Source organism: Lepidochelys olivacea (genome assembly GCF_965140295.1).
Source record: "Lepidochelys olivacea isolate rLepOli2 genome assembly, chromosome: 13".
Lineage (NCBI taxonomy): Eukaryota > Metazoa > Chordata > Testudines > Cheloniidae > Lepidochelys > Lepidochelys olivacea.
The window spans coordinates 6,444,388-6,508,458 of record NC_140423.1 but is presented as its reverse complement, the minus strand read 5'-3'; the positions used below and the strand labels follow the sequence as shown (position 1 = coordinate 6,508,458).

Sequence of the window (64,071 nt, the reverse complement as noted above, 5' to 3'; positions counted from 1 at the left end):
AAATAGGTTGAGCGTTCTATGTAAAAATAATTTGTGCATATACTATTGTCCCTGTTCTCCCCACTTTTGTGGTTTGCCTAATAGGGAATTGTTTACATCACACTTGCAGCTAAAATTGGCTCAACATAGTTTTTTAGGCCTCTACTCGAACGTAGTGAAAATCAGTGCCCTGACTGGGTACAACTGTGTGATAGGAGTGTTCTTCCAATCCAGGAGAAAGTGAAGGAATAGCTTCCTCCTTTGCACTGTTGTGGGGAGTCCTAAGATACCCTTACACTTCCAGAGAGGTACTGCAAGGTGGTTAAAAAGTAACATTGTGGTGGAAGATACAGATGGATCAGTAAAACTGGGCCTGTTGCTCAATCCAAGTGCATGCAGTTCCCATTCATTTTAGCACTCCTGAATCAAAAATGATTTTGATCGGAATCCAAACGGTCTAGCATGTCTTTGAGGAGAGGTGAGAGGAGGGTGAAACTAGGGCATTTCCTTTGGCCAATTTTTGTTCTCCTTGGTTTTAGTTTATTAGCTACTAGTTGGATAGGAAGCCACTGCCATTTGAAAGCCGTTCAGTTGTGGGAGGGCGGTGTCAAAGCCCAGTTCTTAGTGGGAATATTTTCTTATCCTGAAAGGCACCCTCGCAGCTGGCACTGCTATGTTCTTGACCTACCAATAACCAAATGGTGGAGCCTCAGCTGCATAGATATGGCCCAGCACGGAGTTTGAGACAGATTCTCAGGGTATGCAAGCCTGTAGTGCCACAGTATGCCGTGCCTGTGTTGTGGATAAACGGGACTTTTGTTTTCAGAACTCTGTCTTGCACCTTTCACTAGCATGAAAAAAAAAATTGTTTAAAAAAAACAATGAAGGGGAGATGGATGCTAGGGAAACAGTGAAGTTTTCTATTGGATACTGCATCACCAAGGTTAGCCTTCCCAGTGTTTCAATCTCCATTTCATTTAAACTGGTGGATCTCATCAATGGCAGATTTCAGCACAGAACTTCTAGGGCGTTCAAACTCGGTGCTATTTGCGAAGGAGCAAAACATCTTAGTTCTTGAGTGTTCCCAAACCAGAAACTGGATCTTCTGTTTCTAGCATTTAGAATTTTGAAATGTTGCTTTCATTTTGTCTTGAAGCCTGTCACTAGTTACTAAATTTCAAGAAATCTTTGGCCAACTCTCCTTAATTCTTGATCTGTATGATAATGCTGCTGCTTTTTTCCCCACTCCAAACATTGTAACATTCCGCAGGTAGATAATGTATTTCAGTGTAATAATCTGTGCAATAATTTAATAAGTGTGAATGAAACCTCCTTTGTATTCTAATCCAGGAAATAAGATTTAAAGATGCAGTGCCCCTTCTTGAGGTCACAATAGCAATCAACGAAAGTATGTCAGTATCCCTATTGCCTTTGTAAGTGATCTAATTTTAAAATCCCGGCCCAAGGAGGATTTGTGCAATCGAGAGCTGAAATAAAAGTAAAGAAGTGGAATCTAATGCTCATTACTAGTGTTGGATTGTAATGACCTAGAATGACCTCTTCTAGAGCCATTTTTGTGCCAGCAGAAATTTGGTAAATGAGGAGGGTACTGTATCTTTAATTTTCCTTATGTGTTATGTGAAGTTCATGGGAATGGCAATTTCAGTGAACAATATCCCTTGTTCTATGGAGTGGTACTGGACTTGAACTGCAGTGTTCTCTTTTAAAAAAGCATTACAATAAAGCAAAGAGAAATGGAATAGAGCGGTGTCAATCTCCTGAAGGGACTACACAATTTTAGAAGCCTAGGAAATACCATCCCTCTGTGTGGGCCTCTTTTTGTCTTCAATACAGTGAAACCTGATTTAAATGATCACTTTAGGGATAATACAAAATAGGTTGTTTAGTGCAGGTGGTCTCGCTAACAAAAGTGAAGCGGATTGTTAGTCAAATAAATGGATACTGTGGGGTAATCCAAAGATAGATAGTATCCTAATATTTTGACTGCGGTGTCACTGTGAAAATGGGCTGGTGCGAAGGAACAGCATAGTGGCATACCTCATCCCTGACATGGAACCCTTGGGCAGCTAAGTGGTGTCATTCATGTCCGTGTGTAGTTGGGATCACACACATTCTTGTCTGGAGGTTAGTGACTGTGATGTGAGCTCCCCTGGGCCGTGGCTGGGTTTAAAGGTGATGGTGAAGGAGGGAGGAAGTTGGTGGGAGTGCCAAGGGGGAGGGGAGCAGCTAGCACATAAAGATTCATGTTGAACTGTAAATTTGATGAAAGACCAACGCTAAATCCGGCTTTTTAAAGTTTTATTTGTTTTAGGAACAGTTTTGGACAACATTTCACATGTGGTCTCAGTCCTTTATTTAAAGGTGAACTACTAAGTAGAAATGAACAGCGAGTTAAGCACAGATTTATGTGCTCAGCAATCTCACTAACCAGGCCACAGGAACATCTGCCATAGAAATAAGAACATTTTTTAAAAAGAATGTTCTCTTCTATGAAATCTGCTATTTGATTCATGCAAGATTTCAGAGAATCATGGATGTGATGAATACCTGAACTGGGTTTGATTTTATACATTATGTGAATCTAGCCTCTGAGAGAGTTCATAAATGCTCTGAGACTGACTCCTAAAAACTTACAGATCTTGAACTGTTACCTCTTTGATCGGTCAGGACTGAATCCTTCTTGCCCTGTTCATACAAGTAGTTTTATTGACCTAGGGCTGTGTCTACAAGACAGAAGCGAACTTGGTAATTGAACTTGTGCTAGACTGCCAGACTAAATATCTCCTGTGCACTGGGTCCACTTGAGCCAGGCCATTTGATTTAAGGTTTGTCTCCTGTTGTCACTTCAGTACTGCTACACAGTTGCATGCCAAATTACATTCGTGTAGACAAGGCCTTAGCTAGGATCACTCTGAGTAAAGTGAGCAGGGAATCTATTTGACCATCAGCCTTCAAGGCCAACCACTCAGCAGCATACAAAAGCACCGTGGAAAGGCTTAACAGGTTGCACTCTGTATTTGGAATTTCAAAGCAGCTACACACAGAGCAAGAGCTGTGCAGGGAACATTGGAGTTTGCAGCCTAGAGAAGCCTGTGGAAGATGGCTTTGGGGGAGGTCGATGCTGTCAACACTACAGTGAAGGAAGTGATGGCTGCTGACAATCAGCTACACTTTGGCCTTTGTCCCTTTACTGATGTGTCTTTCAAATACTATGATACCAGTTGAATGAGCAAGTTCACTGTCCAGTGGTATTACTGTTGACCAGCTAGTGACTATTCACAACAGAGGTGGATGAATAGCACCACCTCGTGGTTCTCCGCCCATTTCATTTTAAGGATTTCAAAAGAACCTACTGTTCGTGCATTCTGAGGCTTTCGACAGTAGGCAGCTGGGCATGCTGAATAAATGGCAGATTGCCTGGGATAGCGTGATTGCAATCTGAGAATACCACAAGCCATTGACTGTACATTTGGGGTTCTTTGCTCCCATGCTATAACTGCATTAATGATTCTTTATTAAAATGAGCGTTGGCCTCTTAGCGGTGTTTGCCAGGGATCCGGGAGCTGTTTGGCCTCCATTGCTTTTCATCTGAGGCTAAGTAGCACACAGATACCAGAGTGCTTAGGGCAGTGTAAGAACCTAGACAGGATTAAGTGGGCTTGTCTTCGAAGCAAGTCTGCTGGGATGTAGCCATAATGGGAGGATTTGTTAAAAATCCAGAGGAGCAAATAAATGGGGTCTGATCAGTTTCTGTTTGGAGGGAGTAAAATTCGAAGCTTAGCTATGATGATCAGTCATCCTTTCAAACCTTTAAAAGAGGTAACTTGCAAGGAGCTCCAGAGACGCTTGCTTGTCTGCTGTGGTGCCAGCTGTTGGTGTCTAATGGGCCATCTCAGAATAGCGGTACCTCCTCAAGACATTGGAGCCTTGGGAAAGGAAACGGTCTCTTCTAAGCAGTTCGCTGATATGGAGTCTAAGAAAAATGCACCTTGTATTTTTTTGGGGATCCTCCCTTCTGGGCTCTGAATTTCACCAAGACCATACCAGAGTGGCCTGGCCTGTAAACTAACTGAAAAAGAGTGTGCGTGAAATGAAGATCAAAGAGAGCCTGTGCTAGACTCCACTTGGAGACTTGAAGTGTGGTGAGCTAATGGGAAGTGATGGACTGATTCTCCCAGACTGGTGATTACGAGTGCTGCCGAGACTGAGCTTGTGCTGCACCTCGCTGAGCTTCCTATTCCCTGCTCAGGCGAGCACACGCAATGCTATCAGCCTTCCACAGTTTGCAAATCTGCCTTTGTCTTTCCCTTCAAGCTCTGCCAAGCAGCGTTCCCTCTGAGAGATTCTGAGGCTGTTGTATCACACAATAGATAAGTCACCTTCTGCCAGGAAATGCAGAAAGGCTTAGGCTTGTCTTCCTGAAATGTATTCTGTCCACATCTGATTTCAAGTGTTAATGGCTAATGATTGTAATTCTCCATCATATTGCTCAGGTTTTTGCTTTTCTGCCCTGTATACTGAAGGCTAGATGTTTTAAAAAAATGTTCGAACCTGCAATTTATGTCCCACTGTCTGTCTATACCAGTTGTACCTGGAACAAGGAAGTCCTGGTTAAGGTCAGGCTCAGAATCAGGTCTTCATTCTCCTAAAACCTTCCAGCATTTGTGACTGCATATAAAAACTCTGATAGTTCTAAAGTGAATGGCTGGTACTTAAAACTAATGTGTATCTTTGCAATACACATTTCTATTGACATTAGTAATTAGTCATCACACCGATACTATAAATGTGTAATAAACTGTATTGAACTCACAGTTCTAGTCCTGGGTGGGATTTTCATAAGCACTCCTCATTAACCTAATTCTGCTCCTGTTGAAGTCAATATGAGTTTGACCAGTGGTTTCAGTGGGAGCAGTGTTAGGCCAGCGCACACATGAATAATATGGTATCTTAACACTCTCACTTGTCTGTGATATCTCATACATGCAACATTGTTCAACTCTGCTTATGGCAGGTCTAGATAAAATGGTAGTTAAAATACTGTTAGTTACATGGGGCCTTTTCTACTCCAGCACTGTAACTAACCATTGCTAACACTGGTGGGGCAGAACTGGCTGCGAAGTGAGAAACTTTTTGGCAAAAAAACTTCGCATAAAAAAGGCCACATATATCAGATTGCAATCCATGATACCCGCGACAGTGCAAACTTGAACGTCCTCAGTGAACAAGGGAATACGAAAATGACTTGAAAGAGGATGAAGAATCTTGAAAGTAAAAACTCCCTGTTATTGAAAGCCTCCTTTTGGCCGGTGAGTGTGCCTGTTTTAATCACATTGATCTGTGCTTTAACTCACTATTAAGTTAAACTGATTTTTTCCTGCAGTTTACCATTTATGCTTTGCAGAGCCTGGGTACATGGGATTTGATATCCTAATGGAGATCAACCTTCCCTTGAAACAGTGTGTGCAGAGGGTCACTGTGCTTCTTTCAGTAAGTAAGAAGCACTCGAACGTTGAGTATCCCTTTCAAGTTTTCATGACTCTGCTGGAGTGCGAAAGTGTACAAATGGAACATGTACATCATATTCCAGTCAAATGAAAGATGCACATCATTAAAAGGTCAAGGACTCTTTCTCCTTCTAAAACTGCTTATACTGTGTGTGTGGTCTACTTAGACTAAGTTCTAGGGCAGATACTGTCATTTTTGTTCTGTGTTTGTATAGGGCCTAGTACAGTGGGATCCTGTCATGACTGAGGCTCTAAGTGCTAATGCAAAGCAAACAAGAAGAAGAAGAATAGATAAATGTATAGACCGAGCAACTTCAGCTTGAATTATTGATTCTGAAGCCTTGGGCAAGTCTCTTAAATCTCTCCCTCTCTGTTTCCACATCTGTAAAATGGGAGTGATATTCAGTCCTCCCATCACTGCTCTGACGTAAGCAATCAGCTCTCAGACGGTTTTTCATCTTCAAAGTGCCGTACAAAATCTGGTTTCTGCTATATGAAAATGCTGCTGAAGCACCGTGCAGAGTCTAATCTTCCTTTTGTTCATGCGCTGACTCCATCCTGAGTTTGTGGTGAGCACATCTTGTGCTAACAGCAGTGGAATCTTTCTCATAGATGTCCAGAATGAGCTGGGCTTGTGACTTATTGCCTTTGTTCATGTTGAGGCTGCTGTTGCCAACCAGTGCTGTCCGGAAACGGGATAAAACGAGGAAACAATGGTCAGATGTAAACATAGAGACGCTTAGTCATGCTAGAAGAGGAGAGAATCAGGCAATTAGTAGCCACGTCCTTTTGTCCCACAGCCAGAATAAGAATGAAAGCTCATTCAGGACTTGTGGTATCTTCCTTGGATAACAGGCCACTTGCTTTTCTTGAGCTTAGTTTTGGCATAGCTCTTCCTGGCACATTCATCTAATCTGTAATCTCCATCTAACCTTGCTTTCATCACACTGCAGACCCTGTTGTTTGTGTTGCAGTAGTAGAGATTGAAATCAAGAGGCCCTGTTGTGCTGAGCACTCTATAAACCTGTAAATAAAATTTGGGAGCTCCTACTCTAAGATAATGACAAGGTGAGGTCCTTATGCATGATCAGCGGCAGTCCCAATTTTCTTTATGGCCGCCAGAGGGGGTTATTTTACTACCTGCTGTAATAAAACAAACCCAGTTTAAAGGGTTTAGAGACTAGAAATTAGACACAATGCTAGCATCCTTGTTTGTCTCCTTGCTCCCCCATCTTCTCACCACACCCTCTGTTCTTTGCACCTCTTCTCTGGGTCCAACTTTTACCCTAATGTTACGCTTGGATGTTGTGATGTTAGTCCTTTGTTGTTGCTTCTGTAGCAGACACAGCGAGTGGCTGTGCCTGTGATTTTTGGGGACTTTCTTCTCTCTGGCTGAGCTACTGCATCTTACTGGATGAAGCCAGTTTAAAGTGCTGGGTTTAGTCTGATTCCATCCGGAAGAGTTAACCCTCATCTCGTCAACCTGGTCCTCGGCCTTTAGACTAACCCAAACTCTTTTCTTTGTGATGGGAAGGTAGTGAGGGTCAGAAGGAGAGGAGGGTGGTGTTCCTAGGGCTTGTTGTATTGTTCCTTAGCAACACCCAATGGCTGATCCAGTGCCGTTAATTAGAGGCTCTGCTCATGTCTGCTCCAGCAATTGCTCACAGAACAAATGTTTTAAAATGGGTCTGGCTAGGATGACACAGAACACAGCAGACGGAGCCGTTCCTGGCAAGTTAAGTGCAATGTTAATTATAACATAGTGTGTTCTCACTGCACTGTGAAAGAGCGGGGGTTGAGTACAGAAGCTGAGGAATTATTCCTTACATGTCTAAAGTTTGTGAGGCCTTCCATCCCCTGGGGAAGACTTTGGTTCCAGAATCAGCTACTGCCCGTTTACGAAATATTCCAATTATTGAGAGGCAGAGTAAGCTATTGGATAGGGCACAGGACCGGGAATCAGGAGACTTGAATTGTTTTTCTGACTCTGCCATTCACCAGCTGAGAGACCTTGGGCAAATCACTTGACCTCTCTGGGTCTCTTTCCCCTGCAACCCTTTGGCTTGCCTATTTAGTTTGTTGGCTTTTCTGCGCAACGACCATCTCTGTGCTTGTACAGTGCCTCACATAACAGAGCCCTGATCTTGGGCTACCAGGCACAACTGTAATACACATAATATATAATACTCAAGGAGGAACCTGTGGTTTTCTCCCCATCCTTCCATTTATGCCATGATTGTCTATCTCTGCATATGCAACATGTTTCATAATAATCATAAATGGAGCAGACTTCCTCTTTTGCATTTAGCCCCTTTCCTGTAGAAGCAGTATAACTAATCTGCACCATACGCACTGCAGGGAGATTGTATATTTCCAAGGAGGGATGGGAGAAGCTGCCCAAGGGTTATATGGTGCTCTATGGGAGCAGTGGGTTTTTTATCTTTCTCACTGGGGAAGCAGGAGTGGAGTGTGCTGCAGAGATAGCATGCTCAGGCCTGTGGGTGAGGGGCCTTTCATCCTCAGTCTCTCAGTGATCTCTCTAACATCTGTCCCCCTTATGCCTGGGTCAAGCCAAGTCGTTTTCATAAACACTAAATTCACTCTCTAGTGTTACACGCTAAAGGATGAGACTTCGCTTTCTGAGAGAGAACTTTATTATCCCTTGAGTTCTGGACTTTCTTAGGCAGCTTCTTACAGGCTCGGTCTTCCCTGCTCTGGACATACAGGTAGGATTCGTAAAACATACGTGCATTCGCTTATCAATTGCCCGGCTTTTTTTTAAAGGGGCAGTTCCTGTTTCCTACTAAACAAATATTAAAAACTTGCTAGAAAATACATAAGTCTGCAATGTAGAACCATTGCTACAACAACCTTTATTCCAGGGTCCTCAGACAGGCACATATGGACATTTTAAAATAAAAATAAAAGGCAACCTTGTTATACTAGATTCCACACTGCTTTTCTCATCCAGATCCTTTTCTGTTTTTGCTGGAATAGCAGTAGCTGAATGCAATGTGTTTTCTTGGCATGGCTCACTAAGCATGACTTAAAAGGAGGAGATAAGAGCACAGAGCAAAGTGGTACAGATAATTCTGATATTGACATGAAAGAGGTAGGAGCCCTTCCTGTCACTCTGGAGTGGCTCCAGAGGGAACCAGATCCTTTTAGACTGACATGACACTACAGCCTTGGTTTGGGTTTTTTTTAACTTGGGGGTTGTTGGAGGGAGGGAGAAGGCTTGGAATAACCCCCCTCCCAAACACACACACACACACCAAGAATGGTGAGGAAAAGGGCAACGAAGACGACATAACTCTTAGATGGTTTCTCTTACACAAGTTTGTTGATTTCCAGTGTTGCAAACTCTCATGATTCTTTATCGCAAGTCTCATAATATTTGCTTTGTTTCAAGCTCCAGCTTCTGGAGTTATGTGATAAGAGAATCTCAGCTTTCATTTGAAAAAATAAATACATTTCTAGCCCTAATGTTTCTGGAGGAAAACCTTGAAAACATGTCCCCTAAAGACTCAAAACCCAGAAAGCAAATAAAAGCCCCACCCCCTACAAATCTATTTTTTGTAAATTGTTCTTATGATTTCAAGGGGCTTGATTCATGATACTTATATGCTCAGGTTTAGCAAGACTCAATTTCTATTGGAAAAAGCTGTATATAGTGAGCTAGTTTCCTCTGGCTATACCTGTGTTGCACCGTTGACCTCAATAGGGTCCAATATCTATGGTATTTTCTGGAATGAAAGGTAGAATGATCAAGGATGTGAAAGTTCCAGTCTTAGATTTGTAACTGGTTAATGAGAAGTTGTTGAATAGCATGCTCGTTTTCTGCCAGCACTATGTAATAAATCTCCCTAGCATCGGATACATCTGCTGTTCTGTCTCATTATAGACTCCCAAGATAGAAACAAAGGGTGGACTAGATTCTCATCTAGAGCATTAGGGCACTTTTAGAACACTTCCCCAGTGCAAAGCTGTCCTAAATATGGCTTAGCTGACCACAGAAGTATTCCCTTGGGCAAGGGGTGTTCATAAGTGGAGTGGCCCCGGTGTTAGAGCACAAAGCCACCTTTGCTGCAGGGAGCAGTCAGTCCTCCAACATTGCTGAGGATTTTGGCCTCTTATGTGTACTAACCTCCATCTTTTGTTTGTTACTCTGCAGTTGCAGTGCAGAAAACAGTGAGCTAACCTGCAAACAGCCTCAGCCCTGGCTTGTAGCTACTTAGCAGAGTAGGAACCTCTTCTAAGGAGCAGAGGGAAGAGCCTGACTTGTGTAGAATGCTCTACTTTCTACCTCCCACCAACATGGTTCCTGACCAGGTTAAACATAGACCGTGATGAGTCAAAGAACTACAGCTAGGGAACATGACTTACAGCAAGAACTGTTTGCTGTCAGCAGAAGAGGGTCAGACTCACTCTCTCACACCCTTGATGGAAACACAGTCCCTAAAATCAGGGATTCTACAGTGCTAATATTGGCTGTAAACTAAGCTTTCACTGATTTGAATAAATATCAGTGGAAAAATAATGACCCCCACAAGTTGGATGGGGTATCTTTTATTGGACCAACTTCTATCTCTTTCACCAACAGAAGTAATTTTTTTATTGGACTTCTCACCTATCTTGTCTCCAGTTGCCTAGGACCCAGCCAGCTGTAACAACAGTAATGAAGAATAATTTCTGGCACCAGGCATGTGCCATTGCATGTACTAGTTGGGAGTATGGAAATAATTTGATACCAAGATGCAGCCAGCCTCTTTTGCCCTATAATATACAGTTCTATGCATGCCATGACTTTTATACTTCTGCCTGCAGGCCCTGAGATGCAATACGGAGAACAAAGTTTGGACAAATAATAATCCAAACTTTGCAGTCATTGACAAGGATGACTTTGACAGTCCGCAGCATCCTCTGCATTATGTTTGAAGCGCCGTCACATAAATAAAATACGTAGCAAACCATTTTTTTCCCCTCCTTTTTGATGACTCACACATTTATCATTTATGAACAAGCTTCTCCGATTCCCTTGTGTCCCCCTCATCCCCACTAAAAAATAGAACGGGGTGCTGGAAGCTTCTGCTTGATGTAACAACTTTCAGAATATTGAGCTGCAAAATAAGACATCCAGTTTTACTCATGGGCTCCTCTGTGTCTTCTGTATTTCTAATGAGTTGATTTGGTTACTAATCCTCTGAAATGGAAAAATTCAGATATGCTAAACCCTCTGGAGGGGAAACCTAGATAAAATAACTCTGCGGTGGCGTATGCATATTCATCATATCCAAGGACTGCAAAATAATAAGTTGTACAGTATGTGTCATCTGATAGCTAATTAAACATCTGTGTGTGGGGGCGGGGTGAAGGTGTATCTCTAAGGATCATGTTACCCACCCCTAAAATGCAGCCAGCTCTGGGGTGGAGCTTAACCGATGCTTAGCAGTGCCTTCCATGGTATGCAACACTTGAGAGTGTGGACTAAAGATGATGATGAAACTGCAGTTGGCTTCCTTGAGGTAAAAAGAGTGCAGTTCTGTGCCTTTAGGGCACATTTGGTTATGGTGTTAGCATCCTTATTTTTATGAAAAAGGTGATGGGCTCCAATGGGCTATATTTTGCAGAAGGCCAGGTGGACATGTAACAATGTGCGTACCTCACTGGGCAGGCAGTTACCGTGATTGCATGTGCAGATTGGGGATCTGTTTGTGCAGATCAGGCAGGCAACTGCACCTGGGCCTTTGTTGATAGCTTGGTCCTTAATGACCAAAAGTGTGAGGAACTCAGCTTTACACCTCATCAGAAAGAAGCACTTCCCAAAAGACCGTGGCTTTTACCAGGGTCATCCTGAGAGCAGGAGTGGCTAGGATACCTGTACTGGGTGTAGCAGCACCTCCATCAGGCAGCTTAGGGTGAGCTTCCCAGCCATCAGGGCGCCCTTGTGCTGGGCTGCTGCATAATGGTGCCCCCTTTGGTCCCTGCAGGAACTGCATGGTTAGAGACATTGGTGAAGAAAGAGTGTAAGTAATTCCTCTTCCTTGTTTTTCGTGGGGTTACGTTAATGTTTAGTTTAGATGCATATGGCACTTTACGCAAGGCTGTTTGGAGAAGCAATAAACCTTTCCTCTTGTACAATCTTTTAAAAACCGGTTGACAAGTGTCACAGTACCTTAAACAGTTACCATAGCAGCAAAACAGTCTCTTTCTGCTTTAGAGCTTTGCTCTAACTATTTTCCATCTTTAATTTGTTTGTTCTGGAAGAAGTTCAAAATCTGATGGGTAAAATATCAGCAATATCCCAATGCCATAAACCATGGAGGGAAGAATAATGTACCTAAGAGCAAAAGCAAGTGGGACCGTCGGGCCGCTCTATACTACCACAATAGGAGGGCATGGTTACGGTATGGATCAGAGCTGTCTTGTAAAGGAGAGCTACCTGTGTGAGAGTGTAGCCTGGCTACAGGGTGATGGGGACTGTAACTTCTAACCGCGGGCTGAGCAGGTCCCCTGGCTTGCTTATCGTTGTGGTAGTGTGCACAGAGCCTTAGGCCATGCTTGTGAGTGACTTAGGTCAGAACCATAAAGCAAGCTGCACTGTGGTTTCCACTGGTAACAGCAGTGCAGGGAGCACTTCGGTCGTGGGGAGGGTGGGGAGTCAATTAGCTATTAATAATTGCTTGGCAAAATAAAAACTGAAGCCACGGGGTAGGGCCAATGATCTGGCACAGGATGACGGAGCCAGATCAGATGCCCGTAAAAATGGAAGTCACTGTACAATGGGCGCTGTCCCTCTTGATGAGCTTTGTCTTTAAGCCAGTGCCTCATTACATTACACTCACCTTCCCTTGTGCTCAGCCTAAAGTAGGAGCTAGATCTGAGGAAGATCTGTGAGAGGGGCCCCAAGCTGTCAACACCCAATGTTCTGTTACAAGGAGTGGAGCTGCAGCTCTGGGTAACAGCAAACCCAGCCCTTCCCTGAGGGCACGAGATCAAAGTCCCTCACCAGCCCTAAATACACACAGGCGACTTGAAACATCATGCTCTTGCCATTAACAATAGAAGTGTGAAAATGCCCCTACTAAAGGTATCCCAAGGCACTGGTGAGGGTTTTCTGCTTTTCTCAGAACCTGCTCAAGCATACAAGGAGAGTCTGTGTTTCCCTGGGTTTAGGAGGCAGCATGGTCATTGGGACACAGGTTAGGCCAGGATGCACTCTGTGTGTGTGTAAAAATGTAAATATATAAAGGGCCTTTCTGACGCAAACAGTCCATCATTGCTCTTATTTGCCTGGCCAGACTGCACCCACTGTTTGACTTGGATGGGAGCAGTGTAACCACTCCAGATTTATTCAGCCAACTGGATACACTTCTCCTGCTCCTTCATTAGCATAAAGGGAATCACCATTTCCTATTGGTCAGACAAAGATCAGCATAGGACCAGGTTGTGTAGTAAAAGGTTTCATTTACCTTGAGGCTACTGTCCCTTCTTCCATGGCTCCCTGCTGGCAGGGTAGGAGGATCCCCACCACCTCCTTTGTTGCCCCCCCCCCCCCCGCTCAGTGTAACTAAGGGAAAGTGGCTTTAGGTGAACCAGCCAGGAGCAGATGAACTAAATTTAAATTCTGCCCACACCCTGTATGCTGCTGGGCCAGGCTCCTGAGGCTCCAAAAGCCGTAGTAAACCAAGGAAGAACTTCTCTGGTGCCAGTGTGATGGTCACCAGCCTGGCTAGTGCCCCAAGGACTGAGCGAGGCACTTCTAGACCTAGCAGCATGATTCTCTTCAGCTGAACTAAATTCCAAGCCTCCATAATGGGGGCGGGGACTGTAGCAGACCCATAGCCTCTGTGGCTTGAGTACAGAAGGGGACAAATATCACACAGTGAACAGAAAATTACACGGATACGGTGTAGGAAGGCCATAGGCTGCCTTATGCAGGCTGTCTTGGTTCAGGTGTCACATTAGGGGAAGGAGAGGAGATCCCATATTGTATATAGGGATTCTCAGCTGCTGTGAACACAGAGCTGATTGGTGGGTTGGGGTAGAAAACCATGTAAATTAGAGCAGTTCTGTTTTATGCCAGGTGCCACAGGAGCCCCAGCGGGATTAGCCCAAAATAAGGAGGGCCAAAAGGTGGAATAAAGCCACCTTGTAGGGTCTGCCTGGGCTGTGGCTGTGTACAACACCCGCTGACAGTGGATGAAAATTGCAGGGGGGATCAGGGAAACACTGTGTGCTGGCCCCGCAGCTCCCATTGGCCAGGAACAATGGCCAATGGGAGCTGTGGGGGTGGTGCCTGTGGGCACAGGCAGCACGCAGAGCCCCCTGACCCCTCTGCCTAGGGGCCGCAGGGACATGCTGGCTGCTTCCAGGAGCAGCGCAGAGCCAGGGCAAGCAGGGAGCCTGCCTTAGTCTCACTTCACCGCTGACTGGGAGCTGCCTAAGGTAAGCACTGCCCAGCAGGAGCCTGCACCCCAAGCCCCCTCCTGCACCCCGAGCCCACACCCCCAGGTGGAGCCCTCACCCCCTCCTGCATCCCAACCCCCTGTCCCAGCCCAGTGCAAGTGAGTGAGGGTGGGGGAAAGCAAGCTATGGAGGGAGGCGGGCAGGGGCATGGCCTTGGAGAAGGAGAGGGGTAAGGGTGTTCGGTTTTCTGAAATTAAGAAGTTGGCAACCCAACTCTGCAGATCAGGGCCCAAGTGCTCACCTCTCTTGCAAAGGTCTGCAGTTGCATTAGAGTCAAGGATACAAAAGCCCCAGTGGGTTTGCACTGTCTTCAGTCTCTCAGCTGCCTCTGTGGACTGGATGAAGCCATTGGTTGTTAAGCAATTGGGTATACAAGAGAATAAAGGCGCTCGGTGTTGTTATCCTCCTCATGTTCTGCTAATGTTTGAGGCTACTGGAAAAAGAAAGCAACCTGTTTATTGTAACGTTAATTTTAAATAGAGGAGTGGACTCTCTTGGAGATAAAGGGAGTATGTTCTGATGGCTCTGGTGGATTCTCGTTCTCTTTGAACCTCTCACCATGTATACAATGCATTGTGGTAGTCAAACTGGATTATTTAGATACAATTGGTTGTGCAATATGACAGCAAAACTGGGGCTGCTTAGATGCAGGCAGTCAGTTGTAACAAAGGGAGAGGAGAATTCTCTCAATAGAACTGTGCTGAAGCCACACTTGGAATGCTGGATTCCTGGGCACCTCAGTATTGGAAGGGAGATGTTCGGTGAAGAACCACCACAACAGGGTCTAGGGGGATTAATATGAGGGGTAAGGTTAACATAAACAGGGATAATAGCATGACTCTTGCTAGAGCTAGTGGGGGAATGTGACAACTATCTACAGATGTCTGAAGAGTGTGAATGCCAAGCAAGAAGCAGCATTAACTGGTGGCATGAGAAGGAGCTGAGCAGAAGTTATGCAAACTAAATGAAGAATCTAGGCTAAAATATATCCCTGGGGTAACTCTACTCAAACCAGTATAGTTATACCAAGGATTAATTTGGCCTGATATCACCCAGGAATCTCCTGAGCAGGAGATCTGTGAACTGCGGAACAGTTTCCAAAGAGAAGTGGTAGAAACTGCATGGCTGGGGCATCTTAGATTCGGCTACACAGAACACCAGAGAAGAGTTTGATGGGAACAAGCCCAAGAGGGTGGACTAGGACCCAGGTCTTCAAAGGTATTTAGGCACTCAGCTCCCATTGAAATCAATGGTAGTTAGGCTCCTAAGCACCTTGAGCATCTGGTCCTAGAGAATCCAATAGGACTTTTCTCTTTCCAACTGCTTGGGTCTTATGGCCTCATCATGTATGATCAGCCATCCCTGCTGGCTATCCCACTCCTGAAGTCTCCATATTTTGCTTGCTTGGTCTGTCATCAAGAAATCAATTAAATATATAAATACATGTTTATTATTTATTAATAAATCAATGGCTTGTGTTTATGAATGACTGGGAAGTACTTTTTTGGCTCATTTCAATAATTTAAGAACCCCCACAGAAAGCTATCAAAGACAGCATAAACCAACTGGCGGCACCCAGGGGTGAATGGTATACAGCTGCTTAGCCTGGCCTCAACTGAGGAGCTTTCACCAAGTTCAATTCTTGCAGTGAAGAACTGAATTGAAGTTAGCATTGAGGTCAGAGCCTATCTTGATAAGTAGTGGGACTAGTCTAAGATAGCAAGAGTGGCTCCTTTGGTCAGATTTCCTCCCTTCCTCCCGGTCACATTCTTCTAGAAATCAGATGTAATCATGATTTTGAGATCTGGCACATGAGGGAGATGGATCTGGTGGTGGTCTGGTCCAGAACTATCACACAGGCCTGAGCTGCAAACTTCAGCCTGTAGCAAAACAGCGCAAAGGGTGAGGTTGAGTTTAATGACCTAGTTCAGACAGATGGCTGTATTCTCCATCAAAGAAGAACACTCAATCATCAATGTCACAGAGCTAGTGCTCTGGTGGGGATATTAGCTACCCAGTTCCTGTATGGTGAACTGCTGCCTAAGCTGATCTAATTAAATCTGGCATCTGGTTTATTAGTACTTCAGCTTTATTAGGCTTCTAATTGAAGCAAAAAGACTCCCTAGCTGACGTGGCTCACTCCCTGTCCTATCCTCCCTGCATTTTCTTTTGCAAGATTTTGTTTCTCTGATCAGTCTCTCGTTTTTTGCTTGTTTCTGCCAGCCAATATTTTTCACTCCTGATTGAGAGGAAGGGAATATAATTGCATGTACATCCAACATCAACAACAACTTTAATTAACTACTTCCTGGTTCGTCTTGTGCTGACCTTTGCAGACTGAATAGCATTGCTTCTGTGTCTGCCCAAACCTTGGGAAAAGATGTTGGTAATGATGGGAAAGGCCAGCAGCAGCTGAGGTGGTATCCCTCTCTGGGAGTAGAGTTAAAGGGCAAAAACAGGCGGCACAGCATAGGCAAATATCATGGCATGGGCAGTGACAGACCCATGTGCGCTTACTTTTCTTGCCAATTAGACCCCCATCTTACACATGCTTAACTTTAATAAGACTTCTCATGTGCACAAAATTAAGCATGAGTGTTAAGTCTTTGCAAAATCAGTGCCTTAGTTACTAAGGCCTGCAAATGAAGAGATCACCGAGTTTAGTATTTGAATGGGCAAAGTGTTACTGCAGTTCTTTGTTATAAAGGCAAGTGGTGCCTGTTTATATAAGGAAAGGCTTTATGAACTTTGATTTTGGACTCGGGGATTTGATTCTAGGCTCGTGACTTTGATTTTAGGCTACTGAGCTGCATTCAGAACTACACAGTTCTATCTAGGATAGGAGGAGGGTTGCATTTGCTAAAATAGATCTAGGACCAAGTCAAAGGGGGTCGCACCTGGGTGTCTCAAGGCTGACTTTGGCTCTAAGGGTAAGCTCCAGGCCCCCGTATGGATTTAATAGAAGGCATGGAAGTAGAAATTGCTGCAGTCTGTTATTTTTTTCATCACCGTTACTTGTAGCAGAACAATTGGAAATCAATGAGTTCCACGGCCTGACTCAAAACCTCCCTATTGATTTGAGAGCTGGCCGAGGAAGAGGGACAGCAACGGATTTTTGGAGACAAGGTCTATATTTAGATCGTCTATGACCATCTCTATGTAACCATGATGCTCTTGACACATGGTTCTGTCATTTCTGGCTATATTCCTGTACACCTTCCAATAAAAATACAGGTTTCAGAGGAGCAGCCGTGTTAGTCTGTCTTTGCAAAAAGGAAAGGAGGACTTGTGGCATCTTAGAGACCAACCAATTTATTTGAGCATGAGCTTTCGTGAGCTACAGCTCACTTCGTCGGATGCATGCCGTGGAAAAAACAAGGGGAAATAGGCTACCTTGCATAATGACTTAGCCACTCCCAGTCTCTATTTAAGCCTGAATTAATAGTGTCCAATTTGCAAATGAATTCCAATTCAGCAGTTTCTCGCTGGAGTCTGGATTTGAAGTTTTTTTGTTTTAAGATAGCGACCTTCATGTCTGTGATTGCGTGACCAGAGAGATTGAAGTGTTCTCCGACTGGTTTATGAATGTTATAATTCTTGACATCTGATTTGTGTCCATTTATTCTTTTACGTAGAGACTGTCCAGTTTTACCAATGTACATGGCAGAGGGGCATTGCTGGCACATGATGGCATATATAACATTGGTAGATGTGCAGGTGAACGAGCCTCTGATAGTGTGGCTGATGTTATTAGGCCCTGTGATGGTGTTCCCTGAATAGATATGTGGGCACAGTTGGCAACGGGCTTTGTTGCAAGGATAAGTTCCTGGGTTAGTGGTTCTGTTGTGTGGTATGTGGTTGTTGGTGAGTATTTGCTTCAGGTTGCGGGGCTGTCTGTAGGCAAGGACTGGCCTGTCTCCCAAGATTTGTGAGAGTGTTGGGTCATCCTTCAGGATAGGTTGTAGATCCTTAATAATGCGTTGGAGGGGTTTTAGTTGGGGGCTGAAGGTGACGGCTAGTGGCGTTCTGTTATTTTCTTTGTTAGGCCTGTCCTGTAGAAGGTAACTTCTGGGAAAACTTCTGGCTCTATCAATCTGTTTCTTCACTTCCGCAGATGGGTATTGTAGTTGTAAGAAAGCTTGACAGAGATCTTGTAGGTGTTTGTCTCTGTGTGAGGGGTTGGAGCAAATGCGGTTGTATCGCAGAGCTTGGCTGTAGACGATGGATCGTGTGGTGTGGTCAGGGTGAAAGCTGGAGGCATGTAGGTAGGAATAGCGGTCAGTAGGTTTCCGGTATAGGGTGGTGTTTATGTGACCATTGTTTATTAGCACTGTAGTGTCCAGGAAGTGGATCTCTTGTGTGGACTGGACCAGGCTGAGGTTGATGGTGGGATGGAAGTTGTTGAAATCATGGTGGAATTCCTCAAGGGCTTCTTTTCCATGGGTCCCGATGATGAAGATGTCATCAATATAGCACAAGTAGAGTAGGGGCTTTAGGGGACGAGAGCTGAGGAAGCGTTGTTCTAAATCAGCCATAAAAATGTTGGCATACTGTGGGGCCATGCGGGTACCCATAGCAGTGCCGCTGATCTGAAGGTATACATTGTCCCCAAATGTAAAATAGTTATGGGTAAGGACAAAGTCACAAAGTTCAGCCACCAGATTAGCCGTGACATTATCGGGAATAGTGTTCTTGACTGCTTGTAGTCCATCTTTATGTGGAATGTTGGTGTAGAGGGCTTCTACATCCAGAGTGGCCAGGATGGTGTTATCAGGAAGATCACCGATGGATTGAAGTTTCCTCAGGAAGTCAGTGGTGTCTCGAAGGTAGCTGGGAGTGCTGGTAGCGTAGGGCCTGAGGAGGGAGTCTAAAAATACAAATGGTTGAATCAACAATGAAACCACATGGTTACCATAAAATCCCGTGCTACCGTTACAGCATGGGAGTCAGCTGAGTGGTGTGTGAGGTGTCTATTGCTCTGGCATTTCAGTGGTTCAGAGTTCAGGTCCTCCACTCCCAGGCTGGCTGGCACTGGAATCACTAGGGGAGACCAGGTGCCCAGCGACTAGGTCAAAGAAGCACCTCAGGTTCCCTTCTAACTTGCCGGAGGAATGGCACTGACAAGTTCCAGGGGGAATGTTGCGACCTAAGAACTGGAGTAAGTTGGGGTAGACATTGCTGGCTGGAGGCTTTGCGTGTCTTCTGGAGTCACGCTGCAGATCAGCCTTCAGGCTACCAACAAAACCCCTGTTATGGGAGGTGCCAGATGTACGTACAGCCAGGTGCACACAGTTACAAAGGCAGAGATGCCTTGTCAGGCTGCCTCTGATCAGAGCAGTCAGTGACACAGCATGTTGACTTCTAAGCCTAGACCCAAATTACCACAGTGCCTCAGAAATCACTGTGACAATCTCAACACACCAAGCCCTCCTGGATGGGGAGCTAGAAGGTTAGTGAAATATAGGGCCTTTAATGGTACATTTACATAGAAACTTTCATGCCAAAGGATCCCTAAAGTGCTTCATAAATTGTAAATACAACACAGAAATGCAGCAACCTCTGGTGCACGGCATGTCAGTGAGGGAGGCTCAGGTGTGGGAGAGAAAATATGGGCCAAAGACACAAGGATCATGGGATCTTTCATGTCCCCAGAGAACAAACTGGGCCTCCCACGGAGGAGGCAGATCTCATCCTCTTTACTTCAGGAGAAAAAAATTCAAAGACGAAAAACAAGTGGGAATTGAGCAGTTCCGAACGCTCTGTCGATGGTCCTTCACTTATTACAGTGCACCTCGGGCTTGGAGCCCATGCGGTTTGGTATGGTCTGAAATTGACGGAGACCTTTGCAATACCTACAGCAGTTCTAACAGAGAATGGGTCAAGCATGGAGGTGGAGTGGTCTCTGAGGGATGTCTGGGCTGAAATCACGGAGAAATTCCAGCTCAAGTAGCCTTACCTGAACTAGTTTGAATCTAGCTAGTTCAGGTCCCAGACAGCGTCTTCAGCCTCGTCTTCAGTAGGAAAAAATGGGGTGTTCTTACCTCATCTTAGCTCATGTGTGGTAACAAACGTGAGGTAAAATCACAAGCTGTTGTAGGTTTAACATGAGTGAGCAGGTCGTGGTAAACCCTAGACTGCCCTTGGAGTCTTTGCCTCCACCTCAGACATATGAAAACTACACTCTGCCTTGTCTTCACTAGGATTATACCTCACGTTAGTTACCAAGTGCGAGCTACCGTGAGGTAAGACCACACCTTGTTTCCTAGTCAAGGGACACCCTTTCAGGGAGATCTTTCCCTGTCCTGTTTGCGTGGCTTGCCTGTGTGTGTTAATACACAGCTCCAGGCTCTGCCCCACTAAGCCTTTGGAAAGCAGCTTCAGTATTTCACGTGAGAGTCAACTGACTTCATCCCCTGCCGGCGGCAGAGTGCAAAGGCCCTGCTGGCATCTGGAGTTATTAGAGTTCGCATTCCTTTTTAATTCTCAGGCTGGGACCTCTAATTGTCATGGTGTGTATGCTGGGCACAAAGTACCCACTGCATGGTGCCCAGTCCCTGGGACCGTAGGGCTTGTTCTGGCAGGGGAAGCCTGTGTGCGTAGGTAAGGGCCTTCCACCACTATTGTGCAGCGCTTAGGGAATGCAGGTACCAGTGGCTTTCAGGAGCTGCTTCTCTGGAAGACTACAGGTGGATGACTCCACCCCGCTCTGCTCTAGCAGTGGTGAGGATCCCCCTGTGCACGAACGCTGATGGGAGAGGGAAGACCAGGTCAAAGGAGACCCCCTACCGATGACAAGGTGTTTAGTTGCTGTTGTCACTAACCCCAAACTGCGTAACACCGTGAATTACCCTTGTGCAGGGCCCACCTCTGATTTTACTCAGCTTGTTCCAGCTCCTTAATGAGCAGTTTCCCCCTGTTTTCAGAGGAGAGACACACTCCACAGCCTATTTAAAACCACACCTTCTTCCTCAACCTTAGAGTTGTTCATTAAAGCAGCTGCAGGCCAAGGGCTAGGGCTCTGAGCCTCTTGGAGCAGCCAGCCGGCTTTCCCCAGGTAGAACACAAGGGTTCTTTCATCCCAAGGCGGTTTGCAGGGAGAAAGGGAGGAACCCAAAGTAAGGATCAGATTGCAGCAGGCTCCACCTCTAAATGACATGCTCCAGGAGAAAAACATTAAGTACCTGCACCTACCTGTTACACAGCCAGGATTGAGCATAGTCAAGGGGGAGAGGGGAGGAAATCATCCTTTGGAAACAGCCCCCGGAGTGCTCCTGAATTTCCTGTCTCCCATCTTTTTCCAGAGACGCTGCAAACAGCCTATATCAGGTGCTTTAGCTCTGCTAAGGAGGAGTGGAGCTGGGCAGTGCTAATCAGTTGACTCTGGCAGTCACACATACTGCAAACAGAAAGGCAGGAAAGTAAATGGGACGTCAGCTGTAGCTGTCAAAGAGCTCCCTGAATGGTCCTCTGGAGCTGGGAGGCAGCTGTTTGCACACACATGCTCGCACGCCAAGCACCGTTAAGTTCTTACTACCTCTGGTGTGTGCCTGAGCCAGGATGGAGAGTATTAGCAACAGCCTGAAGAGTAAAGCAACCGAGAGACATCACAGGGCAGAGGTGATGATTGCAGGAGAGCAGCTGAGGTACGGGGGGCTCAGACCTGGGGGTGGGGGGAGCTTTTGCTGTCACCTTCTGCTCAACTCTGGCCTGATGTGCCTATGTAAATAAGTGGTTGTAATTATTAATCAGGCAGCGAATGGAGTTTGTAGGGGGGTTGGGAGGGAGAAGAGAGAATCAAGGATAGAAAGACGCTGAAATAAGAGGCTAAAAGAGCTATTAGTGGGCTTGTGGCTACAAACTGTCTAGCGTAGCCCCCCAGTTCTTGTGGGTTCAAAGCACTATTTCTGTGCAGAGCTTTTCTTCCTTCTGGGGTTTCCAAGTGATCAAAATCTGTCTCTTCTAAGGTATTTCCTGCCCCCTGCTCCCATTTCCTGACTTGTCTTTTATAAAAATCAGTTTCTTTTTAGTAATCACCCCTGGATTTTTAGCATGGGCTGTTACTGTCCTCTGCTCCCAAACTTCCTAAGTGAAGGGGAAAACTTCCCTCATTAAATAAAACAGCCAGTTCCTGGGACATGGGCACCGGGGAAGGAAGAAGACTTCAGCTTCCTCTTCATTGTTTAGTCGTCGTTTGCTTTTCAAACATTAGCCCTTGTTTTGCTCAATACTCCTTGGAGAGAAGGACACCTTGTCAACCTCGGAGTCTGAGTTGTGACATTGAGCTGCTAACACAAGGTCTCTGGTCTTCTGTACATATTTCTAGCTGATCATTTTAGTTGCTGCATCTCTGATCTGGGCTGGAAGAGTTTCAGCGAGTTTTGAGAACAGGTAAAATTTTCAAAAGTGCCAAAGTTCCATTTCCAAAAACAATTTAGGTGGCAAAGTGCCCAAGTCTCTTCTGAAACAGGGTGCAGGTGTCACCCTGCAAAGAGTAACTGGGCTGGTGAGAGCCAGGGTGAGACCTTCTGCTTGTGGGCTGGTTACTGGCGTTAGGGATCTGAGACATAGCTGCAGAGCACAAAGTCCCTCATGGTTACAGGGCAGGGGGTGGCAGAACCCCTTACTGGTCTGTGTGGTCTCCAAAACATCAGCATAGGCTCCTCAGTGGCTTTACCCACTGTGTCAAACTGCTCCAATTCTGACACCACATTCATTCACATGCAGGGTTATTTATTGTTATATCTTCTTAAATGTATCTGATAAAACTCTTTAGGAATGAGCCAATGCTTTCCTTCCCTGCCTGCAAATGAAGGGGATAATCACTTTACAGGCACCTGTTTTGTTTTGTTTTTAAATGGAAAAATCCCTGCTCATCTCTCTCCCTCCAGGAGCACAGGCTGTTTGTTAAGCTCCATGATTTTTATCTGGGCAGAGAGTAGAAAACTTGCCGTCCTTAAGCAACGTGAAGCATCCAGAACTCATGTCACTAGCTAATTTTAGGATCTGTGAGTTGGATCAGGAAAGAAAGCACCCTACTTCAGTGGGTCCTTGGAGTGTCAGCCTTATCCTTGTTATTTATTTGTATTATGCTAAGAGCCTACAATGCCCAGCATGGCATCAGGGCCCGTTGTGCCAGGCACTAGACCCTCAGTAACAAAACAAAACAAAACAAAACAAAAAAGACAGCACGTGCCCCAAAGAGCTTGCAGTCAAAGTATATGAAGAAAGACAATGAGGGTCAACCACTTCTCCTGGTTATTGTATGCCCCACATACCTCACCTTGCCTTATCGCTAGATACCACCTTCTTAGCCCTGGGAGTTGCCAAGTAGCTGGAAGAATTGCTGTTTACGGCCCCTTCCCTCCCTAAGCCAAAGCTTGCTGTGTTTGCAATACTTTGAGTCCAAGTGGTGAGGGACCAAGTCTTGGAAACTGAACCCAGGTCTGCGATAGTGAGAAGCAAAGCAGCAGTTGGACTGTTTACTGAATTGCATCATTTCAATTGCTCACCACAAGAAATGTGACCTTTAAGGAATGGCCCATCCCCTGGGCAGTGCAGGATTGTTCTCGACAGGATATTTTTCTAGTGCTTTGCCCAGCCTTTTTGTAAACATCCCAAGTAATGGGATGTTTTAAACAAGCATCATGCCCTGTGCCACTTGAGGATCAAAAACATTGGCCTCAAATATTCAGGAAGGTACTATAGGCATCAAACTTGCAACCATATCTGTACAAGGTAAAAGGGGGCATCTGCCTGGATCTACTTGCAGGATCAGTATCTAATGTATCCTGGGAATTCAGCCTGGTGGTATCTTGGCCCTCTACAGGGATGTTCATGATATGGGCCATGGATTTACTGCAGCTTGCGACTAACCTCCCATGAACAGAGTTCCTACTCTATTAAGCTAACTGGTCCATCGGATCTTTCTAGCTCTTAGCAGCAAGGAAGAGAACTTGGGCCAAATGTGTGACAATCCGTACCATCAAGCCACCCATCTTGTACCACTCTTTGCTCGATAAGTTCGCTCTCCGTTGACAGCCTGAATGCGCTCAGGGAATGAGCCTTTAGAATAGAAAGGATGCCAAGAAATCTAGAGCTTTGCTGGTGTGAGTGGGTCCCATGGAGCTCTTTAGGGTGTGCTTATTGCGGCATCAGTTCATCCTGAACAGGATTTGTCTGGGTTGGCTTGGCGCGTGTGAGGTGAGCGTGATCGACGGTGGCTGTTTCTGTGAGGGGAATAATGCATGAGGGGAATTGGCTGGAGAGCATGTAGGATGGAGCATGTATAAAACAAAGCCACCAGGCGCTGGTGTAAGAGTGAAAGGGAATGAGCTAGGTAGAGGGGTTGAGAGAGATTAGTTTAAACTAGGCAACGTTTTCACCTGCTGTTTGGGATGCAAACATTACATCAGGTCAGAGAAGGTGAGCCCCGCTCCCAGCTGGGGAGCATTTGAAGACTAGACTTCGTTGCACCTTTGACCCGCTCTTTGCAACAGGCTTGAGTTTCTTGTTGCCTGGAGAACAGCAGATGGATTTAATACAGTTCAGCAGTTCTGACCTGTCAGATTTACTCTATCCTGTTACGTCTATGGACAAATGGAACTGACTGTAGATAACAAGATTCCGAAGCTCGCTCAGTGCTTGTATCGGTGGAAGGGAAGGTGCTGCAGGCATTGTACGCAAGCAGGGGCTAATAGTCTTTTTGCTGCAGTCTGGTTTTTGGGATGCTCTTGAGGAATTCAGAAGCTTCTTCTTTTCTTTTTCTCCTTCCCTCTCATTGAGAACCCTGGCCGACTGCTTCCCTGCTTTGTGCAGCGTGGCAGAAAAGAAGGGGGCAGGAGTGGGGAGCGTGAGAGTGTGTGTGTATGACTGGTGAGTGAAGAGTCCTCCTTCTGGGGTGAGGAGGGAGACTCCACTGTGGATCAGCTGACTCCACCCTCCCCCCCCCCGCTTTTTTTCTTACTCCCCTCACCCTGCCAGCAGCTAGTCTGTAATCGTCCAGTTGAGACAAGAAGTGAGCAAAATCAAAACGCCCTGTGCTGAGGTATGTGAATCTGGCTTAGCATTTTGCACCCAGGGGCCAACTGTGAGTTCCAAACTTGGCATGTGTGTAGCACCCTTTATTACAAGTCACTTATCCTTCCAACGCACTGTCAGGCAGGTGGCTATAGATGGGGAAACTGAGGCAGAAAGACTGAGTTACTTGCCTGAGGCCATAGCAGAGGGAACTGGATCAGAGCTCTGTATTCTGCTCTCCCACTGAACCGCAGTGACTCCTCCATAAGTGGTGGAAGAGACTACTGTACTTTTAAGAATGAGCTGGGTTCTGACTGGCTGATGTTTTTTTCTTCTGTGAACCTTGATAACTAAATAAGATTCGTCAGTCCTATTCTATTTTTATATACACTCCCCCGCTCCCTTGCCTCCATATGCCCCAGTTCTGGGTTTGGCTGTGCAAATCTTTGCTCTACCTTCAGGGTTGTTTGGCTTCTGACAAGCTCACAATTGCTCTCAGTTTGGATTGGCTGTTGAGATGAGCCTATTTGGTGTCAAAACAGCTTTCCCAGCCAGAAATAGCTGCTTGAGAGATATATAAACAAACTCCACCAGGACTCCTGTTTTTTTTCTAGACCTCTGGGGTCCTGTGCTCCCCTGTGCTGTGGAGCAAGGCATAAAAAGTAGAGTGGCCCTCAGACCTGCAGAAGGAGGCAGTCAGAGTGGTGTGGTCCCCTTCTAATGTGTTTCTGGTACTTAGTTGGCAGTTCCTAGTGATCTCCTTCTTCTTGACTAAGTGAAGTCCTGTCTCTGATTAGTATCTCAGCAGCACGTTTTACAAGGCTGGGTTTATTTTTCATCCCTTGAGTATCTTCTCATTCTTCGTTTGTATATATGCATGCAAATTCCATTCACATATTGGGCATTGCGTGTATATATCTGAGAGCAAAAATCTGGTTACGGGGTGCTCTATAGAAGAGGCCAATTAACCATGTCTACACTACAGCAAAACTTACGCGGGAAGCGGCGTGGGCCGAGGGAGGTGCTGGCTGCCGCTTCCCGCAGCCCCCATGTCCAGGAGCGGCGAACCGCGGCCAGTGGGAGCCGCGATCGGCTGAACCTGTGGATGCGGCAGGTAAACCAACCGTCCCGGCCCATCAGCAGATTTCTCTGATGGGCTGCGTGTGAAAGGTTGCTGATCCCTGGCCTAGATGATCATAATGGTCCCGTCTGGCCTTGTAAATCAGAGTATTGGACTTTCCTCACTACAGAAAGTTTACAACTGCAAAGCAGGCCTGATCTTGCCTGGATTTCTTCTTGAAACTCAGTCCTCAGTCTCCCATGCCTAAATTAAAAGTAGGAGAGGGGGAAAAATACTCGGTGTCACTTGAGCAGAGCTAACCTGGCTGGTCCAATTATGTAACCCTCTCCCCTCCCCTTAAGAATGTACTCATGCCCACACAAACTAGGAATACAGCACAATTTGTTTGTTGATCCCCTGCTCGCAGGGATTATTCAGCTTCATGGCTCAAAGCTGTATCTGAAGAAGCCAGTTTACATATGCGCAGCTGTGGCTGCCCTCCCCTTCTACTGAGCATGTGAGGGTATTTGACTAGAAGGACTTGATTAGAAAGGAAATCACTTTGCAAAAGAATCTTGTCCCTTTTATTCATGGCCACTTTTCTGCCTTTAATTTTTTTCATAGATATTAAGGTCAGAAGGGACCATTATGATCATCTAGTCTGACCTCCTGCACAACGCAGGCCACAGAATCTCACCCACCCACTCCTGCGAAAAACCTCTCACCTATGTCTGAGCTATTGAAGTCCTCAAATCGTGGTTTAAAGACTTCAAGGAGCAGAGAATCCTCCAGCAAGTGACCCGTGCCCCATGCTACAGAGGAAGGCGAAAAACCTCTAGGGCCTCTGCCAATCTGCCCTGGAGGAAAATTCCTTCCCGACCCCAAATATGGCGATCAGCTGAATCCTGAGCATATGGGCAACATTCACCAACCACATACCCAGGAAAGAATTCTCTGTAGTAACTCAGATCCCACCCCATCTAACATCCCATCACAGGCCATTGGGCCTATTTACCATGAATATTTAAAGATCAATTAATTGCCAAAATCATGTTATCTCATCATACCATCTCCTCCATAAACTTATCAAGTTTAATCTTAAAGCCAGATAGGTTTTTTGCCCCCACAGCTTCCCTTGGAAGGCTATTCCAAAACTTCACTCCTCTGATGGTTAGGAACCTTCGTCTAATTTCAAGTCTAAACTTCCCCATGACCAGTTTATATCCATTTGTTCTTGTGTCCATATTGGTACTGAGCTTAAATAATTCCTCTCCCTCTCCGGTATTTATCCCTCTGATATATTTATAGAGAGCAATCATATCTCCCCTCAACCTTCTTTTAGTTAGGCTAAACAAGCCAAGCTCCTTGAGTCTCCTTTCATAAGACAAGTTTTCCATTCCTCGGATCATCCTAGTAGCCCTTCTCTGTACCTGTTCCAGTTTGAATTCATCCTTCTTAAACATGGGAGACCAGAACTGCACACAGTATTCCAGGTGAGGTCTGACCAGTGGCTTGTATAACGGTACTAAAACCTCCTTATGCCTACTGGAAATACCTTGCCTAATGCATCCCAAGACCGCATTAGCTTTTTTCATGGCCACGTCACACTGGCGGCTCATAGTCATCCTGTGATCAACCAATACTCCAAGGTCCTTCTCCTCCTCCATTACTTCTAATTGATGCTTCCCCAATTTATAACTCAAATTCTTGTTGTTAATCCCTGAATGCATAACCTTACACTTCTCACTATTAAATTTCATCCTATTACTATTACTCCAGTTTACAAGGTCATCCAAATCTTCCTGTATGATATCCCGGTCTCTCTCTAAATTGGCAATACCTCCCAGCTTTGTATCATCCGCAAACTTTATTAGCACACTCCCATTTTTTGTGCCGAGGTCAGTAATAAAAAGATTAAATAAGATTGGTCCCAAAACTGATCTCTGAGGAACTCCACTGGTAACCTCCCTCCAGCCTGACCGTTCACCTTTCAGTAGGACCCGCTGTAGTCTCCCTTTTAACCAATTCCTTATCCACCTTTCAATTTTCATATTGATCCCCATCTTTTCCAGTTTAATTAATAATTCCCCATGTGGCATGGTATCAAACGCCTTACTGAAATCTAGGTAAATTAGATCCACTGCATTTCCTTTGTCTAAAAAAATCTGTTACTTTCTCAAAAAAGGAGATCAGGTTGGTTTGGCACGATCTACCTTTTGTAAAACCATGGTTTATTTTGTCCCATTTACCAATGACCTCAATGTCCTTAACTACTTTCTCCTTCAAAATTTTTTCCAAGACCTTGCATACTACAGATGTCAAACTAACAGGCCTGTTGTTACCCAGATCACTTTTTTTTCCCTTTCTTAAAAATAGGAACTATGTTAGCAATTCTCCAATCATACGGTACAACCCATGAGTTTACAGATTCATTAAAAAGTCTTGCTAATGGGCTTGCAATTTCATGTGCTAATTGCTGTGGGAGTGTGAACTAGAGCTAACTACCACACAAGTGAGCCACTCTGGAGTTTTCCTAAGCATTGCAAATGCCAATCTTTTGCTCTAAAATAGAGACTTTGCTTCTATGCCAGAGTCTGACTTGGGGAGGTTCACTGGTTTGTGGGTCCACACGTTGTTCTTCTCTGAAAGTAATGAACAACAGGGGAGTTGCCCAGATCGATCCTCTTAGAAGAGGATTTCTCTCTAGTTCAATATAAGATATCGTTGTAAGCTGAGAATGAGAACAACAGAGCATTTATACCAGTCCTCTGGGACTGGGCACTCTGCTTTGAAAGATTGACTGTGTCATGGGAGCCTCACTCCAACAGCCAAGGGCAGATCTTGGCCTATGGTCTGTGAAGCCTTTTTGGATGGAAGACGCTATGTAAACGTAAGATATTCTAGTGGTTTGGTTTATATTAAGGCTATGTTTTACTGCAAAAACAAAGGGTATTTTTACTGAGAGAACTAACACAAGATAGTTATCTGAATGTAAAACCCTAGCGGAGACAAGACAAGTAGTCTTTAGCTCCATGTAGCTAGTCAAGGTAAACACTGGTGAGTGGTACAGGGTTAACTTTGACTAGCTACATCAAGGTAAGATTTACGAGTGCCTTGTCGCCACATAAAGTTCATACATTTCAAGGTCAGAAGGGACATGTGGATGTAAAATATGCCCCCCTCCCTTTTTTTTTTAATAATGAAGACAAAGCCTATGATTCAGCTGCAAGACCAGGTGAATACCATTCCCCCTGCAAACAAGGAGGAGTTCAACTCAGTGTAGTCTGGCATTATTAATCTCTCACTGGGACTGGAAGTGACCCAATGCAAGAACTGCAAAAAACTTTGGTGTAGCATGTAAAATATAGGGTTAAAGAGTAAATTTGGAAAGAGAGAAACTATCATGTTTATAACATTTTTGGAGTTATTTAGGGAATCAATACAGATTTCAGTTTCATTAGAGTTGTACAGTAGGTTATTTTAAATGAGTTGAGAAGTATTAGTCCAATTCCTAGAGGACAGTCTCCCCAGAAACCACAGTGATAAAGGTTATAGTTGTTTAGTAGTTATCAGCAGGTTCAGATGACGGCCAACATCTTCAAAAGCAACTGGTGACATGTAGATGCCTCAATTTTTGAGGAGCCCACCTGGAAACACCGTTAGGGGCCCGACTTTCTGAAAAGCAGGTCCTTTCAAGTTGAGCACCAAAATATTGAGGTTTATCCAAATCACTAGTCAATCTTGAAAAGTTTGAGCTATATGGACATGAAGATGAAATACTACATTATACATGTTTTCTCCAGACATTCTTTGAATAGAGCTAGCTACAACTTATGGTTCAACAACTTTATTTTCTTCTCAATAAATGACCTTCCTTTAAGTTGAAAACTTTTATGGAAAATGTTTTTGTTCAAACTTCTTCCAGGTTTTCTATGAAAAAACGAAAAACTTTCAAATTTTTTTTAACAAAACTTGCAAGTTTCTATGCAAATCTTGAGCAAAAGAACTGAGAAATGTTCATTTCTTTCAAAAATGTTCACAGATTATGTTTAGTGGTTTCTGAGCCACTCTAACTGTAGCTGGAACTGCCACTGCCCATACGGAATCGGTGGACGGAGGACTTCTCTCTAGGGCTCTGATCCTGCAATCAGATCTGCAGGCATGGACTCCTGTGCATGCATGGAGTCCCACTTACCAATCCAATTGCATTATTGGGGTATGGTTCTGTCAGTCTGAAACCTTTGAGCACTAAATTCATTAAAAGGGGTGAAAAATTAAGAGTACGAAAGAAAACCGGCATCAAAGGAAAGCTGGATTCAAGGGTTGGAGCCTCTCTTGTCAGGAGAGGATAATTGAGAACTGTCTGAGCCCCAAACCTATGACAGTGGATTATCTGTTCTGTGTTTAAACAATTACCATAGTTTAGTGAGCTCTTGTATGTTAAACAAAACAAAAATGCTAAATTTTGTTTAGGTGAATAAACCTACAGAACACTTGAGGTCCCCCACCACTGCCTTAAAGTGCTGTGGATTTGCTTTGAACAAGGTCACAGGGCATGAATAATGGTGTCTTTCTAGTGACCTTGACAAAGAAACAGCATGATTGCCCAGCCAACCCCTCCAAAACAAACGCACAGGCAGCAACGGCCAAAAAGGAAAGTGTTTCATAACTGTTGACTCTTGTGTTCTAGCAGCCAGTTTCTCCTTCTATTATTCTGGGGGCTTTTGTTTGTTTTTTTGGCATAACACGAATGGTTTTTGGCATGTAGAAGAAAAAGTCTAAATGTCATATGACACACCCTTATTTAGCAATCTTTATCTGGAAGCAAGATAATTGTAAGTCAATCTCAGTTTCAGCTAGATTTGCTTTTCTCAAGATAATATACTTACTCTTCGTGTATGTGTCAAATGATTTCTTCAAAGGGCCTGTTGGTATATACTCAGGGTTACCTCTTTCCATACAAAAAGAACAAAATGTGTATAATTTCCTTTTTAGACTAAGGAAAACAACAAAAAGAACAAAAGCAATGTGTACATGAGAGCATGTTGTGTGTCTTCTGGTACATGCTGCAGTAATTCTGAGAGCAGTATGGTGGACTTGCTAGAAATTAAAAGGTACAGCACACTGAAAGCATAGCTCATCACTGTTTCAGAGCTCCATACAGTACACCATAGTTAGACCCTTAGTCATTATACATGAGAGATGGGTCTGAGGCTCAGTGTTCAGACTCAATGCTGAATTCCCCCAAAGTTTGGGAGTGTTCACTTCTGGGGTTTTAGTTAGAGCTGGTCAAAATTTTTGACCCAAATTACTTAGTCAAAAATGCTTTAAAAATTGTAACACTGCTAACTCTTCAATTTGTTTGATCTAAAGTTAATATCTCTTATATAAACCATTGTTCAAATGTTTTATTTACCAGAAACTGGGGGGATTATTTTAAACAAGATTGTATAATAGTTTTTGTAGAATTCTAAAAAAGTGAAACATGAATACTGCAAAACTAGAAACAATGTCTGAATTGTGGGTTTCCAACTAATTTCAGTTAGGACTCATCCTGGTATGGCTTTGGGTTCTACATGTTTTTATACCCAAGACAACATATAAGAGTTTTACAGACTTCTTCAGAGTCATGATAACAATAGAGTATTCGTGGTTTAACTCTTATCTATAAGAAACATTCCTATAAAGTAGTAATTCTCTTGTTGTGTACTAAGGAGATAACATTTTGGGGGATGACTGTCTACCTCTTTATGGAGCGGGTGGGCTGGGCAGGGGGACTTTAAAACTGGCATCCAGTGCAGCCCAATGCTGATAGCATTTTGACAGGATGCTTCCCCCTGATCCCTCCAAAACCCTAAAATAAAAGGCAATTTTCAATGTTGCATGGCAGATTATTCTCTTGAGAGAAAATAAAAAATATTAAAACATAAGAACGGCCATACTGGGTCAGACCAAAGGTCCATCCAGCCCAGTATCCTGTCTACTGACAGTGGCCAATGCCAGGTGCCCAGAGAGAGTGAACCTAACCTGATCAACTGATCTCTCTCCTGCCCTCCATCTCCACCCTCTGACAAACAGAGGCTAGGGACACCATTCCTTACCCCTCCTGGCTAATAGTCATTAATGGACTTAACCTCCATGAATTTATCCAGTTCTCTTTTAAACCCTGTTATAGTCCTAGCCTTCACAACCTCCTCAGGCAAGGAATTCCACAGGTTGACTGTGCACTGAGTGAAGAAGAACGTCCTTTTATTTGTTTTAAACCTGCTACCCATTAATTTCATTTGGTGGCCCCTAGTTCTTATATTATGGGAACAAGTAAATAACTTTTCCTTATTCGCTTTCTCCACACCACTCATGATTTTATAGACTGCTATCATATCCCCCCTTAGTCCCCTCTTTTCCAAGCTGAAAAGTACTAGCCTTTTTAATCTCTCCTCATATGGGACCCGTTCCAAACCCCTAATCGTTTTAGTTGCCTTTTTCTGAACCTTTTCTAATGCCAGTATATCTTTTTTGAGATGAGGGGATCACATCTGTACACAGTATTCAAGATGTGGGCATACCATAGATTTATATGAGGGCAATAAGATATTCACCGTCTTATTCTCTATCCCTTTTTTAATGATTCCTAACATCCCGTTTGCTTTTTTGACTGCTGCTGCACACTGCGTGGATGTCTTCAGAGAACTATCCACGATGACCCCAAGATCTTTCTCCTGATTAGTTGTAGCTAAATTAGCCCCCATCATATTGTATGAATAGTTGGGCTTATTTTTTCCAATGTGCATTACTTTACATTTATCCACAATAAATTTCATTTGCCATTTAGTTGCCCAATCACTTAGTTTTGTGAGATCTTTTCGAAGATCTTCACAGTCTGTTTTGGTCTTAACTATATTGAGCAGTTTAGTATCATCTGCAAACTTTGCCACCTCACTGTTTACCCCTTTCTCCAGATCATTTATGAATAAGTTGAATAGGATTGGTCCTAGGACTGACCCTTGGGGAACACTACTAGTTACCCCTCTCCATTCTGAAAATTTACCATATATTCTGACCCTTTGTTCCCTGTCTTTTAACCAGTTCTCAATCCATGAAAGGATCTTCCCTCTTATCCCATGACAACTTAATTTACATAAGAGCCTTTGGTGAGGGAACTTGTCAAAGGCTTTCTGGAAATCTAAGTACACTATGTCCACTGGATCCCCCTTGTCCACATGTTTGTTGACCCCCTCAAAGAACTTTAATAGATTAGTAAGACATGATCTCCCTTTACAGAAACCATATTGACTTTTGTGCAACAATTTATGTTCTTCTATGTGTCTGACAATTTTATTCTTTACTATTGTTTCAACTAATTTGCTTGGTACTGACGTTAGGATTGCCAGGATCACCTCTAGAGCCCGCTTAAATATTGGCATTACGTTAGCTATCTTCCAGATATTGAGTACAGTAGCTGATTTAAAGGACAGGTTACAAACCATAGTTAATAGTTCTGCAATTTTACATTTGAGTTCTTTCAGAACTCTTGGGTGAATGCCATCTGGTCCCAGTGACTTGTTACTGTTAAGTTTCTCAATTAATTCCAAAAAGTTGGGACTTAAAATGTTTGCTATCATCCTACTTGGACAAAACTTCCAAGTGAAAACAGAATAAAAAGCTGAACAAGGACATACGGGTTTGGTCCTTATTGGCTGGTCATTGGAAAGCAGGATATCTCACTCCATAAAATACAGGTATGAACTCTACCCGAACTTCTTGATTGGGAAATCCCTTGGGTTACTGGACTGCTTTCCTTGCCTCTCTGTGGTGCGCTAATGGGCCCTGTGCATGCTCACAGAATTTTTTAAAAAATACAGGGTTTGTGGGCTGAAATTGTGCTTATGCCCTCATATAGCGATATTAACTCTGGGGATGCTTCTAATGTAAGGCCGAGCAAACCAGTTTGGAAAAAAACCACCTCAAAGCTTTCCTTGTTCCTCAAGTGGAACACACATCCTCTCACCACGGCAAGGCTCCCTCCTTGCAACGTCGCTTTTTCACTGGTGCCTTTGTTGATCCAGTTGTGCGTCTTAGACAGCTGTGGGTCCCAGATGCCGCTGAAGTCCAGGTTTGCCTTACCCAAAGACTCCAGTTTTCATGTTGAATTTGGTGGCATCGGGTCAGAGCTTTTGGGATTCAGACTGAGGCTTTCTTTTGCGGGGAGGATGCAGGTGAGCAAGTTATTGGTGGTGGCGTTGGAAAGTACCTAACGCTCAAACCAGCACCTGTTGCATTCGCTGTGGATGGGGCCCCTCATGAGGTGGAGAAAACTGGAGAGGCTGACAGGAAAGTCCAAAGGCAGGGAGGAGTAGCTAATGGGAGGAGCAACCCTGGAAAGCTCTCGAGTCTCAGAGTCTCACTAAGCTTCAATTTTCTGACCGTGTTGAGCTTAACACTAGTTGTTGCTGAGCTACATGAGCGGCTGTCAGATGTGGCACAGACACAGAACTAGAGTTTTTACCATACCTCCCCTCTGATAACTATGGGCCAAATTATTGAATGCAGGTACCTGAAGAGCATCACAACTTCTGTGCATTCATGCTTGTTAAATTCACAAATCCCACTGTGGGGCCGGCATATGCAGATCATTGTGCTTGCACAGCAGCATTTGCAGGTGCAATTTTTGCAGCCTAGACACAAGTCCCTTAATATGCACAATGCCAAGAGGGCAGACAGATCTCCATTCTCATTCTTAATTGGCAGTCTTAACTGCAGTCATCAATTATTAAACCTGCCTTTGTCCAATAATTCACAATCTGCAGAATTCTGAGGTTCTATTGTTCCCATAATCCTTTAACATAAATACTGTATGGATCTGGGAGGTTCCAGGGCATAGTATGTGGTGATGTGGGAATTGTTTGCATGCTTCTTACAATTTGTTAGACAACGCATTGTCTTGTATAGAAAATGATCCATGGGACACCTAATAGAATTGATATAAAGTTCTGTTGTGGGCAGGGGAAAAACCCACCTGAAGGCATAAAACAAAGAAATGCTCTGTGATTAATGTCCTTGCAGAATACAGTGGCCCTGGGCAAGAGTGTCTTATGATGAATGTTTTGAAACTATAAACATCTCGGTGTTAAACAAATGATATTATCAGACAGCTCCTGTTCGGGTAGGATTCATGCCCTGTGCATTTTCCAGCGTTAACCTTTTGAAAATAGTGATGACTGAGGCAGCATGCTTGCCAAGTTTGATACCTTTGGTTTTGTCCTTTCCACTTGGTTTTGGCTTGAATACAAGATCTGTTTGATTGGTGACCCTGTTCAGCTGTGAAGGTTACTACAAAATTCAAAGCCTTAATCATATGAATAACCCTTACTCACACAAATATTTCCACTGAAGTAACAAACTCATTGTGATGTTGAGCTTTTGCAGAAATGGGCCCCAGGAGTTGTATATGTCCGAGTTGTATCCCCCCCGCCCCGACTATCTAAACCAGACTAGATTGGACATTGTCAGTTCTAAAAGATATTTATTATTTTCTTTTAATTTTTTTTTTACCAGATTCTTTGTTGATGGAAGTATCTCATACAGAATCTAACTTTCTAGTATTGGTATCCCATACATATCAGACATTAATTCCACACTGGACACACTGGTAAATGTGTACTGTTTAAGTTTTTTGTGTAGGAATTCATAACTGCCTGAAGTGATCTGCCTTGTATTCATCCTTGTCAAATACATACAGCAAAACCAAGTGTTGCTGATTGACATTCCCATCCCAACCCAATGTGACCTACGACTGTTTGATTATTAGTGCTGAATACTATAGCTGACCTCTAGGACTTGCTTTCCTGGTGGTGATAAGCAGAGCTAACTACAGACAGGGGCAAGCAGGAGTGATAGTTTTCTTCTTGCCTTTCTTCACAAACCTCACTCAGCTGCTGTGTATTTTCTAAATAATGTTAAAATAACCCCCAGAATGCTGCTCAGGACTACGACTAGTGTGGATGATGGTAAAAGTTAACAATGCAGAATGTGTGGTGGTGATGGGGAATAATCAGCCTCGAAGTTTTGGAGCAGTTATGGTCTGTCACCAATGAAATCATTCCCCCATGTTTTAAGACAGAAAAAAATAGCATCTGGTAATGTCTCCTCTTACATTGCATACTTACGAGCATATTTGTTTACTTTGAAGTATTCGGGAAAGATCAGCTGATTTTAGGCAAAATAAGATCTAGTTCAAACCAAATCCAGGGTGAATGGATTTTTGAGGGTCCCAACTTTCACTTTACTTTTCCCTCCGTGTTCTGGTCAAGACTAGCAATGGAAGGTACAAGCAAACTCACAAGACAGAAACCTTATGAGAACTAACAGAATCTTGCAATTCAAAGAGGTGTGGTTAAGCATCCAGACTCTTGTCTAAACTACTATAATCTCCAAGCCCATGGTGGCACATCCATCCCTGGCATGTAATCTAAAATGTCTCTGAAATTACACACATACACTTCATAGTGTTCTCTCATCCTAGGCTTCGACTTCATGATGGAAAGCTCATTAAGGACAGGCGCCACCACCTTCGAACGTACCCCAACTGCTTTGTTGCAAAGGAGCTTACAGACTGGCTGATTGACCACAAGGAAGCACCAGACCGAGAGACAGGCATCCGCCTAATGCAGAAGCTAATGGACCATTACATCATCCATCATGGTTTGTAAATTCTAGTTACCCTTTAACTTGCCCAAGAGAGAAAATTCAGTGTCTGGACTGGTCATTTCCCAGTCTGTTCCCACTTATCAAACTGACTTACTTATTTAGGATCCACTTCTGTAACCCTTTCTCGTGCGAGTACTTCAGCTGAAGCCAATGGAATGATCCCCTGGAGTTTGAGATGTGCAGAACTGGACTCCTGTTTAATTGCACTACTTCGCAGGTTGCACTGTGCTCACAGTCTCTTGCATTGCAGCCGCTCTAGAAGAGAGGCTGTGGCTGCACGTGAATGAAATAACCCTCGGAGGCGTGTCTCATGGGAAAAGGTGGAACAATAATGCAACTGGTTCTTGCTCAGTCACCCTGTCCTGAACACCAGGACGTCCCTGCAACATGGTTGTATTACGCAAACACTCAAAGGGCTGAAACTGCATGATAGAAGAAATTTAAAGAATGTAGTAAAATTCATTTTTACTGCACCAGCCTAGTGTCCCTTGACATTCCAGCTCATCTCTAGGGTGGGGAGAGTGGGAGTGCAGCTTGCATGCCAGCGAGCGCTACACTGTGATCAGATTGTGGCATCCCAAGGGCCAATGCAAACATGCAGGAAAGCCTCCCGTGGAAATGAAAAACATACAGTGCCTTTTTCAAGGCCTGTCTTTAAAGACTCACTTGGCACCCAGCTCCAAATGGGTCCTGACCAATGGCTCCTACTATTCTGGCTCTTAATTTTTTTTTAACTTGCAACAGCTGTGCTTTATTTTTATACAAACACTGGCCTGGGTCATGTTGTTAGATACCTGGGAAAGGCATGGTCCAGAGAACTGAGTATTGGAGCAAGAGAGAGGAATTCCTGAGGTTTAATCCTCACTCTGATGCTGACTTGCTCTATGCCTTCCTTGGTTAAATCTTTGCCTCCGTATCTCCATCTGAAAAATGGGCATAATAAAAATACTTTAATTCTTAGGGGCAGAGATTAGAATTAAAGCCCCAATTGCATAAATGCTTGCAGGATTAGGGTCTAACTTCTTAGGGTCCAGTGCTGGGAGTTCTAGAATCTTTTTTGTATATTCTCTCATGTTTAAACATGGCTGTTGCTATCTACATTCTAGCACAGTTAACCTGGTTGGCGTTAACAGATTTATTTCCCTTTCTTTTTGAGAGAACTGGACTGGCCCTGCCATGCTCTAGACCAGTGCTTCTCAAGCTATCTGATGTGGGGGGCTGGCATTTTTTCCCCCAATCTGCGCGCAGACCAGCAGCCCATGGCTCGTGGACCGGCACCGGTCCGCGGACCACCGCTTTGAGTAGCACTGCTCTAGACCACTGGGGCTGGAGACTGGTTTTCAGATGGTTCTTAGACAAATCCTTGTCTTCCCTGATGAAGGAAATAGTTTGAGAACTCTTCTGGCAACCGCTAGGTTGTAACTGTAGTAATAACAACTAGCTTTTATGTAGTGCTTTACATCAGTCAATCCTGACATAGTTTACAAAGGAGGTCAGAATCACTAAGGCACAGAGGGAAGAGATGTGCCCAAGGTCACCCAGCATCAGAGTTGGGTATCCTGAGTCCCAGGCCAGTGCACTGTTCACTCAGCCACACTATTTCATACACGGCAGCTAGGGTGAGGCTGTTTGTTGCTTGTGTTGACTGAGGCATAGGCAAGAGATTCGTTTAGGGTGAAACTCAGCCCTGCATAGAGGATCAGTACAAGACAGATGCACTTCTTAAAACCTGTCTGAGGACTTGTGGTCAGACTTGCATGGTGCATAAACGGTCCCTGGGCTGGTTCTTCACATGGGGTTGGATTTCACCCTTGGTGCATGGGCATGAAAGATGTTTGTGGGCACCTGCTGGTAGTGTGAAGAGTGGCTGTCTCACATTTAACTTTGATTTTACTAGAGATGAGTCTGGGCCAAAATCCCACATCAGATTAACCCCACTTCCTTGAAACTTGGAGATGTTTGGAACCAGATCCCAAGGCACTGGTGTTCCTGCTTTGGTGATCTGGTGGGAGACAATCCTCTGGATTAAAAACATCTAGCTGTTTAACACACAATCAAAAACTCCCAGGATGTTATCAGGAAACTAAAAATCCTCTTCCTGGAGAGAAAATCGCATGAGGGTTAATAACAAACTGCACCCTGCTTCCCAAAACTAAAGCCTCCGCACCTCTGGCAAAGCGGTGTCAAAGCAGGATTACCTACGAGCTCTGTCCCCAGCCTCATCCTGCCAGTGAAAATGGCAGCTCCATTTAGACTATAGAAAGGAATGCAATCAACTTGGTTTGCGAGGGGAGGAAAGGGGACGGGGAGGTGGGCAAGACAGCTCAGTTTATTTTTTAGCAGCGAATAAAAGTGAGCTTGCTCTCTCCCTCCCTGGAACAACAAAAAGCCAGAAGGGCCCATTCAGTCCTTTTGCATAACGCAGAATTTCACCCATTGATTCATACATCAAGCTCAATAACTGGTGGTTGAACTGGAGTGTGTCATCCAGACCCTCGGTCGTGACTGGTAGAATTCAAGTGCAGAGAATCTAGCACGCCCATTGGTCTTAAAGCCAAACCCTAGTTATACACACCCTTGTGACTGGGTATGGAATAAGCATCCACATTTTGCAGATATTTGCTGGTTTTTATAATGGGCCAAGCCAAAACCCCATAGTTGAATCAGACCCAAGCTTTGGGGCATCTGAGGTCCTCATACTTGATGCTAGAACCATCTTTACGGAGAGACTCAAACTACTCTCTGCACTTATTTAAATGAGTAGTCCTCTCTCTTTAATAGCACACAGAATGTAAGTTTTGCTGCCAGATCTCTTGCCTTCATTGAAGTCTTTCTGCACTGCTGCTTAACTTTGCAGGATGTAACATCTGTCCTTAGTGTCCAGTGCATGGACTCAAGCCATATAACCGTAGGGCACTTGAGGGAATGGAAACAGCCTCTGTGATTGACCAGCCGAGTGAACTTGTTGCGTGATGCGCACACTCTGTGATATACTTAACAAAGGCAAAATCTGCAACGGAGAGCAAATGGTCAGGGAAGGAGCAAGGGCGACTTGTGCTGAATGGGCCTGAATGTTCAGCTTTCAGCCGACAGTTTGGCAGAATACACTTCAGGCCTGTTTCCCCTGCAGGAGCAACACAAGGCTGGCTTGTGTATGTCACACAGAGCCTGACGCTGGCTGAAACCAAAATAAACACAGACTCCTAGGGTGCCTTCTTCCTGCAGTCTGGGACAGTGTGTACAAGCAAAGCCTTGGGCTGTGGTGAGGGGAGCTCCGGGGTCTGTGGGGCAGAGAGTACATGAGGCGATGGATTGCCTGATTCTTTCTCCGAGCATCCTGCCTCTCTAGTCTGGTTATAGGCCACGAGGAGGGGAAGGAGTCTAAAAAGATGATTTTTAAGAGCCGTGTCCAGTGTGTCCTCCAAAGAATTCAGTGTGTTCTCGTCTTGCTGGGGAGGTGATGGCTAGTTTGGCCCGAACACTCTCCCAAGTACCCTTCTTCCTCAATTCTTCACTTCACACTCAGCCTTTTCTGAGGCTTGTAGAAGTTTTGATGACTCTCTCCAGCTTGTGTTTGCTCACCTTTCTTGGTTCTTTTCAGAAGCAAAAGGCCCCAAATCTCTCTCTCTTTCTGTATCTTGTGGCATATTTCTGGGCTGACTAGCAGCAGGAAGTGCTAGATGTTATGAGAGACCTTATTCATGTGACACTATTTATTCCTTCCGCACACCCCACCCAGAGGTGAGCATCCACCCTCTGAACAACGGACACCGCTCTCTCTTTCAGGCCTGCAGGATTTTAACCTCCAGTTTTGGAAGGAGGGTTGTAAAATGACCTTGCAGATTTCCTCTGGCTGAAAAGTTACAAAAATGTGTCTGTAAGTTGAGGGTTAATCTGGTACATTTTTCCCCACAGAAAGTTTTAGGTGAAATGCCAAAAAACCAAAAATGTGCCCCATTTGTTTTCATCAGCATTTTACGTTTTCAGCTAAAATCTTTCAGTGATAAAACAAAATCTTCTATGGAAAGGAAACACGTTTCTTTTTGTGGAAAATCCTGTCACCAAAACCCCAAATTTCCCTCCAAACGATCAAGAGAGAACATGTTTGACTTAGTTGAGGGTGCAGAATACTGCGTGTATGCACAGGTAGAGTGGGTGTAGTTAATGTCTGTGGGAAAATGTACCTGTCCTGTGTTCTTGTCCAGCTCTGCCCCAGAAGTAGCTGCATGTTAGTGATCTTGTGACTATAGCTAACACCTTTTGGGCACTTCAGGATGGAAATGTAGATTATTTACAGAAATGACAATCAAAGGTGAATTTAAATAGCTGTTGCTTGTAACACCCGGGCACCTAGTGCAAAGTGGCAAACCTGTTGTGCTAAATGCTGGACAGACCAATGATTGGGGCAGTCCCCATATTAACTTAGTCTTTCAGACTTGTTAAGAAGAGTTTCTCACCCTATGAGATCTGGCATGACAGGGCAGATCCAAATGCGGGAGAGTACAAAATGAAGGCTGAAAATCCAGATTGTAGGGGCCAGATTTTCAAGAAGATCCTTTATCCATCACTCTCGATATTAGCGGGGGAAGGGAGATGGGATAATATGTCACTGTTCTCAGAGCTACTGCGCTCTGATGAAGAATCTGCCCACTGCATTCAGGCGCCTAAACAGGAGCTGAAAACCTCCCCTAAGCCCTTAACAACAGGAGTGTGGTAACACTGGAGTTCGCATTTACGCTCTCCTTATCGGAGCTGAGGAGGTGGAAGGCAGGTGCAGCTTTCCTTGACTTCAACCCCTCTTTTGTAGTGGAGTTTAGAAACAACCCCCTTGACCGCTGCGATGCAAACAGTCTCTCTGTTGTCATCGGCTGCCTGGTGAGAGATGGATACCTTGTACATTAGGCTGCCATGAATAAAAATACCCTCTCTTGCTGCCCTTTATTACAGCAGCCTGAAGGAGCAGCAATTAGTTCAGAGTTAACCATTAACACTTAACTCTGATTATTTGCCATCTTGCCAGCTATTTTTTTTTTCCACCACCAGGTTGACAGTTTCAAAGAAACCCATTTTTTGATTAAAGTCTTTGGTACGCTGGGCGGGACCGAAGCTTTTGGTCACCAAAGACGTCATCCTTCCACGTTTCTGTTAATCACCTGTTGAATGCATGCGGCCGACTTTATTATTTCCTGATTTGTGATAATTTCTTTTTCTTAGTCCTCTAGTAAGAGGGCTCTCTGCTCACCTCCATGTGGAGAGAACTGCTGGGAATCTGGCTAGTTAAAATCCATTCCCCTTCCCCTCAGCGAGTCCCAACATCCTTGAGAGGGTCAAGAATAATACCATGAAATGCATTGCCTGGACTATTGCTTACTTGTGAGATATGATCTAACTAGGTACTATAGCATACACTGGGCCCAGAATTGGAAATTGGGTATTGTCTGCCAGGCCTTTAAGCTGCAAAAGTGCGTCTTCTTTCCATGGGCTCAAGCCTGTAAGACTCTGAGCATATTAACTTCCATTTATCCCTCTCCTTCCCATGAAACTGATTGTAATGCCATAGGAACCATCAACACCGCTGGGCAAAACCCCCTTAATCTCTAAAACAGCTGTGTGCTTGAATAGACTTCCTCCTGCCTGCCGCATCTTGTGTTTGTAGCTTTGCATTTTGTCACCATGAAGGCAATTCAGGGAGCACGTTTTTTAAGTCTTACCATAATACTTAGCATTAGAGCCAGTCAAGCTAAGGCAGGCATAGTTCTACGAAACATTCCTGAAGAAATGAACATTTTGTTTTTTACTCCAAACTTTCTGTGACATTTTTTATATGAGACTTCAAAAGGCAACTTTTTAAAATCTCTGATTAATTCTTCCTCTCCTGCCCGCCCCCCACAATTCAATAGGGAAAAAAAATCTTCCTTCTTATGGTGGGGTGGGATGTTTTTGTGTTTTTTTATTAATAGGTTGTTTCTTCCCACTGAAACAAAACTTTTTTTACAACAGGAAAAAACCTTTTTGACATGAACAACCCCTCCCAAACTTTTGACCTGCTCTACTTACCACTTAGTGCAAGCTCACCATGGATCTCAAAGCACTTTCCCTAAATGGGTATTATCCCTATTTTACAGGTAGGGGAAACTGAGGAAGAGAGGTGCTGTGACTTATTCAAGTTCAAACAGTAAGTCAGTGGGAGAGCTGAGCTCAGTTCTTCCAGGTCCTTAGAACAGTGGTCTGTCTCTGTGACCATATTGTCTCTCAATGGTCTCTCACATATCTGCACGCACCTCCCAGAGGGCATGTACAAATGAGGAAAGCACAAATACCCAAGGTGTGCATGCAAATGAGGTGCGGTCCCTTAAATTAGGTGGCTATAGATGCATGCACCTAACTTTAAAGATCTGATGTCAGACCTGATGGATTGCCATGTGAATGAATCGGGCAGAGTAGATGCAGATTGATTGTGTGGAAAAATCTCTTTTATAGTTGCATTTAGATATCAAAGCTTCTGCAATAGGGGAAAAGGAATGTAAATATTCTGAGGCAATTGAATGGGTTTTTGGCTGCTACATTCTCCCCCACCCCCACCCCCTCTAAGCTTGCCTAAAAGTGGCAGTGGCTTTTTAACCCACCGGACTAGGAGAGGATTGCATTTCTTTTTTTAAGCTTATAGGTGAACTGCAACATTTAGACTTGAAAAAAAAGTCTTCCTTTTCCATTCAGTCATCTAATGAGAGCTCTAAATGTAGCTATTAAGGACCAGAACTTACTCCAGTTCCTTCCTGCAAAGTTCTGTGCATGTGACTGGCTGCCTGCCCCAAACATGGGTGTGCAGCTATTGTGCATGGGACCCTGTTTGGTGTTTGAATGCCCATCTGCCCTAGTGCATGCAGGAATGGTTTCTACACAGCTCATTGTAGTAATCATAAAGTTGGAGGTCTGGAACCTGGGCCACGGTGTACTGCCTGTACCTCCTAAATGACTGAAAACTGTGTTGTGCTCAGGCTGGAGTTTGCATTATGGGGTAGTGTTTAAGCCTGCAGTCCTGATGTCGTCTGCTTTGATTTTCTTTCCAGTTTGTGATGAACATTCAGACTACAAGGATGCCAAGTTGCTGTACCGTTTCCGCAAGGACGACGGGACCTTCCCTCTCAACAAGGATGTAAAGGTGTTCATGAGGGGGCAGAGCCTTTATGAGACGTACGTGAGTCCTTCCCTAAAAGGTCTATCACCGTGCAGGCTGCTGGCTGCCTTTGCAGCTCCAGAGTCAGGAATCTGAACCGTTGCCAATGTTTCTCTTGCGCCATCAACTGGTATCTCCAGCTCTGACTCCTTGCTGCCTTTCTCACTGCAGGACTATCTGGACTGAAGTGCAGAGATGGCTGTGAATTGGAATGCAGGATCAGAACTCTTTGCCGCTTTGGGCGGGGGGGGGAGTTCACATTCAGATCCAGATCTGGACTTCAAGCCATTGCTAATGAATATGGTTCACTATGGTTGAAGTGCTAGCCTAGGATTTGGGAGGTCTGGGTTTGAGGTCCTGCTTTGCCACAGACTTCCTGGGTGACCTTGGGCAAATCAGTTAGACTCTCTCTGCATCATTTTCCCCCTATACAATGGGACAACAGCACTGTCCTGCCTCACAGGGGTGTTGTGAGAATAATTGCATTAAAGTTTATGAGATGCTAAGATACTTTGGTAATGTGGGTGCTCCGACAAGTAGCTTAGATTCCATGGACAGCTTCCTTTCACTGAGGGGGAGGGGAAGAGGAAGACACAGAAACACACACATGCAAAGATGGGTTCTCTCTGTGTGTGGAGATTTTGCTAATTACTCCTCCAGGTCAAAAAACAGCTTCTTCTCTGAGTCTGACTGGGGAAATGGGCTGGAGAATCTGGATCTCTACATTCCAGTAAGCCTCTTAATAGGACTGGAAGGCAGAACACAAGTAGCTGATAAGCGTTGCTGCCCTCTTTTGTGGGTGTGGGGAAGCAGAGCTCTGGTAAGGTAGGAATGATTAAAAGGAGATGGGTCTTTCTGGGCTGTTGAATCCAGATGGCCCAGCCAATCTACCAACAGGGGGACCACACAGGGAGTCTGGCAAAGCTAGGAACTGATCTCAAATCTCACATCTTAACCACAGCCCTCCCCCTTCTCTCCGTTATTATCAGTTATCCAGTATGTTCTAGTGGTCCCAGCACAGGGCCGGGAACCTGGCGTTCCAGACGTTGAGCCTACTACTACTCCGTGCTGACCTTAAGCAAATCACTTAATCTCTGTGTTTTTATTTTTCTCCCATCTGCTAAATGGGAATGGAAAATACCGACCTTGCAGGGGCTGTCTTATATGATCAATGCTTTTACAGTGCTTCAAAAAGTATAAAAAAGCTATATGCAGGCTAACTATTCTGCCTGAAATGAAACCCTGGACAGGCTTGGTTTGGAATTGAGGAGCTAAATTCCAGAAGTTGTGTATAATCTCCTCACGCGAGTTATTTTCCTCTAAGGGAAACACAGGCTTGATGCCAGCAGGGATCCTCACCATTCTTCCTGCATTGAACTTGGATGCTGTTGCTGGCATCTCCCGTCATGTGACGCATTTCTTGGCTTCTGTTAGAGCAGATTGAAAAACGTTAGTAGTTTGTCTTGGAAAACTTTGAAAAAATTTAACTTTTTTCCAAATTTTCATGTGTGTGTTTGTTTTTTTGCATTTTACAAAACAACCATAAGGTTCTGGGATTTTGAAACCCGCCTCCCCCCGCCCAACTTTTTTGGCTTCTTGGTTTCCCCACCCCCCTCCTTTTCCAGTGGCAAATTTGGAGGCAGGGGAGAAAAATCACAACTGACACCAATTCTATCTCAATGCCTGGGGTTTTTGGGGTTTTTTTTTTTTTGGCTTTTGGGGTTCATTTTTTGTTTTTTTTTCAACCCCCTCCAGTTCTAAATCTCGGAACGGGTCTCTTCCTAGAATCAGATCCAGTGCTGGGTTTAAACTCGTTTCAGCCACGAAGGGCGCGTCAATGCTACAGCGACGCAGGACGGCAACTGCAACTGTGTTGTTGTCGCACCGCCATGTGGATGCTTCCTGCGTCGAGGGCAGCGGTTTTCCCATGGATGTGGTGACTCCATCTCTCCAAGGAGCTGCAGCTAGGTTGAGGGAAGACTTCTCCCGTCAAACTTGCCACGTTTACACCAGGGAGGAGGTGGCCCTAATTCCGGTGCTCAGGACACTGAGCAATGTAGCTAGCCTGGTCTAGTTTTTAAGTGTAGGCCAGGCCCAGGATTGGCAGAAGCACCCTTTAAATGTGTGTGTGGGGGAGGGGAGGGGGAGGGCACAGACACCTGAATTGTGGGACCACCCCCCCAAAAGCCCACCCTCACGCTGTCCCTGACTGCGAGGTGCCACTCCTGTGCTGCCTCTTCCCTCCCAAGATCCCACTCGCTCCTCTCCACCCCCTTCTCCCCTTGTCCCTCATACTTATGGCCGGAAAAAGTGGAAGGGCCATGGGCCCCCTGGGCCCCTCTGTTCCGCTGCCCCTGGCCAGGGCTAAATTACTTCTGTACCTGGTGGTTTCAAGCACTCACTCATCTTAATGCTGTGTTGTGGCTAAGCACCTAGCAATCAGAATCTCAAACAGCAGCTGAAGTGGGAACCCAGCCTTGGGCAAACTTGTGCAGAACTCGGCATGTGCTGTCTGTCCTCTGTTGGACCCATGTTCTGACTTTAATCTGTCAGAAATTAGCAGATTAAGGTTATACTTCTGTTGTTGTGCTATTTGCTAAACAAAATAGCATAAATCCTGGTCTATGCTAGAAAAATCCATACCCCTGAGTGGTGTAGTTAAGCCAATCTAACCCTCAGTGTAGACAGCATGAGGTGGATGGAGAATTCTTCCATCGACCTAGCTACCGCCTCTCAGGGAGGTGATTTACCTATACTGACAGGAGACCCCCCCCCCTCCTTTCGGCATAGGTAGTGTCTACAATGAAGTGCTCATGGCGATCAGGGGAAGTCCCGGACGACTGGAAAAAGGCTAATGTAGTGCCCATCTTTAAAAAAGTGAAGAAGGAGGATCCTGAAAACTACAGGCCAGTCAGCCTCACCTTAGTCCCTGGAAAAATCATGGAGCAGGTCCTCAAGGAATCAATTCTGAAGCACTTAGAGGAGAGGAAAGTGATCAGGAACAGTCAGCATGGATTCACCAAGGGCAAGTCATGTCTGACTAATCTAATTGCCTTCTATGACGAGATAACTGGCTCTGTGGATGTGGGGAAAGCAGTGGACGTGTTGTTCCTTGACTTTAGCAAAGCTTTTGACACGGTCTCCCACAGCATTCTTGCCAGCAAGTTAAAGAAGTATGAGCTGGATGAATGGACTATAAGGTGGATAGAAAGTTGGCTAGATTGTCGGGCTCCACGGGAAGTGATCAATGTCTCCATGTCTAGTTGGCAGGCGGTATCAAGTGGAGTGCCCCAAGGGTCGGTCCTCAGGCTGGTTTTGTTCAATATCTTCATTAATGATCTGGAGGATGGTGTGGATTGCACCCTCAGCAAGTTTGCAGATGACACTAAACTGGGAGAAGAGGTAGATATGCTGGAGGGTAGGGATAGGAGACAGAGGGACCTAGACAAATTAGAGGATTGGGCCAAAAGAAATCTGATGAGATTCAACAAGGACAAGTGCAGAGTCCTGCACTTAGGACGGAAGAACCCCATGCACCGCTACAGACTAAGGACCGAGTGGCTCGGCAGCAGTTCTGCAGAAAAGGACCTAGGGGTTACAGTGGACAAGAAGCTGGATATGAGTCAACAGTGTGCCCTTGCTGCCAAGAAGGCCAGTGGCATATTGGGATGTATAAGTAGGGGCATTGCCAGCAGATCGAGGGAGGTGATCATTCCCCTCTATTCGACATTGGTGAGGCCTCATCTGGAGTACTGTGTCCAGTTTTAGGCCCCACGCTACAAGAAGGATGTGGAAAAACTGGAAAGAGTCCAGCGGAGGGCAACAAAAATGATTAGGGGACTGGAACACATGACTTATGAGGAGAGGCAGAGGGAACTGAGATTGTTTAGTCTGCAGAAGAGAAGAATGAGGGGGGATTTGATAGCTGCTTTCAACTGCCTGAAAGGGGGTTCCAAAGAGGATGGATCTAGACTGTTCTCAGTGGTAGCAGATGACAGAACAAGAAGTAATGATCTTAAGTTGCAGTGGGGGAGGTTTAGGTTGGATATTAGGAAAAACTTTTTCACTCGGAGGGTGGTGAAACACTGGAATGCGTTACCTAGGGAGGTGATGGAATCTCCTTCCTTAGAAGTTTTTAAGGTCAGGCTTGACAAAGCCCTGGCTGGGATGATTTAGTTGGGGATTGGTCCTGCTCTGAGCAGGGGGTTGGACTAGATGACCTCCTGAGGTCCCTTCCAACCCTGATATTCTGTGATTCTATAGTACTGCTGTAGCATTTCAATTGTAGACAAGCCCTAAGAAATGCATTTGGAAGGTATCTAGCTGTTTGCATATGTGGGGTTAGGGCACCCTCTTGAGGACACATCAGTTTTAACCTTCCAGAATTCAGGAAACCGCGGTTTTAACTGCATTTAAGCTGTGCCCTTTCTAGCAGTTTAGATTTTCAGGGGGTTACAGGAACCTTTTGTTGCTTTTTGGCTCGCGTGCTCTGTCTTGCTTTGAGTTGGCCTTGAATTGGCTGTGCTGAAACCACCTCTTGTGCCTGAATTTGATTCAAATCCACGTGAAAGGAACATGTTTTGCATGGGTTCACCTGAAACAAGCAAAACTCACATGCTGCCTTTCTAACTTGGCTTTGGGTTCTGTTACAATTACTTGCACAGCTCATTATGGCTAATCTTTTCAAAATTAGCTGGTGTTTTCCATTGCGCATTAAAGTATTGAGTGACTCACCTGTCTCCTCAGCTGTGGTTTGAATGAGACCTAGAATTTAGGTTCTGATCATGTTGGTTAAACACCTCATTTAAAAGGCTTTTTCTCACCATAGTTGTCTTAAGCAATTGGGCTTTTGCCATTTCCCTTGGGAGCCCAATGGCTATCTATATGAGAAAACTGCATCAGTTTTAAATAAAGGAGTGGTTTTAAACTGATGTGGTTAAACCACCACAATAGGCTGTGTGGATATTTATTTCATCTTAGCTTAAACTGATTCCTGGAGAGTCTACATTAGGGTTTGAACTGGCTTAATTCAGTTTAAAATTGCCCCTTTAGCTAAACCAGTGCAGATTTTGTGGGCAAACAAAGTACACTCATTGGAAGCTTACCCTACTGTTCAGCCTGCAATGTTCCTTTCCTTAATTTTGTCCGGCCACACTTAGCTGTACCACCGTAAGCAGTTCTCCTTTCATGATGTTCACACCTTCAAAATCCTTAGGTAATTATTATCCCTCCATCACTGTGTAGCCAAGCTATGCTTTGTTCTTTGGTCCTTCCTCATACAGCAGCACTTCCAGCCTTTGTAGCCCAATAAACCATATCCTCAGTGAGGAGTGAGTATTTATTTATGGTGGAACTGAAAGTAGAAGCTTGGACAGGCTACTCTGTTTACCTCTCATGTCTCCATGCTGGGGAAGAGTCTTCCTTTCCTTGAGGACTTCTGTTTTTCTCAACCATTCCAGCATGCCCATCTCCTTTAAAACCCAATCAAATCCATGAAACATCCTAGACAGTCTTTATGGTTCTTACTGGCTTTGATGTTACCATGAGACTCATCTTCTGGGTCCTCCACATACAGCATTCTGACATGGGAACAACGTCATTCCAAAAACTGCCCTAAGCTAATGGCTCGAGAGGGGAAAGTCTGACACTTGGAGTTACATAATCAAGCATATTATGGTGTAGCAAGATGTGTGGGGTTCCCCCACTGTTTATTTTCTCTCTGCTCATGACAGGTGGGACAACCAATGCTTCAGTTGGCTTTAGCTCCTGCCATGCTGCTTGTGTAGTTATAGGGCTAAAGAAAAGATCACTCTTCTGGATCCACCCCGCTCCTTACCCCTTGGCATGTCTCTTCTCTGTGCCAGGCTGATCAATGTAGAAGACTCCATACTGAAGGCAAGAGAGGAGAATTCTGTGAAGTACCAGAGGACATTCCTGGGCTGTGAAATGATTGACTGGCTCATCCAGGAAGGGGAGACAGCAAACAGAAAGGAAGCTGTGGAGCTGGGCCGAGCACTGCTGGAACATGGGATCGTTCAGCATGGTATGCCGAAATTCCTGGGGATGGGGAAGAAAGGTGAAGGATGGGGCTAGCTATCATTGCTTTGCTTGGAACAACCCCGTATTTATAACAAGTAACAAAGGCTGGTCATGTGCCGAGAGCTAGTTTCTACTTGGAGACAGCAGTGGGTCCATTTAGTTCTATTTTTAGAAGAGGGGCCCTCTGGGCACGCTGCTGTCACCCTTGAATGTTTGAGACGGAATCTGAGTCACTTTTTGGCATCTCTTCAAAGTGTCATTCCCAAGCCAGAGAACGGGGAGTCACATCTGGATTTCGAGACACTCGAAGCCTGCTCGTGCACACGCTCGGTGTCTTTCTCCCTTTCTCACACACGCACAGAGGGATCACATCTGAGATTCCCCGCCGACATTATAATGGAAGAAATAAGGCAGTTGAAGTGGAGGGGCTCATTCAATATCTGACCCATTTCTAAGGCCGCATATGTCGGAGGGCTCGTCTACATGGCGAGTTACTGCGGAGCAAGTCCGGGTGTGAATCGGCAGCATGCTCTGAATTTGCTTGTCCAGAGAAACAATTTGCTTGTCCAGAGAAACAATGTAAACAGCCCCGATAGAGCAGCACCACTTCTCTCCTACCACCACCTCCTCCTCCTCCGACCAACGGGGAAAGAAAAAATCTCATTCCTGCCGATGAGCCCATGCCTCACTGCTCATCAACTTAACATCCTGTCAGTTATTTCTGTACCACCAGTAAACCCAACGCTAGCTTGTAATAACCCCAGCCTTACTGGCCTGTGGGATTTTCCACTGGAATATTTTTTACTGGACGTTATCAACATTACTTTGGTGTGCTCCTGCAATGCAAGGCATTGTGGGAGGTGTAGTCCCACACCCTGCCATGCCTGGCTGTTAGAGAGGCGGGGGTTGGGAGGTGAAGGGATGAGGCTGAATCCCATGGCTGGGTTTGATAATGGAATAGCCCTTTTCCCTCCCCCACCAGACCCTTGTGATACTGAAAAGGGGAATAAGAACACACCCTGTCTTGAAAATCCTGAGCATTAAAAAAAATCCTGAATCAGGCTCCCCAAAAGCCCGAGGCTTTAAAAATAATGATTGTTGGGCTCCTTCTATTTGCCTTCTGGTTTCTGAGCTTTAGGTTCAGTTTTAGCCTTTGGTGGGGGGTGGGGGTCATGGTTTCAAGCTTTTCTCTGCAACCCTGAGGATTAGAAACTCACATTCTGTTTTTTAATGAAAGCTGAGCGTCTCCCCTGCTCACATGACTCCAGGAGCTGGGACTTTAATAAAAGAAAAACACCAAATATTGCGACACTCACTGGAACTTGTAACACTGCAAAGGGTGCACTGGTAATACTGCAGCAGGTCTCCTCCTCTAGCCCTGCTGCTGAATGGCAAATATTAGCTACCCTTTGTCATGAGACCCCCCCGACAGCCGCTCTACCCTTTCCTGTTCTCTTCCCAGTCTCCAGCAAGCACCACTTCTTTGACAGTAACCTGCTCTACCAGTTCTGGATCAACTTCCGCCGGAGGCGACGGCTCACGGAGCTGCTCAACGAGAACTTGCCCCGGGCTTTGTCGGAGAGCCCTGACAGCCCCTTCTGCCTCCGCAAGCTCAACCCGGAGCAAGGCAACTCCAGCTTCCTCTCGGGTAATCAGGGATACTGGGGTGGGGCCTTGGCTGGAAGGGGCAGGGCCTTTAAATCCCTGGGCCCGGCCGCCGCTGCTACCCTGGAAGTCCGTCGGCAATTTAAAGGGCCCGGGGTGCCGGCTGCGGTAGCGGTGGCCGGGAGCCCTGGGCCCTTTAAATCACCACCGGAGCCCCATGGTAGCAGCAGTGGCAGCCGGTAGCCCTGGGCCCTTAAAATCGCCGCCAGAGCCCCCTAGTAGCAGTAGCAGGCACGGTGGCCAGGAGCCCTGGGGCTCGGGCAGCGATTTAAAGGGTCAGGAGCTCCAGCCACTGCCAGGAGCCCAGGGCCCCTTTAAATCACCGCTGGAGCCCCAGGGCTCCCTGCTGCTGCTGCTACCCCAGGGCTCCGGCAGCGGGGCTCTGGCACTGATTTAAAGGGCCAGGGGCTCTGACCGCTGCCGGGAGCCCCGGGGAAGCTGCCGGTACGGTCGGCTGTGTATCGGCTCTTGCCGGTACGCCATACCGGATTGCAGGGAGAACTGGAAGTCCTGGCACAGTCAAGGAATTATGGTGTGATTGGAATAACAGAGACTTGGTGGGATAACTCACATGACTGGAGTACTGTCATGGATGGATATAAACTGTTCAGAAAGGACAGGCAGGGCAGAAAAGGTGGGGGAGTTGCACTGTATGTAAGGGAGCAGTATGACTGCTCAGAGCTCCGGTATGAAACTGCAGAAAAACCTGAGTGTCTCTGGATTAAGTTTAGAAGTGTGAGCAACAAGGGTGATGTCGTGGTGGGAATCTGCTTTAGACCACCGGACCAGGGGGATGAGGTGGACGAGGCTTTCTTCCGGCAACTCACGGAAGTTACTAGATCGCAGGCCATGGTTCTCATGGGAGACTTCAATCACCCTGATATCTGCTGGGAGAGCAATATAGCGGTGCACAGACAATCCAGGAAGTTTTTGGAAAGGGTAGGGGACAATTTCCTGGTGCAAGTGCTGGAGGAACCAACTAGGGGCAGAGCTCTTCTTGACCTGCTGCTCACAAACTGGGAAGAATTAGTAGGGGAAGCTAAAGTGGATGGGAACCTGGGAGGCAGTGACCATGAGATGGTAGAGTTCAGGATCCTGACACAGGGAAGAAAGGAGAGCAGTAGAATTCAGACCCTGGACTTCAGAAAAGCAGACTTTGACTCCCTCCGGGAACTGATGGGCAGGATCCCCTGGGAGAATAACATGAAGGGGAAAGGAGTCCAGGAGAGCTGGCTGTATTTTAAAGAATCCTTTTTGAGGTTACAGGGACAAACCATCCCGATGTGTAGAAAGAATAGTAAATATGGCAGGTGACCAGCTTGGCTTAACAGTGAAATCCTTGCTGATCCTGAACACAAAAAAGAAGCTTACAAGAAGTGGAAGATTGGACAAATGACCGGAGATGAGTATAAAAATATTGCTCGGGGATGCAGGAGTGAAATCAGGAAGGCCAAATCACACCTGGAGTTGCAGCTAGCAAGAGATGTTAAAAGTAACAAAAAGGGTTTCTTCAGGTATGTTAGCAACAAGAAGAAAGTCATTCAGTAAGGGGCCCACACTTTCCTTGAGGGAGGCAACCTAGTGACAGAGGATGTGGAAAAAGCTAATGTACTCAAAGCTTTTTTTGCTTCTGTCTTCACGAACAAGGTCAGCTCCCAAACTACTGCACTGGGCAGCATAGCATAGGGAGGAGGTGACCAGCCCTCTGTGGAGAAAGAAGTGGTTCTGGACTATTTAGAAAAGCTGGACGAGCACAAGTCAATGGGGCCGGATGTGCTACATCTGAGAGTGCTAAAGGAGTTGGCGGATGTGATTGCAGAGCCATTGGCCATTATCTCTGAAAACTCATGGCTATCCGGGGAAGTCCTGGACGACTGGAAAAAGGCTAATGTAGTGCCCATCTTTAAAAAAGGGAAGAAGGAGGATCCTGGGAACTACAGGCCAGTCAGCCTCACCTCAGTCCCTGGAAAAATCATGGAGCAGGTCCTCAAGGAATCAATTCTGAAGCACTTAGAGGAGAGGAAAGTGATCAGGAACAGTTGGCATGGATCCACCAAGGGCAAGTCATGCCTGACTAATCTAATTGCCATCTATGATGAGATAACTGGCTCTGTGGATGAGGGGAAAGAAGTGGACATATTGTTCCTTGACTTTAGCAAAGCTTTTGACACGGTCTCCCACAGTATTCTTGCCAGCAAGTTAAAGAAGTATGGGCTGGATGAATGGACTATAAGGTGGATAGAAAGTTGGCTAGATTGTCGGGCTCCACGGGTAGTGATCAATGGCTCCATGTCTAGCTGGCAGCCGGTATCAAGTGGAGTGCCCCAAGGGTCGGTCCTCAGGCTGGTTTTGTTCAATATCTTCATAAATGATCTGGAGGATGGTGTGGATTGCACACTCAGCAAGTTTGCAGATGACACTAAACTGGGAGGAGAGGTAGATACGCTGGAGGGTAGGGATAGGATACAGAAGGACCTAGACAAATTAGAGGATTGGGCCAAAAGAAATCTGATGAGGTTCAACAAGGACAAGTGCAGAGTCCTGCACTTAGGACGGAAGAATCCCATGCACCGCTACGGACTAGGGACCAAATGGCTCGGCAGCAGTTCTGCAGAAAAGGACCTAGGGGTTACAGTGGACAAGAAGCTGGATATGAGTCAACAGTGTGCCCTTATTGCCAAGAAGGCCAATGGCATTTTGGGATGTATACGTAGGGGCATTGCCCGCAGATCGAGAGACGTGATTGTTCCCCTCTATTCGACATTGGTGAGGCCTCATCTGGAGTACTGTGTCCAGTTTTGGGCCCCACACTACAAGAAGGATGTGGAAAAATTGGAAAGAGTCCAGCGGAGGGCAACAAAAATGATTAGGGGACTGGAACACATGACTTATGAGGAGAGGCTGAGGGAACTGGGGATGTTTAGTCTGCGGAAGAGAAGAATGAGGGGGGATTTGATAGCTGCTTTCAACTACCTGAAAGGGGGTTCCAAAGAGGATGGATCTAGACTGTTCTCAGTGGTAGCTGATGACGGAACAAGGAATAATGATCTCAAGTTGCAGTGGGGGAGGTTTAGGTTGGATATTAGGAAAAACTTTTTCACTAGGAGGGTGGTCAAACACTGGAATGCGTTACCTAGGGAGGTGGTAGAATCTCCTTCCTTAGATATTTTTAAGGTCAGGCTTGACAAAGCCCTGGCTGGGATGATTTAGTTGGGGATTGGTCCTGCTTTGAGCAGGGGGTTGGACTAGATGACCTCCTGAGGTCCCTTCCAACCCTGATATTCTATTCTACGTACCGGCTTACTTTCATCTCTGCCTGTGATGTGTATATAGGGGAATCTGAAGTAAGATTAGAGATACTCTTACTCTTTATCTCTGTATCTGGCATTGGTATGACCACTGCTGGAATCCTGTGTCCAGTTCTGGTGCCCACAGCTCAAGAAGGATGTTGATAAATTGTAGAGTGTTCTGAAAAGAGCCACAAGAATGAGTAAAGGATTAGAAAACATGCTCGTAGTGATAGACTCAAGGCGCTCAATCGATTTAGCTTAAACAGAAGGTTAAGGGGTGATGATCACAGTCCATAAGTGTCAACATGTGGAACAAATATTTAAAAATGGGCTCTCCAATATAGCAGAAAAAGGTACAACACAATCCAATGGCTGGAAGTTGAATCTAGACAAATTTAGACCGGTAATAAGACGTACATTCGCAATGGTGGGAGGGAGTAATTAACCATTGGAATAAATGACCAAGGGTCATGGTGGATTCTCCAACACTGACAATTTTAAAATGAAGATTGGATGGTTTTCTGAAATAAATCGGGGGATTATTGTGGGGCAGTTGTCTGGCCTGTGTTATCCAGGAGGCCAGTCTACGCGATCACAGTGGTCCCCTCACACCCACACACCTTGCTCGGTAAAGACTAATGAAGGGAGATCCTCTGAAGGTTGAGAGTTTCCAAAATCATTCAGACCTCCTGAGTCTGCAAAAGTGGGCTGGGTATTTTGTAAGGACTGAATTCCTTGGCTGAGGGCATGTGGACGGGTGTGCATTGAGGGGGAGGAGAACCACCTCTCTGACAGTCAAACCTGGGCTGAAAAAGCAGGCCAAACTCTAGCCAAACCAGTCTGCTCGCCCCTAGCCAAGATCTGGGAGGAGTTATATCTGTGTCTTTCAGTCCAGCCCAACAAGGAGATCAAAATAGTCTCAGCAGTTCGGAGGAGCAGCGTCACCTCTCTTGCCGGAAGTTCCAACCCCTATTTCACTCCTACACCCAGCCTGGGATTCCTGCCAGCAGCTGAATGCAACCCCAAATCAGGTGAGGTCTCACATTTCAGTGCCACTTATCTAATGCTCAGAAGGGCTGAAGAGATTACATTAGACTTGAGACTAGTGATAAGAAGGCTAATTTCAACAGGCCTAAAAGGAAAGGGCAGAATTGCACGAACAGGGCTAGGGAAGTTCATCTTACGTGCAGTAGCTCAATTCCTGTTCTAGTGCATGGGGCTGATGACAGTGTGATCTTGGCTTGGCAAAGGGATTGGCAACAGAAAGGCCTTAGCTTTGCCATTCCATAAGTAAGGTTGAAGCTGGCTTCTTGCTGTAAGCCACATTTTTATACATCGCCTCTCATTGCAATGAAACCATTTTTCCTGGAAATGTATGCCTCCTCTCCTCTCAGGGCAGAACTTTTCTGGTTTAAAAACCAACACTTATTCTATCAGGTTTTAAAGTTACGGTCCCTTGAGCATGTTTACTTGTACACCACTTTTGAGAAAAGTTTTCTGAGGTGGGCTGTCTTTTGGAGGGGTTCATCACATCTCCAAAACAGCATGCTTAGAAGCTGCAGATTTGTGGTGGTGTTTTGATCTTTCTAAGGAGAAGGGCCCTTTAATGCTGGGCTTTGTAAAGATGTGTGTATATTAAAGCACATTGCAACACGTTCAATTTCTACACAATTTTTTTGAAGAAAACAAATTGTTTTGTGTTGATCAAAATATTTCAGGTTCTCTTTGGAAAGCAGAATCTTAATTTCCATTTTCAAAAACTTAAATCTTATTTTTTTCTTGTTTTAACCCCCCACCCCTTTTGTTGTGGGAAGTAGAGAGAAGTTTCAGTGGAAACTTTCCCTGCCAGTTCTAATACTTGTATAGAAGAGATACAGATAAGGAAGATGTCTTTGAATTTGTCTCAGACCTGCTCTGTGCTCATAGAATGCTTTTTGCACAGAAAAGCTTTGGGTGGTTTGTGCGTCCATTCCCCAGTCTGGTACTTCCCAGTCTTCCTTGTTATGCATTATATTGTATTTAACCTTTGCACATGTGATTCTAATCGGATCTGTCACCTTTGGCTCTAGTGCTAAAGAGGCCTGTCACCAATGAGGAGCTCCTGTCCCCTGGGGCTCCATACATCAAGAAAACACTAACTGTAAGTGACCAGTCAGAACGCTGTTACATTAGCAGTAATGCTAAACCCTTCCTGGCTGCTCTGTTAGCTTTCTAGGTGCTGTCGGTTTTCACTCCTGAGTGTTTAAACCATGACTGAATCTCACATCATCCGGACCTTTTTTCTTTGTTCAACTCACATGAGGCTCATGAGCTGGCGCCTTCGGATATTCTTGTGTTTTGAACGGGCAGTGACTGTCCCCAGGTTGCTGCCGCTTGGTGACGTTTTGTATGTGTATTGGGGTGGAGAAAGGAGAAAAGTCCTTTTAAGGAGAAAACTCCATTGCATTCCATCTAGGCTTGTACAACAGCAGCCTCACTTGTCAAAGACACTAAGACATTCATTTCCCTTTCCTGTCACAGGTTGATTGCTTTTCCATGCCACTCTGTATGCACCAGGTACCTATGATCCACTCACAGATAGCTGAAGGCATCTCTAAGTGTATTAAGATACTCTGTGGGCTCAAAAGGGAATAGGAAACCATCCTGAACACTAGGAGTGTTCAGGGTTTAAGCTCCTGGTTCGGACTCCAGGATGACTTAGGAAACCATAGTTGTTGGTTTTTTTTATTATTATTCATATTACTTTGGAATCTAGAGGCTTCAACAGATCAAGGCCCCATTTTGCAAGGCACTGTATGCACACATAGTGAGAGACATTCCCTGCCCTGAAGATCTATCTATCCTTTTTCGCCTCTAAATGATAATTTGCATACATCTCCCACTCTCTCCGTTCTTCGCTCCCTTGCACAGGAATTGTATGGAATGCATCTCCAATCCATGAGCCAGATCCTTCAGTCCAGCTCCACTGGACACACAGAGATTCACTTTATACAGGTGGAATCTCCAAGTAGCCAGTTAAAAATGTTTTATGGCCCACTTGCCTCACGAGAATGGCACAAGGGGGCTGTAGGAGAGCAGCGGATCTGGCCTAGAGTGAGTGCAAAAAAAACTGACTTCCTGTTTGGGGTCTCTCTGAGTGCTGTGTTTAAGGACATGCTATCCGTTCTCAATACCAGCCTTGCCCTGACTGTCAACCCTGTCAAGCTGGGCCTTTCAGCTGCTGCTTTGGTCCTTTTGCACAGCTCACTTCCTCTCCTTAGTTGTGCTGCTGCTGTTTTGTAACATGTGATGCCCTTTGAGAGTTCCTTTGTATGTGTTGACCAAATGCACAAAGTTTCTGCTTTCAGCATAATAGCATGCTTCTCCGACAAGCTGGGATTGGGGTGGCGAAAGTGTGTAAAGAGGATGTTTTTGTTCAGCATGTGACTTCCCTTGCCAGCGAAAGTGCATGCAAGAATTATGCATGGTGCAGCAGTGTCTCTTGGTATGTTCTTTGCACGTGACTTGCTTTAAATCTTGCATTGTCTATGTGTGATCCTTGTGCTCTTCACAGCATGGAATACTAGTTAGAAAGTAACTTTGGAGACGCTCTCAGTTAAACCCTGTGGTTTTGAGTCTCATTTGGTGTATGGCTCAGAAATATATTGTTGCTCTTCTGATGCGTGGCAGCAGATGTCAGGGGTCCTAGCAGGTTGGTTTCCTGTCAAAGGGGAAATCAGCAACACAGAGCCTGGATATATTCGTAACTTGTTTTATTTACACAATATACATCTGTCCTTGAACAGAAGTGGTCACAAATGGCATGCAGGCTATAGTAAGCTGAATGGAACTTGGAGGGAGGAACACAGGTTGCAGGAAGGAAGAGTCTGGAGGAGGCACAAGGAAGCCAGTCTGTGTGCACGTGGTTGGAATGCTAGCTGCAGCATCCCTGTAAATAGTTCTCGTAACGAAGAGCCAGTGTAGTTTTAGAACCTGGAGCGCTCTCTAGCATGCCACATATTAAACACAAGAGGAGAACAAGAGGAGAACGACTCTAGCCCGGCAATTAAGGCACTCTCCTGGGAGGTAGCAGATGTGGATTCAAATCCCTACTCTGAATGAGGCAGAGAGAAGATTTAAGTCCTCTCCTACCTTCCAATGAGTGCCTTCATCACAAGGTTCAAGAGTTATTCTCTCTTTGACCCAATGAATATTTAAGTATTTGTAATCAGTGGAACAGCTTCAAGAGGAGAGACTGGAGCAACCCACCACAGAACAACCTCTGGCCTGGTGGTTAGGATGCTCACTTGGGAGGGAGAATATTGAGATCAAGATCTGCTGCAGAATGGGGATTCAAACCTGGGTCTCCTACATCCCAGTCAAGTCCCTAACCACTGAGATAAAGGGAGATGTGTGCACACATGTTTTCTGAAGCTGGCTGGCCCACCCTAGAGTTTATCTCACTGTAAAATATGTGGGGCATTCACTAGTTGAAGTGATAATGGGGCAAGGCTAAACGCTGACCACTTCAGTTCAGCAGAACTCCTTTGCGTGGTCATCTACATGAAGGCAGGAAAATCTTTGTGAGGCCCTTACAGTCCCTCTGTTCTGTTTGTAGATTGTGGGGGATGCTGTGGGCTGGGGGTTTGTGGTCCGTGGAGGGAGACCCTGCCATATCCAGGCTGTGGACCCAGGAGGACCTGCTGCTGCAGCAGGCATGAAGGTACTGTATAATCTGGATCTTCCTGGTGTAGCATGTGATATCACTTGTATGCTGATCAAACGTGTGGGGCCAAATTCATCCCCGGCATTAATCCATGGACTGCAGTGAGGGTGAATTCATTCATCACTCACTACTATGTTTCAAATCTGTAGCAGTCCCTGTGACGCTTGGAGTGAGGATTGCAAAGCATGCACCTACTTGCCAGCAGTGGGACCTATGTGTGTTAAGGTGGCTGGGGCTTGGCTCTTTTCAAGGGCTTATGAAGACCCAGCTGTGGCTGTTGCTGCTCTGATCTAAACCTCAGAGTGGAGGGAGAGCCAGTGTAAGGGGAAACATTGCATGGCCCATTACATTGCACTACGTCTACAGACCGGTGTCAACAAATATCTGTGTCAGCTACTACACGGTGGAAGCTTGAAACTGACTCTGGGCTTGTAGATTGCCTGATGGGTTTATTTCGGAGAAGAATTTTGAATGCTATGGCTATTGTGCTCTATTCAGGAGAGACCTAGAACAACACAGCAGAGATGCTGCAAGACACAATTGTGTTTTGTCACAGCCTTGTGAGGGAGATTTGCACACTGCCTGCCCTTGGCTGGATCTGACTCCAGTCAAAGTAGTCATCTTCAGTTTCATCGGCATCCTATTTGTAATGATTCTTCCCATATGTGGCTTGTCAACAGGGCTCAAACCCAGGACCTTCAGTACTGCAGCACAGACCTCTACTACTTCAAATAAAGGAGAAACTCTTTAGCTGGTAGTATTAATAGGCTGTTATCCTCTAGCAGACCAGATGCTGAGGGAGATGTGACACACACACTGCCGGCGTGTTATGTAGTCACTAGAAAAGTGTTCTTTCCCGTCTGTAACTGGGATTTCAACATTTATCTTTGTCCTCAGTCAGGATGAAAAGTCAAAATACTGACACCATTCATGGGATGGGAAGTTCAGAAAAACTTCTATTTGGAAATGTTATTGTTGTGGCTTGGTTTTACACTGAACTGCACCCACCTGAGCTGCTACAATGCTTCATGAGATTTGTAGTTCAGATGCCTCGTGCTCTCATTCTCTGCTAAGGGCCAGATGCCCCAGGTGGACTACAACTCCCATGATGCATTGCGGCAGTTCAGTGGGGTTGAGGAAATTGTGGTACATCCTGGAGGATTTAGTCCAGCCTGGAACCCAGCCCTTAGACAAGGATAGGGGCATGAGATGCCTGAACTAAAACTCCCATGAGACACTGGAGCAGCTCAGACAGACACAAGCTCATGTTGAACTGACCCAAACCAAAACATTTTGATTCAGGTCAAGATATCAGAATGTTTAGATTTGGGTTAACCTGAGAATTGTTTCAATTTTCTTGATGGAAAAATTTGAATATTTTTTGACAAAATTGAAACTTTTTCCTGTGGGACTTTGATTTTGTGGAGACGTTTTCTATCAATAAAACAAAATAAAAAACAAATATCCAAAAACACTTTTCAGTGGAAAATTCCCAGTCAGCTCTATTTGCTAATATACTGCATATAAATTATTTAATGCAGGGAAAGAGCAGCACACTGCTTTGAAACACCCAGTATTAGTTTTGTTCAATATCTTCATAAATGATCTGGAGGATGGTGTGGATTGCACCCTCAGCAAGTTTGCAGATGACACTAAACTGGGAGGAGAGGTAGATACGCTGGAGGGTAGGGATAGGAGACAGAGGGACTTAGACAAATTGGAGGATTGGGCCAAAAGAAATCTGATGAGGTTCAACAAGGACAAGTGCAGGGTCCTGCACTTAGGACGGAAGAATCCAATGCACTGCTACAGACTAGGGACCAAATGGCTCGGCAGCAGTTCTGCAGAAAAGGACCTAGGGATTACAGTGGACGAGAAGCTGGATATGAGTCAACGGTGTGCCCTTGTTACCAAGAAGGCCAATGGCATTTTGGGATGTATAAGTAGGCGCATTGCCAGCAGATCGAGGGACGTGATCGTTCCCCTCTATTCGACATTGGTGAGGCCTCATCTGGAGTACTGTGTCCAGTTTTGGGCCCCACACTACAAGAAGGATGTGGAAAAATTGGAAAGAGTCCAGCGGAGGGCAACAAAAATGATTAGGGGACTGGAACACATGACTTATGAGGAGAGGCTGAGGGAACTGGGGATGTTTAGTCTGCAGAAGAGAAAAATGAGGGGGGATTTGATAGCTGCTTTCAACTACCTGAAAGGGGGTTCCAAAGAGGATGGCTCTAGTCTGTTCTCAGTGGTAGCAGATGACAGAACAAGGAGTAATGGTCTCAAGTTGCAGTGGGGGAGATTTAGGTTGGATATTAGGAAAAACTTTTTCACCAGGAGGGTGGTGAAACACTGGAATGTGTTAGCTAGGGAGGTGGTGGAATCTCCTTCCTTAGATATTTTTAAGGTCAGGCTTGACAAAGCCCTGGCTGGGATGATTTAATTGGGGACCGGTCCTGCTTTGAGCAGGGGGTTGGACTAGATGACTTCCTGAGGTCCCTTCCAACCCTGATATTCTATCATTCTATTAAAGCTCCTGGGGTAATAAGTGTGTTCTGTCTTACTAAAAAGACAGTGTGTGGAGTTCTTTTTCTTTGCATGTGAAAGCTGCAGAATGACTCTGCAGTGATAAATCATTCCCTTTGGGGACAGGGAGAAGAGTTTGCCTTCATTCATCTTGTAATCGCTCCGCTGATTCCAGCTCATATGCAATGATCTGAGCTTCTGAAAATGATTTTAGACCAACAAACCAAAAATAAATGGGCTTGTGGTCTGGTTGAAGATTAATTTCTAAGAGTAAAGGAAAGAGGAAATTCATAACACCCTCCCCCCCCCCCAGCAGTCGAGTAGTAATTTTTGTACAGATCTTGTTTATCCTTCAAGTCACTTGCTGGGATATTTGAAGTAATAAGATTCTTCAGAGACAGGAAGAGTTAGACTTGGTCATATGCTTCAGGCAGGATTGGAAAGGAACAGGTGCAGGTAAATTTGTTCCATTTGCCCAAGAGCTCATTTCATCCAACCCTTCCTCTAATCTCATTATTTTAAAAAAATACCAATATTAATATCAAGTCTCACTGTCAGCTTTTTACATGTACGTGGCCTGCTCATAAAGGGGGCTTTGCATTCGCCATTTGCTCCCAAAGTAAATCCCCGGGGTTGCCATTAAGAATCTAGTCACTTTTAGTGCGATTTATAAAGTGTATAAAATGCTTTCCGGTTGTAGGATTTGGTAAGAGATACCTTCCTCACAAAGTCTCAGTCTTCTGAGCAGGTGCAGCTGCAGTTTCAGTGTAGTCGCATCACTGTAAAACATTCCTCTCTCTCCACTGCAGGTGTGTCAGTTTGTTTTCTCTGTGAACGGAAGGTACGTTCTGCATTTGGACTATCCGACCATCAGCAGCCTCATTATGACGGGACCGCGAACGCTTGTTCTGGAGGTCATGGAAGCCATTGAATGAGTGAAGAATCCTCTCCCCATCACTGTTCCAAGAAGCAGGATACTTCAGCTGCTAAAGGATGGAATGATCAGTTACATGATTCTGCGAAAATTAGGGGAAGGACCAAACCTGGTCTCTCATTCTAAGGGACTAGGCCTGAAATGTAGCCTGACATTTTGACTTGTCTTAAGTAATTGGAATCTGATGAGGCAGGTCTCTTGGGCTCAGACAGAACTGAGGTATTTGTGGCTCAGTGCCTAATCCTGAGAGATGATGAGTACCCACAGCTCCTTTTAGAGACAATGGGGGTGCTCGACCACACTCAGGATTGGGTCCTTAGTGCACATGGTCCTTTCACCTACAAGGACCTGAGGTCAAGTCGCAAGTCAAGTAAGAATTGAACTGAGTTTGTTTGATCTCCAGGAACTGGTAAGTGATGAGAAGCTTGTTGTTTTTGTTTAAAAAACCTACCATTCTGTGTGATGACCCTGAGCAGAATATCTGAGCTCAGGAGACTGCTGGGCATGAAGAGTCAACTAAAAACACTTTTCTGAAAGCTATACACATTCCAGATGATGCAGTACATGGTGCTGGTGACCACATCAAGAAATAAAGGAAAGAATGCCACAGTGAGTTACGTTCCGTTATAAACAGGAAAGAGACACCTTTTCCAGATGGAATCTGACATACTCAAGGGAAATAACTTTTATTTTTGAAGCATCTAAGAGGTTTCCAACATTTACATTTTTAAAAATGTCTTTTTAAACTATATTTTTAAAACTACTGTAGCTGAAAGTGTCTTTTTTTAAATAAAACCTGTTTCGATGCTGATTTGTCAGTATTTTAATATTTGATTAGACAGTTTCTCTTCCGTCTCTTTCTTCAGTGCACAACACGCCTCCCTCTCATGGTGTGATGTCTCATAAAACTGATATTCTATAGATTTGTAATGCAAATAATTAAAAAAAATAAATAACCAAAGAAATATTGGTCTGT

General features: G+C 45.1%; 1 protein-coding gene across 1 annotated transcript; it reads left to right on the top strand.

Annotated features, from left to right (window-relative positions):
• The first annotated feature begins 21,206 nt into the window (after nucleotides 1-21,206).
• LOC311529715 (DEP domain-containing mTOR-interacting protein-like) lies at nucleotides 21,207-63,865 on the top strand. Its single transcript, XM_084645888.1, has 9 exons — nucleotides 21,207-21,619; nucleotides 36,575-36,753; nucleotides 43,830-43,953; nucleotides 49,801-49,979; nucleotides 51,438-51,623; nucleotides 55,821-55,961; nucleotides 57,000-57,070; nucleotides 59,528-59,632; nucleotides 62,971-63,865. The coding sequence occupies exons 1-9, from the start codon at nucleotides 21,534-21,536 to the stop codon at nucleotides 63,094-63,096; spliced, it is 1,197 nt and encodes a 398-aa protein (XP_084502014.1). The 5' UTR covers nucleotides 21,207-21,533; the 3' UTR covers nucleotides 63,097-63,865.
• Nucleotides 63,866-64,071: the final 206 nt, after the last annotated feature.

Excerpts from the sequence above, each read along its gene's own strand:
- LOC311529715 (XM_084645888.1), top strand. The coding sequence starts at position 21,534 with ATGGAGAGTATTAGCAACAGCCTGAAGAGTAAAGCAACCGAGAGACAT. Across the intron at positions 43,954-49,800 it reads GGGCAGAGCCTTTATGAGAC|GCTGATCAATGTAGAAGACT; the intron begins GTACGTGAGTCC and ends TCTCTGTGCCAG. Across the intron at positions 59,633-62,970 it reads CTGCTGCAGCAGGCATGAAG|GTGTGTCAGTTTGTTTTCTC; the intron begins GTACTGTATAAT and ends TCTCCACTGCAG.